The 56,806-nt window shown below is 39.7% G+C and overlaps 3 protein-coding genes and 1 non-coding gene across 5 annotated transcripts in view; all 4 read right to left on the bottom strand.

The window, feature by feature from the left end:
* cadm3 (cell adhesion molecule 3) overlaps positions 1-10,181 on the bottom strand; it is a 91,816-nt gene extending 81,635 nt beyond the window's left edge. For both annotated transcript variants that reach the window (XM_062429049.1, XM_062429048.1), the window contains exons 1-2: positions 9,921-10,181; positions 8,153-8,310 (exon numbers count right to left, since the gene is read on the bottom strand). In XM_062429049.1, the coding sequence (XP_062285033.1) occupies positions 8,153-8,243 (91 nt within the window). In that variant the 5' untranslated portion in view covers positions 8,244-8,310; positions 9,921-10,181. The remainder of the gene's footprint in view (positions 1-8,152; positions 8,311-9,920) is intronic.
* Positions 10,182-12,183: 2,002 nt separating this feature from the next.
* Positions 12,184-12,257, bottom strand: trnar-ucu (transfer RNA arginine (anticodon UCU)). Its single transcript has one exon. It is a non-coding gene; the product is annotated as a tRNA-Arg (tRNA).
* A 1,673-nt stretch (positions 12,258-13,930) lies between these two features.
* Positions 13,931-19,172, bottom strand: sdhc (succinate dehydrogenase complex, subunit C, integral membrane protein). Its single transcript, XM_062428857.1, has 6 exons — positions 19,134-19,172; positions 17,681-17,740; positions 17,065-17,166; positions 16,215-16,276; positions 14,422-14,585; positions 13,931-14,174 (listed from the first exon to the last, which is right to left on the bottom strand). The coding sequence occupies exons 1-6, from the start codon at positions 19,157-19,159 to the stop codon at positions 14,070-14,072; spliced, it is 519 nt and encodes a 172-aa protein (XP_062284841.1). The 5' UTR covers positions 19,160-19,172; the 3' UTR covers positions 13,931-14,069.
* A 3,107-nt stretch (positions 19,173-22,279) lies between these two features.
* Positions 22,280-36,805, bottom strand: atp1a2a (ATPase Na+/K+ transporting subunit alpha 2a). Its single transcript, XM_062429299.1, has 13 exons — positions 36,707-36,805; positions 35,807-35,916; positions 34,467-34,642; positions 31,486-31,622; positions 31,054-31,204; positions 30,145-30,313; positions 29,219-29,373; positions 26,926-27,049; positions 24,919-25,064; positions 24,696-24,826; positions 24,372-24,473; positions 24,065-24,156; positions 22,280-22,428 (listed from the first exon to the last, which is right to left on the bottom strand). The coding sequence occupies exons 1-13, from the start codon at positions 36,736-36,738 to the stop codon at positions 22,400-22,402; spliced, it is 1,554 nt and encodes a 517-aa protein (XP_062285283.1). The 5' UTR covers positions 36,739-36,805; the 3' UTR covers positions 22,280-22,399.
* Between the last annotated feature and the right edge of the window lie 20,001 nt (positions 36,806-56,806).

Raw genomic sequence — 56,806 nt, forward strand, 5'->3', positions numbered from 1 at the left:
CCTCCTCCCTCGCTCCCACCACTGTTTCTTTTCATTTTCTCTCCGGTCTGTGCACCCCATCATTAGAGTGCGCTCGCTTTTCTCTTCCTACCCCTCCTCCTCTATCTCCCTGCCCTCATGCTCCCTTACTGTATGGATTTCTCTTGTTCACGTGCATGCCTCTGTCTTTCTCCCTCTGTCTCTCTCGCCCTCCCTCCTTTCCTGGGTAATCAGCTTATCCTATGTGTGTCCAAGCCTCTATGTCTGCGTTCCTCCTCTCTTTGTTTCGGATTCATTCAGCAGGGAGATTAGAGATGCCTATTTGGTGCCTTTGTCTTCAACCGGCGCAGTAGCTCTGAGTTACATTGCGCGGCGATGGCCTCATCGTCAAAAGCCACATCCACTCATCATGTGCTCATCATACCCTGATCAGTGTCAAGGGCCAGATGCAGCATAAAATCCACGGCCGCACCTGTCCAATGGGCAGCGTGTGAGTCCGAAGCTTCCACCTGCATTACAGTGATTGACTGTCGGATCGATCGACTGACCTTATTCACTGATTAAAAGGATGGCAATATATTCCTTACACAATCATCCCCTGAAAAAGATAATGCATTACTATTCAAAACTCTCAGGGATAACAAAATAAAGTAAACAAGCTAATCTTTATGTTCTTCCAGAGGCTGCTGTTTTGGAATATTTAAACAAAGATGACTTCAATTCCACCACTTAAAAGAAGAAGTGGGAGTAGAGCAGATCTCTTGAAAGGCAAATTATAGCCTCTGCAGGTGATACTCACTGTATTCACCAGGCACAATGAAACTATTCAAACAATGAAGACATTTAATAACAGGTGAATAACTATCTACGCTGTGACACTGGTGGAGAAACATAATCAACCTAGCACGAAATTACAGGACAAAGGTAGACTTGAAGTTAGATAACAGACTATTTTTTTTCCAAATTCTGCCAAAACATTTAGTAGACTGACCTCATTTACACCTAGTATTAAAATACAGTTGTGAGTAGATGAAAAAAAATATGCTACTACAGAAAGTAAAAGCACATTACCATCAGAAAGTTATTTGAACTACCGGCAGCAGTGATGAAACCTCAGCTAGGTGTAAATGTAGTCAACACAGTCTGTATTCACATCTTGCAAACAGTGCAGAAAACTCACTCCTAAGTTTGCCATCCACTCAGCTTGTCCAAAGACACCTAAAGTACCACACAGTACCATAGCATTTATAGCAGTTGCAAACTGCAGCAAAAAGACACACATCATCATTTTAGTTGCCTTCCAGGAAAGACTCATAAAAGACGACCTTTTCCACTTCAATGAAAAGTAAATCCAGGCTCTACAGTATGAAGTGTAATGATCCTACTCCCGTCATGGTTGTTCTTGTTGACAATGCAATCTCCCTGGCTACTCCCCCGCTTTGCATAGGGCAGGTGAAAAATTTGATCCAATTACAATGCGGCCATAAATGATGATGAAAACGCATAGACTAAATGGTACTGTATTAACGCAAAGGACATTTAAATAATACAGACTGCATTCTAATAGCAGATGTATATGTGAGCTCTGAGCACTCAGGAAGTGTGGTGCACTGTGATTGTGGGGCATAAGAAGTGCAGCAGAGCAGTGGAACCATAAATGAACTCCACTGAGCAGTAGCTGTGTTACATTACTTTAAAACTTTGGTAATGATACCATCTAAAAGTTTAAATGCTGACACCATAACTCAGTATACAATAAACCTGAAACTGAACAATAAAAATGTATGTTACATAAAGGAAATAATATCCAGAACTGCTTCAGTACAATAATGACACTTTTAGAATAATTTGTGTCTGGCACTCTCGTCATCTGATTGCTCTGTTAATCAGTCAGTCAATGCTGAAAACCATCAAAGACTTTCCTGCCTGTGCTAAGACAGGACTCAGCCTCAAGGACTGTAGTCTGGCTGCTGATTCACTCTGACATTAGATCAGCTGGTAAAGCAGAAGTGCTAGATGCAAATCGGTCAAGTTTAGCCCAAATTATTTCCATCAAACAGCCGTTTATAGTAATATCATAGAGGTGGTTCTATGGGTGTCAGGTTTTTACTGACACAGAACCTGCATGCTTGCAGCAAAACAGTATGTTCAGAAGTATAGTTCACGTAAAAATTCAATAATATCTAAACACATACATTTTGCAAAAGATTAATACATGTGGGAATTGTGTTACCATGTATAAACCATGAGAGTTTATACAGCAACTACCAGCCTGGAGAAGTGCTTCACAATACTTTTCCAACACTGTTTCTATGTGTCAACGCTATGTTAAATGTTCAATAAGACTCACCATCCAGTGAAAGGACAGTGATATCTTCAGCAGGAACCAGACTAGGGGAGAATTCCCATGATGACGCACAGGTGAATTAAAATGGCTTTATGGTTGTGATAACAGCGATAACATCCCCCCACAGACACACTCCCTACCACCAGCTAAAGCGATGGCATCAAAAAAGAGGCAATAAACAAGAGCAACCTCTGCTCTTTCACTAGCGATGCTCCTGCGCTCAGGGGGAACCCTCAGCACTCAGACTCAATCAATACAAATGCTGCGCTTTACAGCCACGCACTCCCGTCTTCCGGCACCCCGTCATAGCTGGTGTTTCACACGGTGCGGTGATGGGCTTCAACAAACAGATACACCTTTCTGGGAAGCCCTTGGTCTGACCAACCATGCATCAATGACAGGATGGGTGATTTCCACCCCCGCAGCAATCAATTAAAACACCAGTTGGAGAATTCCTGCTGATAGCGGGAGAAAAAGGGGGTAGAGTTGGGGGTGGTGAGAATGAGGGACCTGATCAAAGGAAAAGCCGGTTGAGTGTGGAGCGCAATAATAAGGCTCTTGTTGTTGGAAATGAGGTGAATTAATTTATTCCAAGGCTGGCGTTGTTGTTGTTGTTGTTGTGAGTTTGTTTAATCGGCAGTGTCTTTGTGAAGTGATGGCTTAAAGCTGACAGCTCGGAAAATGCAGGATATCTAATTTTCTTGACCCTGATATTCTGTAGAGTGATGTGTCTTTTACGGGCACCTGAGAGGAAGCTGAATGTGCTTAGCAAAATCTCAAGAGCCCTTCTCTCTTTCAGTCTGTAAATGCCATTTACTGTTATTATGATGCTAGAAGGCGAGATTGATCTGTTCTTCTGATGTAATCTCACATTGCCTGAGTGCATCTGGGTGGATGAGACCTGCTTCACATTGATGAGGTCCGGTGGAGTCTTGTTTCTGTGAGGCTGATACTTTAAAGGGGCCATACTGTGAAAAATGAACTTTTTCAGTGCTGCTGTGTATATATTGTCTGATGTGCCTACTAACATATAAACTGTGAAATAATAGAAAAAGAATTCATCTCCACATGTTGTTGTCTCCACCTGTTTTATTGAAGAATAACATCAATAACAACACTCCGTAATTTGGTGGTAAACATTGTTTCATTTCCGAGAAATTCTTCACAATACAAGTCTCTTGGTATTTAGTCTATCAAAAACTTTTGAAATAAAGAGGTAAAAGCAGGAAATAATGGGTTTTCATCAGCAGTAACTTAACACGCCTCTAATATGTGCTGCCCCTCGCTAGACTTTCTGAACCTGGCCAACCAAAACAGCTCATCAGGAGGGGGACCTTAAGGAGCCTGTTAAGAGACAGGGGCTGAACTGAGGGGCTGCATAAAGTGTCGGTATAAAGTAAATAGGGGTTTTTTTCAAAGCTACTCTAGTGGAGTCCCATAATTAAAATGTAGGGCTGGAAATGAGAATAATAGGCCCAAACTTCAGAGATGCAGTACATGCGTAAAAAGGACTTTCCTCTTCTTTACGCATGTGTAATATTTCAACATGTAGGAGGAGATATATAAAGATAACATAAAGACAGCAATGTGCATAAAGTGTGGTTCAAATCATCCCCAGGGCTATAGTACTCATGGTTAGAGCTTTGTTAGGAGTTTAATCAATCAGCCACTGCGCCTTAATTAATCGGCATGATGAACAGGAGAAATAATTGGTTTTCTGCCAGATGTGAATCTGTTGCAAACTAAAGCCAGCCAATCAAGATCCAATTTATAATCACAAAACTGATCTGGATGACAAAACACTTAAAGGATCAGAGAAGAGTAAACTTACAAGACAAGACAATGGGAGTAATATGGCTTTGGATTTAAAAATTGTGATTGTAAACAGTTGCTTTTAGATGCCTAATTAGATCCATACAGTGTCAGGATCATCGTCAGTCTTATTGATTGAAATCTAGGATATCCTTTTTTAATCTTTAAAAAAACAAACATATAGCTAATTAATTGGCATGATCAGTATGAAATGAATTAATTAGGCTCCTCCCCAGATGTTTCGGAATGAATCTGCAAAAAACTAATGAGGGGTGCCTGGTTTTCCATTGAAGAAGCAGATGTCATTAACTGCAGGCAACAATACTGATCTGCCCCACTCCAATCATAGCAGGTAACCAGTGGCTGAAACAAATGGAAAAGCACTGGAGCCAGTAAATAGCCAGGGTCGAGATTGGAAACCACTGGTTTAGCCCTGTGCCAGCAGAGCCAAATGGAAAAATAGCTTAGGCCTCTTATTAATGTCACAGTGGCTAGGCGGTAATTCCCTCAGGCTCTGTGTACCTCGGCTTGTTAATGAGTCACTGCTTATCAGTCAGCCTTGTTAACAGGCAGAGGCCTCCCATCCAAGCCGCCTACTGCTATTGTGTGCTAGCCGTACTGTGTATTAGCCAAATGTTCCCCCATCTTGGCACACAGGAAGTCAACAGTAAACAACAGCAGCACACACAGGAAGTGGGCATCGAGCCAGTGAGAAAGAGCTGGTCCAGGGGGGAAGAAACCCATTTTGTGGCAGGATAAAGTGAACCGCTGGCAGACGCACACACATGCGGAGCTCTCCCGCTTGTAAATCTTACCGCACAAACGATTGGTCCACACTGCTCCCGTCCTTTAATCCTTATTCATTATTGGCCTCAGCTGGAAGCATCGGGCTTCATTCAGTTGTTCCAACCAGCAGAACTCAATGAGGTAAATAAACTATTAGACATGTTTCCTGTCGCAAACGCAAACATTCTCCTGGGGTTTGAGATCAGGCTGACATGGAGCTGAGGGCCAGGTGGCTTATGGGAGGCCGCAGCATGCAACTCTGCACGCTGTCTGCTGGGTGCTCCAGAGGACAGACCCTTCACACTCCACAGCAGCCCCGAGGTAACTGGGTCAGCAGTACAGAACCAGGGCACAGCCGGCCAACTGCATGCCTAATCTGTGCCCTTCTGAGAGGCACTTTCCATCCGCAGCGCATGGCTGCACATCCAGCTGTGGAAATGGATATGTCAAATGGCGAGCAATTAGTGTCTCCCTGATTCGTTCATTTGCTCTAAGGAATCCTGGTCACAGATGAATAAAGAAAAAACACAGACTTCATGCCGTCCTTTCCCTGACTTTGACATATATCAAATGGAGATGAAGCAGCGGAAGCGGGAGAGTTGGGAGTCCAAGGTTGGTCAGGAATTTAAACAGTCATGACATGCAGCCTGTTGGTTGCTGTGTGATTATCAACCTCCTCATTCATCGGGGAAGCTTTTTTTTCTTTCTCTTTTCGACTTACAGTGATGTTAAAAGACAGATAATCTGCATGTTTTTAATTCACGGTGGACTAAAGCAGTGATGGGCAGCCCTGCTCTCTGATGGCTCATCTGTTCCTCCATTGATTTGCTGAGCTAATCGTTCTTCCTCTCTGATACATAACATTGAATTATTTATGCTAAGTAGACCCTTCTGTTCCAGGGCCTCTTAGCATGGAGATCTCCATTATGAAGGCATTATCTGTCTGCCCACCCCACCCTACTCCATCTTGTACTTAACAGCTCTGCTGCTGTGTCACAACACCAACCAGACAGATCGGAACAGATGTGAGAGATGGACCAGTGCTCTACAGCTCACACGCAATATTTTCCTCTGAAGCTGCAGCACCACAGTTTACCACATTGCTGAAATATCTGGAAATTATAGAACAGCGAGCAGGATTCATATATATAGTTTCCTGTCGGTTGTTAACTTTTGGCATTAGTTCTCTGTGCTAAATGAGAGGTCCCATAAGAGCTGTGAGCCTTCTTTATCATAGAGAAAGACTATAAATTGTCCACATTTATTGTGCCAATGCCATCAAGATGAAAACACTTAAGACTAATGTCTTCCTGTGTAGCACAAATAAGCCAAGAATTCCATTTCCAAACATTTTTGACAAAAGAGATGCTGATTGATTTAACTGCTTATTTCAGAGCAGTTTTCATTAGCATTTCATTATGCTTTGATTGCAAAACCTAATGACAAAAAGACCTTGAGTACAGCCTAATGGTTTACAACATGTGAACTGAAACTCTGTTAAGTCAGCACTCCAACTCTGCATCCCATCTCTCGATTCCACTCTTTGACGTGTTTTCTCATCTCCTAAACACTGTCAGACGTCCCCGGCTTAATTACTCTCCTTGACTGACATGATAATGTAAAACAGTGCTTAGGTGAAACCAAAGCAAGAATTGGTCATGCATGGTCAGGCTTCCCACCAGGCATACCTTGATCAAATGTGACGTGCGTCTGAATGCGAGCCAAAATCATTTTCGGACCCAAATAATAAGCCGCTGCCTGGGTTTCAATGATGAGCTACACAGTCAGGGTCAGCACTCTGATGAGTGATTGATATTTCATCATCAGCACCTCAATATGGAAATTGTTTGTGCATTTCTCATCTTCAACAGCTTTCTATGCTGATAAGCCTCCATTTGCATTTGTTTTGCAGTGACCTCATCCCGCCTTCTTGGCACAACTGGGTTGCTTCTCACTTTTTACTGCACTGACCACTGTGAGCTCACACTTCCCCACATTACATACACAAACACACAGAAACACAAATATGCATTATTCAACAGAAAGTATAAACTGCTGATGTGGATAAACAAAGTAGAAGTACAGTAAATGTGTTGCGTGTGCTTGTATATCTGTGTGCATACTAGTGTATACTGTACATGCATGCGCACGCACCATGCACTTACGAATGTATTCAGATTCGAGAAATTGTGTGGGTGCGCACAAGTTAACACAAGGAGCCTCTGTATATTGCAAATGCAAATCAGGAAACATCTATTAGAATCCTTCTTGCCTGCTATACCAACTTACAGTTCTTTGCCAAACACAATGCAATTAAAGCCCAACTGTAATGTGAAAATGCAGGATTCTACCTGTGTCAATCAATTTTGTATGGATTGGGGGCCAATCATGATGCACCATTTTGCCACTGGCAAGATTTGCCCTCTAAAGGTTGTATTACCGACAGCCAGTCACTTGAGCGTTATGTAATTGGAAAAGTACATTGGACAGTGTATTCCTCTTCACTTGGTGCTCACAGCAGGGATGATATCATTAAAAAGTGCTTCTCTCATCAAATCCTCTCTTACCATCCGCTTTCAGCCGCGCCCAGCTCATCACAGGTTGAGCTTTAGCAATGACGAGTGTCATGTGACTGTACTGTATCTGTGTGTTAAGTGGTCACACCCCTGTGTCGCTATTTGAGAAAGTACAATGATGATTACTCCTTATCTCCAGGTTACATGAACCTCTAACACAGATATAGTCTATGCACATGTGAGGAAGAGAAAGAGCAGCAGAGCATGTGGACATGAAAGAAAGAAAGCCAGTGTTTGAGTGTGTGCTTTCTTTTACACATCTTAAGCTTGTGTAGGCCAGTCACTGGAGATGTCATGGAGAGAGAAAAGGATAAAGAAGAGAAAGCCATGGGGCAAGAGAGCAACAACAGCAAGGGCCGGTAGTGTATGTACGTATGGAGCCCTGCGCCCACGTGCATGTCACCCACATTCCTCAAAAACAACAGCACAAATTCCTCTGGGGTCCGGGGAGGTGGGAGTGTCCCATGTGCTTATTAACGGCTCTCTGATTCCCTTGTCATAATACAGGAAACAACAAAAAAGCCTCAAGTCAACAGATAAGGGGCACCAAAAGAGACAGAAAGAGAGGGTCGGGAAGGTCAGGGGCCCAGGGAGAGACAGAAAGATAGAGAGAATAGGAGGCGAATAGATGAAGAGGGAGAGAGGTGCTTACCATTGAAAATGTTGCTGTGAACCGCAGCTGCGAATAGTATTGTCAATAAGCTGACACTCCATAATGTGGAGGGGGCTGATGGGAAGGCCATGGTCGGGCGCACAGATCCGCCTGTCTCACTGAATCCTCAGGAGGGCAGAGGAGCTCTGGTGTGTCACCTGCAGGGAGAGCAGTGGAGAGATAAAGAAAACAAGCAGGGCAGACCAACTGGCCACTAATTGCGTCCCCTGTCATTGGCTAGCTGCTGCTGAATAAACGCCTGGCCTACCCGTTACTCACGCGTTGCTCCATGGGTATTCATCGATCTGCTTGTGTCACAGCCTACTGAGAGGCGATTGAGGGAGTTGGGGGAAGGGGAAGGGGTTGGTGTTAGAGCCAAACTGCAGAGAAGATGGTGATGGTACTGATGTATAGGTGGTAATGAGGGAAGGAGAGGAGAGGAGGAGGAGGAGGAGGGGGGAGTTGAGATTACTGTGAATTTATTCATTCACTTTAACAAGCTGTGCGCATGTGGAGTGAAGGAAAACGGGTGTTTTGGACAGTCCATAACCGAGCTCCAAGTGACTCACGCTAATTAGAAATAACGCAGAGGAATATTCCCCCAGTTGGTTGTGAAAAAAACAGAGAAGGAGAAAAAAGGGGAAAAGGAAAAAACACATCAGCAGCGGAGAGATGCGTCTGTCGCCCGCTGAGAATACACGGTGCGCTTTGCACAAGAATGGAGACGGACAGGCGTGCATAATAGCCGCTCAGGCACTCGTTCTCTCTCTTCCTCTCTCACACACTGCCGCCCCCCCCCCCCCCCCCCCCCCTCTCTCTCTCTCTTTTTATTTCTTTTCCTCTTTATCTCACGCACACTCCTTAAAATAGCAGTGGCCTGCGCAGAGGTGAGCCCTCGGTCCATCTGCCAAGCGCTGCCTTATTGTCCCCACTGAGAGAGGACCGTGGCAGGAGTGTTGCCTGCGGGACGGGCGGGTGGTTAGGGCGGGGATTGGGGGGTGGGATGGAGAAGTCGGGTGGGGACATGGGATAGGATGGGATGGGGGCATCGAGAGGGGTGTGGGGACTGTGTTTATTGTTGCTCCAGCCCTTCCTGTTGAGTGATGGCGAGAAATGAAAACAAAACTAGAACAAGTGCATCCATGGGAAATAACCCAGACACTCAGGGCGTGATTTAACATAAGTTCCTGTGGTCTGCTCTTAAGTGGGGAGTAATAATAGTAATGATGATAATAATAACAATAATAACAGCTCGTGGTGACTGCCTGCATCGCTGCGACGGACCGCGGGAGCACCAGAGCAATGTTTCTCAGGTCGGAGCCTGGTTTCTAACACCTTCTCCCGCACTTGCTGAAATATGTGGTGCTGATGGGGTGAGATTTAGAGACTCTTGTAACGACTGGGGAGCGTTGGCTGTTGCACACAGCGCGCTAGTTGGGTTGCTTTTTTAGCAGCACGATAGAGCCAATTGGGAACTGGGAAGCGCAGGCAGCCCGGCAACAAAACGCATATTCAGAGTAAATTATAAAACACGCAGGGATTATACAGCTCTATCCCTGGGCAGGCATAACGGATTACACATACACACACACTCACACACGCACAAACACACAGACCCCTGCCCAGAGTGCGCACATAGACACATTCCTGGAGACGGAAAAGCCTCAGCACTGACAGGTGTCTCCTGTCCGCCCTACAGGCTACAGCCTAACCCTGGTCAATAGTACAAACTACGAAGCAATACACGGTAATAACCACACACACACACCGTTATATTCCGCCTCCGGAGTCTGCTTTGTTGGCGCTGGTCTCCAATAAGGTCCCCAGTAAGGTCCCTCCTTTGATGCGCAGCAGTCGCTTGTCCGGAGCCTCCTCTCAATCTGCTTTGATCGACTTTTTTTATCTCCTTGTTCCTTCTCCTGACTCCTTGTTTTTCTTGCTTTTTTTCCCCTCCGCGCTCTCTCTCTCTCTCTCTCTCTCTTACTCACTCTCTGTGTGTCTCTATCTCTCTCTCGCTCTCTCTCCACGGCTGCCGTTCACTGCAGCAAAAACAGTCTGTCTGAAAGAGAAGAGGGAGGGGAGGGGACAACGGAGGGAGGGAGGGAAGAAGAGAGGGAGGGGATTTTAATACGATTTGGCCCGTACCACCGGGATAACAGGGCCAGAGCAGGGGCCTACTGGCTGAAAGCAACATGAAGGAGATGGAGCAGATTAGGAAAAAAAGTATGATCTCTCCACACCGAAATATCACCATAATGTTCATGTATACTCCACAGTGAGTCTACACTGATCTTATCTGGCTTTTTGGTATTTTATCATCTAGCTGTAGGATTCCCCGCCTTATCTTTAAAGGATTGATACTGAGTAAAGGTCTAGTGTCATTTTTAATTTTTTTTTTTATCACAGTAGTAGGCCTACATATCATCTGAGAAGAAGCAGCAGAGGTCATCTGAAGTTGATTGTCACGGTTCTCAATGGACTATAACGTGTCTTATCATTGATATTATGGAGCTATTACCTCTATCTTGTAGATAGGCCCCACTGCTATTTCCCGTAGGCCTGATAATTTGCAGTATGGTAATGATATTACTGAATCCTTGGCCTTGTGGAGTTGTGGGACACGTTCAGACAGTGCGTCTCCCCATACCCCCAACATAGTGTTATAGTTCGCCTTGTGCCTTTAACGGGGATTTTTTATGTCATGACTTCATCCCGTAATATCCATATATTATAACTTTTACAGCAATGGCCATTTGGCATATGCATATAAACTTTATCATATAGAGTTAGTAGTCTAGTTCTGACGTTTCATGCATCAGGCCCGTTTGGGAATCGGGATCCAAGGGAGGGAGGGAAGAGGGAGGGGGGGTTGTTCAACTTGCCAGAGAGGATTAAGGATTAGTTTTACTGGCGGATTAGGTCTGTGTGTGGGGAGGCATGATGGGGTTAAACATGGATGTCGGCAGCCGCACGACAGCCCAATCAGTGATGGCGACAAACTAAAACCGGGGAGGTGGGTTTGAAGAAAATACAAAATAATAAGAGCCGGGGACGGGAGGGGTTAGGGGAGTCGGGGCGTCTGAGAGATCTTCAAGCGAGCAGCTGCTTTCCACACAGAATTTAAAAAAGGGGGGAAAACAGTGTTTGCTCTGGGCTTCCTTGATTGGGGTAATGTAGATTTTTGTAAGGCAGAAACTAAAGTCCACCTTCAGGGGTCCTTGAAAGGATTTTACTAAATTGAAAATGCACAATGACTAAGGCAATTCTTATTTCCCCCACCAGCACCACCACATTGGAGTTATAGACAATAATTCAACACAAAATCTGCATACAAAAAATCCTGAGACGAGACCATTTTCTGACACCATGAGTCATTTATGTTCAAAGTAAACCGGAGTCTTATCTCCCTCTGTCTCCAAACCAAATGGGAGGATAGAAGCACAGCATCTGGCATCATTAAACACTTGTTATGAGGACGGAAAAGGCTTTAAATGTTTTATTGTTGGTGCTGCATTAGAAAAGCTTTTGCTCTGATTTAAATGAGTGGACAGCTCCAGGTGCTGAAACCGTGCGCGAGCGTGTGCGCGTGCCCACTGACTTTCACACGACGGGGCTGGACGGTGCTGTGTTGTCCTGCGGTGCCTACGTGATGACTGTTAGACCAGAGCCTGTGTGTTCAGTCTGGACAGTAATAGGCTGGTAGCAAAGCTTGTGCTGCTGCACCGGAGCTGTGGTTTCAGGCTTTTTGCCCGTTTGAAATCTGCATATTAAAGCGTTGACCTTTGCGCGCTGAAAAGGCTCGTCAATGAGAGATTTCTATAGCCTAACAATTCAGTCCAAATGTGATTGGGCCTCTGCAAAATAAACACATCAATGGAAGACTATTTATCCACCTTCTATTCATCCGTAGTATCTGCAGGCAGCAGCCTTTTTAAAGGTGCATCCTAATTGCAAAAAGCTCTAAAACACTGCCCGTGTTATTTCCATCATTTTATTTCCTCTCATCCAAAAAGCCACAACCCTTTCATCCACATCTCTGCCGGGACTCGAACCCGGAGCCTCTGGATTAGAAGTCCAGCGCGCTATTCCATTGCGCCACAGAGACTGAGGCACATTTATTTCGATCAAAAGCGGGTTTATACTCCCCCTCCCAGCCCTGCGCAGCATCCTCATCATCCCTCAGCATCAGGACCGCAGCCCTGCGGATAATAATTTGCCGCCCGGTAGGGGGTGCTGCCGCCGCGTAATCATTACTCCCCATATTCCTGATAGGGATGACGAGAGCCCCTGCTCTCCATCCCCCATTGCTTTCACACTGGTTATCTCATCAAAATATCATAATGTTGATATTATCATAACAAAAATAACACACTGAAAACACTACTGTAAATGCATCAGAAACTATGGGGTAAAAAGCTGGTTCCTTGCAGCGAACAGCTCCAGTAAACAGCTTAGGGTTTTTTTTGTCACATTAGTTTATGCTTTGCTCTGGAAGACAGGAAATGTTTCTACACGATTTTGTGTGAACAAGCTATAAGCAAATCCACTCTTAAATCCTGCAGAGTTTGAGCAATTTTCCTGTCAGTCACAAAAGAACACTGCAGTACATTGGATCTCTTAGCTCAATGTGCCTTCAGCACGGATTAGATTTAATGTAGGGAATCATCATCATGCCAAATTCACAGCAATCAGCCTAAAAGTCACACACAGAGAGCAATTTACTGAGTTCTGATTTTACAGTGACAATTATTTTTAGTCGGCAATTGTTTAATATAGGCGTGATTGTCCAGAAACAGGGTGATATACCTCTGAAGGGAATATAACCCAATCCAAAGCATGAAATTAACCCTCATGTTGAGTTAAATACACACTTGACAGTTATTGTTAAGAGATTCCTTTATGAAAAGTATGGTTTTGAGCATATGTGTGGCTCACAAATACATTTACTCAACAGCAAGCTGGAAACAAATTCAAGCCGACAACAATTTTCCCTTCAAGCCACTGGTAACAAATTGATAAACCAATTTTGTTGAAGCTAACTAGCTTGTGCATCAAGTTCAGTTGATCTAAGCAGACATGTCTTTAAATCAGCCAGGACAAAACAGTATGGGTGCAGCTTCCTCCTCATAATGTTTACTATTGTTTTTTCCCCCCTGTGTGCACTTGTTAATGTACCCTACATAAATGGAGTTGGATTTGACATTATATCAGGGCTTGCTTTTATTCGAATTGCAGGACAAAGGCTGTTCAGGTGCAGTGTGTAGCTCCTGTGTGGCTCAGTGGGAGGTAAGGCCTGAGGCAGGTTGCCAGTGAGGAGCCTGTTAACATACACAGCTTCCACCACCGGGCTGCCTCTCCACATTTCAGCCGATCTCTTTTACGACGTTAAAAATGCATCTTAGCAGCTGCGGCCTGGAGATGGTAAAATATGAATGACGGCCTACAGTAAACAGCCGCTCTACAAACATAAATACACACTGCTGTGCACAGAAGACAACAGGCAGGCAATGGTTGGGCCGGCAGTGGCTGAGCCCTTAGGGCAAAGTAAAGTGATTAATGAATTTAACGTCACTGGATGATTATACAAATTACATAAGGATATAACATGTAGGACACGTCTAATTTTGGCCGCTGGTTGTTGTTCACAACAAGAACAAGTGTGAAAGAAACTGGGTCACATTTGCATGCACTTTGCACTCTACTGCATTTGATGACCCCCAAAGCTTTGCAGAGTATAATTAATTCCAAGGGACAAAACATCACAACACCTTTTCTGTGTACAGCATAATATAATCCTTTATTTAATACTTTGATGAAATGGGGCCTGCAGTAGGCCAGAACAGAACATTTACACAAAACTCCCACAGTGCATCAAGTCCTTTTCAACTCCTTCTGTTCATTTCTTCTTGCTTTATTCTCAAAGCATAGCCACAGCTATGGAGGTGATGATGGACAGGGAAATAACTGTGTAGCCGGTGCGGTAGACTTCTGGGATTTTGAAGCCCTTCCCCATGTCCCACAACTGATTTAAATAATAATAAACAAAACAAAAAAAAAGAGACAAGAGAAAAGACAACAGAGCATTAGAAACAACATCAGCTTATGATTGCAAAGTGATCCGTCTCTTGTAAAAAGCTCAAACGGAGGTATCTAGATGCTGTATCAAATATATAAACGGCAAACTACCAAAGAATATCAAATACACTACAATACAAAAAAAGAAAAACATTTGGTGTGTCTGTAAAAGAGCAGCACGTAGGAAGTCTTACCAAGTGGCGGATGCCGTTATAGGTGTGGAAAGATACAGGGAAGGTGATGCCGAACTTGGCCAACCCAATGAGATAGGGGCCGATGTACAGCGAATTGATCAAGTCCAGGTAGTAGGGGTAACTTCCCGGTAATACCAATGCCGCCAGAGCAAAAGCCGAGATAGCTGGAACACAAACAGAAGCAATGAGAGCAGAGACTGGACAAGATTTGTGTGTGTAAGTGTGTTGGAATGAATGTTAAAGACCATTGACATGCTGTCCTTTTAATCAGAACTGAACTTGTCATGCAAGTACAACATGTTCGTACAATAGATCAGAAAGCCTGAGTTATATAAAGTCTTATCTGTTGTCCTATTTTTTCCCTGCTGACCATCGCTCTTGTTTATGGGGAGCCAATTAAATCCAAACCAAAGATTGACTCTGTATCTAATAGGCTCCTTATTGGTTGCTTGTTACTGCACTTAACTGTTGTGTTGTGAGCTTCACTTTCTAAGCTTCCTGGATGACTAAAAAAGCCTAATGGCAGTAGAAACAAATATATGTATATAAAAATATTATTTCTGCATCCATTGCATAATGGACTTAAAATCCAACGTTAAATAAACCGACTGTTTTTGAATCTATATGCAAAATAGGATCGAAAGACGGCAGAAGAATACATAAATAAGACAATGAAAAATATACATAAAATCGATATGGATGGAAAACATTATTCTTTTAGTTTACCAGCCTTTCACAAGAGGGCGAGAACGGAAAGAAGACAATGTGATTAATCACATGTGATGTTTTGAGAGATGACACATTGAGAGAGTTACTGTTTATTTCTCAGCCTGGAAGTTAGATTTGGCAGTCGAGGGTGCTGACCTTTATCGAATCCATTAACATGTAAACAAAACCGAACACACCATTTGCAACATGATCAATCAAGGTCAGTAGTGCTGATGTACCATGTCACACTAACATAGACAGACTTACAGCAAGCAAATGACTAAAAAGCTGTTAGCACTTCAGTGTTAGACTTGATTTTCACATACAAAGGATTGAATTGTATTGAGCAACTTCTGTTTTGTAATTCCAGTAAATGCTCTCAGCAGGAATCAATAATCATGGACTGAAATGCCCTGAAGAGATTTTCAGGGTCAGTCAAAAGCTGACAGCCGCAGCTGTAGAATTTATTCATCAGCCTCAATTGAATGTTAGAATAATAAGAGAAAAGTAGAACCAGACGGACACTTGATTTTTGGGGTCAATGCCAACACTGATATTAGGAAGTACAAAAAATTCAAATATTAGTACATTGGCCGAAAATCTTATATATACAGGAAATACATAGTCACATTTTTGTGCAATGATCCATTAAATGTGACTATCAAACACTTGACAAAGATATGCACTGAAGGAATGATATTTAACAGCTTAACATTAAACTTCACCGGGAATTTAATAATTATTAATAACAACAAATACAAAAGAAACAAAACAAAAGAAACATGTACATATCAAACTTGAATGAAGAAAAAAGAATCAAATGTACATTAAATACTGTCTATATAACTTGAAAAAATAAGAAAAATATTGGTGCATAATGGAAAACATACACGCTAATACTGATATATTTGTGATAGGCCAATATCAGCCGATAATATCAGCTGACTGATATATCAGTCAGGCTCTAAAGAAAAAGGCTCACAAAATAACTTTTTTCTTGTGAAGTCATTTGGGTATTTTAAGAGAGAAACTAAGTGAAAGAGGAAATTTAGACATGTATGACAAAGAAAGAACAGATGTGTTACCTCCACTGAGCCCCACTCCAGTTCCTCTGTGTGTGATGGACATCAGCATGGGGACGGACCATCTGAAACATAGAGACGATGTTTACTATAATGGAAGATTTATGTGGTTCCAAATCACATAAGTCAAAGCATTCAACAATGATTAATCTTTACTTGAATTTTAAAAACAGTTTTGTGCCACGTTACAATGTGAAAGGCAAGTGCCATCAGTGCAATGTAGAAGAGTAATTTAAAAAAGGAAGTTTAATTTATCATATTTATCATCTAAAGTGGCTGAGACTAAAAGGCAAACCAGCAAGCCATGTTACATAAAAGCCAATAAGTTGATGCTTTCACTAACAATTTCCAATGTATCCATATATGGTAAATATGCAGTGAATGCTCTCATACAGGTGCAAGAGCAGAGTCTGATTTGATCTGTAGATCTCAAATGTTAGAGTAGTATACAATACAAAAACAATCCCAGATGACAAGAGAAATGCTGGGTGAAAAGAATTCAGCCAAGAAGGAAACAAAGTGAATAAAAAGGCTTTCTTCACTTCAGGTTTCAGGATTTTGCTAATTGCCTGACAGAACATCAGGGGTTATTACTGCACTAAAATCAAACCAAAGGCATGACAATCTTTGGTAATGACTGCTTGTCCTGCTGTTTTATAATCATTAAAAATATGAAAAGACTGCATGAAATTGACTTTAATGGTGTTATTACTTTCAACATAATTTGCTGCAATAGATTTTTCCTGTCATTGAAAATATGATTGTTTCATCTTACTTAAACCACTCAAGTCACCTCCGTCGAGATTATTTTCTGAAAGAGACTCCTGTAGTGCATGCGACATACAGTACGTACTGGTAGATGGTGAGATGTGGAGACATAGGTCGGTTTAATCTGGCATTTTTGGCCCAAAACTTGTTCATCTCATCCTTAGCTGTGGTTCCCATTGGAGCGGCACTGCAGTAGGAGAGGGGAAAAAAAGGATTTAGAAATACAGAAGTTTATAGTACAACCATTTACAGTACATGGGTGTTGTGTATCTGTATCATTACTTTGAGTCGTTGCAGTATATGTATGTGAAATATACAATGTGGTAAGGATTCACTATTTTTCTTTTTTTCCGGTTCCTTTTCCTCACTTCACTTCCTGTCTTCTCCTTTTCTTCTCACTGATTGGTTGGTTGGTTCACCTTCTGTCACCCCTAATTATCTAGACTGAATTCACCTGTACACTCAAACCTTATTTAAAGACAGCTCTCCTTTTCACTCATTCACTTTCACATGGGGTGGCAGACCTGATATTGAGACCCATGTGTGTCTTTTCATTCAAAATCCAGATTATTGGAATAAATCTCTTGAGAGTGAAGTCAAGTTTCATGCTCTTGCTTTCCACGCACCCTGACTGATGCCCATCATGATAGTACAACTCCTTTGAACCTCCTATTTCATACACACACACAAACATAACTTACTGTCTGTAGAGGACACTGAACTGTGGTCTGGCGAGACAGACGCCCTGACGGGCAAACGTCCTAAAGGTAAAAAGACAAGAAAGAGGAGTTAGGACCATCAAATACTGTAGAAGAAAATCAAACATATACTATACTTTAATGTATTATACTGTATATTAGTATTTTTGACACTATAACTTTCTAAAACAAAAAAAAGCTTAAGAAGAAACAGAAGATGCAAAAATGAAAAAACAAACAAACGAGTCTTTTAGATGCATCATGAATGAGAATCTCAGCAAATCATACTTCTGTCCAGTGGCGATTTTAGACCCTTTTTAAGGTGCTCAAGCATCCCTTAAGTTGATCTCAGCACCCCTAAAAATAAGTAAATTATTATTGTATTGTATTTTTTATCCTAAAAATTATTTTATACAACTTTAATTATTTTGCAAGCCTGTTTGTTAGAGATGGGACAAACACTTATGCTACAGGTTCAAATGGTTTTATTTTAACAAGTTTAATGTACTTTGGATAGTTCTGTCATTAATATTGTTTTTCTCTCAGGGTTCATTAACTATCTTAGAGTCCTCTCTGTAGAAATCTGATTTATTCTGAAACATTATTATTACACATTATAGTAGACCACTCTACTATGTATTGATTTAATTTATTTCTAGTGAAATGAATTATTTAGCAGGGGGTTTGAACACTTGCATGGCATTGTATGTCAAATTCTCATTAGCTGAGCCCTCCTAAAGGTCTGATCCTAGAGTCGCCTCTGCTTCTGACAGCATAACTTATACAACACACACTAAACTTAGTATTCGTAATGCTGCCCTACACAGAGATATACAGTATATATGTCGATATTGGAAGGACAGACTGGCAAAAATGATGCTATCCACAATCAAACTGAGACTACAACTGTGTTAACTCCGATTCTGAGCGATATACAGGTAAGATAATCTAATCAAACGATCAGAAAGGTGCAGCTGCAAGTTAAACTTTAAAAGCTGTACACTGCTTTGATAAGACACAGCGACATTGGGCTTTCCTTTAGCAGCCATTTAAGGTCAAGGAAGTGGACGAAGTTCAACAATCATTTGACTTTCTCCACCACACGTGTTAAAGGGCAGAATAAAGCAGCTCAAAGCGAAACTCTACAATAAGGAAGCTTAAATGTATGACTGGCTAGTTATATTATTGTCATATGAGAGTTACAGGCAGCTAATACAATCATCTTAGCCCATCATTAATAGGTATATGTAAAGCGGCTAGCATTAGCCATTAGCCGTCAGCTAACGTCGCCCTAAATCTAGCGAATAAATGTAGAAGGTTACACTTAGGCGTACTATCCTCAGCTCTGACACAGTTACAACGTAAATGTGTCTTTTTTTTAACATGATAACCCCGACAAACGACATAAAATTAGCTCCAATCAAGTCCATAAATTGTGTCGCAGAGATGTACTGACCTTAGCAGCAGCGCCATGTTTGACATGTATTGAGCGGAAGTGACGTCATGGGGTGTTGTTATTGTTGCTGCTCCACACTCATGTGTTTAATCCTTCACATCACATTACACACAGCCAAATGATTTTCTGCTTGCATACAGGTGTATAGAAGCCCATTCCCGCCAATGTGATGAAAAATAAATAAAAATGTAAGTCAATATAATGAGAAACTATCTCAAACTAATAACTTAATAACTCAAAATAATGACTTAGTAACTCAAATGAATGACTTAGTAACTCAAAATAATTAACTCAGTAACTCAAAATAATGAGAAACCTTCTCGAAATAGTAACTTAATAACTCAAAATAATGACATAGTAACTTAAAATAATGACTTATTGCAAAATAATAACATAGTATCTCAAAATAATGACTTAAAATCTCAAAATAATAACATAGTATCTCAAAATAGTAACTTAGTAACTCAAAATGATGACTGAGTAACTCAAAATGAGATACTACTGTACCTCAAAATAAGGACTTAGTAACTCAAAAAAATAACATAGTATCTCAAAATAATCACATAGTATCTCAAAATAGTAAATTAGTAACTCAAAATAATGACATAACTCAAAATAATGACTTAGTAACTCAAAATGAGATACTACCTCAAAATAATGACTTAGTAACTCAAAATAATGACTTAGTATCTCAAAATAATAACTTATTAATTCAAAATGACTTACCTCTTGACTTATTAGTATCTCAGTTTTTTGTAGATAGTTTCTCATTATTTTGAGATACAAAAAAGAGAGTTGTCATTGCTGTGTGGTAAGACATTCATTCACAGTATGTATGAAATGAAGCAATAAACAGTAAATATAGTATAAAATAAAAGATAATGAAAATTTAGACCAAACAATTAACCAGTTATTCGATTAATTCATTAATCGAACACAAAAGGAAAGATGTGACAAAATAAGAAAAATTGCAAGTTGGGAAGAAGTGATGTCTCAAATCTGAACTTTTTTAACTGCATCAGCACCACTCCTGAGACAATGGACAAGGGGAAACTAACAAGAACATCTTAGCACTCCACCCTACACAATAATAACATTATTAATGTGACACTGACGTAAGAAAACATATGGTAACACAATGATGCAGCAAAAGCCATATCCTCTATCAAGTATTAAATGCATGGAAAACAAACACACGCAAACACACACGGATATCGACATACACACTCATACATACAGCAAACAGACGGTAAGATTACTGATATCAAGAAGCAGCCTTAGACTGGATTCCCTATGGCCTGTTCCTATATTAATGTCACATAAAGTAGCTATAAGAAGAGACCATGGATGACTCAAAGTAGACAAGGCGTAAGTTTCTTATATAAGAGAGAAAACACTTTTTTAATCATCTTTAAATCATTTTGGTATTGCCTCTCTGAGGAAATAGCTTCTTGGAAAAGAGTTAGGTCCAGAGGTGGAGATCTTTGGAGGAAGATTCTTTACTGCCTTTTCATACATTTTTCTCTCCTATTGTAGCAATAAGGTAACAGGTGCCCAGTGAAATCAAGACATGAGGACATACATAATGGATGATGAGGTCAGGAAAATCTGAGCATAGACAGATCCTGAGTCACGCTGCATTTTTCAGGCTGATACCAATAGTGTATTTATATCTCAGAATTAAAAAATCTGATGATATGTATTGGCCAATATTCATTTTTCACACTGACTCTTAAGAATTTTTATTATTTAAGAATCCCTTAAATTGAACTAATGGGTATATAGGCTATAATGGGCAGGAGCAGCAACAACAATGAATATTGAAAATTACAATTCCTCGTTATTCATTGGCTGACATACACTGTATGGCAATAATGATATATTTGTGGTAAGCTAATATCAGCATTATCATCCTAGTAGTGTGGCACATGTCAGACTGTGTAGCATTTTTACGTCAACATCAACAGATTTTTAGACTTATAAAGTCAAATCTAGCCTGAATTTTTATGCTGTACACAAAATCGCAAGATGTGTGTTGGCATATAATGTTGATACAGGTCATTTTTCCAACAATACACATATGGTGTGTAAAAAACACTTTCATAAAGTTCCAAATTAGTTTATTTGTGTCTGCTTTGATTTTTAAAGATCAGTTCAGCTGAATGCTCTGCCCCCCCCCCCCCCCCCCCCCCCTCCCCCCCCCCCCCCCCTCAACAATCATGATGTAATAGGCGAGACACCGATGTTTACATTCATAAATCAGCTGCTGCGCCAAATATAAATAGTAGAGCGCTGGCTAAATGTAGCCTCAGTTTCTACCTCGAACACACACCTGCTGTTAGTGTTAGTAGCGATAGTGGAGAGATGACATCCTACATGACTGGGGATTTATTCCACAACACATAGGCCCTGTAGGCCCTTTTAATCTCAGTAAGAGTAAACAGAAGTCAGTTGTTAGGAAGTTTTGGAAATACTCTGATATATTATAAAAGACAACATATGAGTTTTTTATTAGGGATAGAATGAATGTCCTGGACTTATTTCAATTGTTATCCCTGGTGTTTTCACAATCTTCCATCAATCATTTACTAAGATGGAGACAGGTGTTCATTGTCTGATATGAGGGAAAATTAAAAGATAAGCATTAAACATAGATAAGTAAAGCAGAAGAACAAACAATCAATAACATGTAGGAAGCACTCGAGATGAAAGTTAAAGTCAGCGAAACCTTTGAATTAAAGGTTAAACATAAAAAACAAATCCAGACACCATCATTCTGTTCATGAACACTGTCTGGTAGCCACTGTAATAGCCACATAAATAAATAATTGAAACAATGACGGAGGATATTTTGGAATACATTTTATTTGGTACATTTCATATAGTGAACGACATTTAGGTATTCCTCTATAGCCAAAACAGGCTATGATACATCACTTTGATAACAGCTTATCTAAGGCACGGAGGTGTACATTACTATTGTTCTGCTGGAAATGTCTTCTGGGAAAACAAAACAAAAAAACTCAAAGCACAATCAAAAGCCTATTTTCAGCAGTATTTTTATGACAATCAGATCTGTGAACTGATCCATGCAATGTTACAACTGACAGACACTAACACACACACACACACACACACACCACACACACACACACACACACACACACACACAGATATACCCTCACAAGCAAGCACAAACACAAATGAACACATACACCCACACTCACACTCTCAGACACACAATTCAAACTGACATTTTCTGAATGTTAATAATATGTCTCCAGCTCCACCCAACCTGGAAGAGAGAGAGAGAGAGAGAGAGAGAGAGAGAGAGAGAGAGAGAGAGAGAGAGAGAGAGAGAGAGAGAGAGAGAGAGAGAGAGAGAGAGAGACACAGAAGGGAGAGAAAGAGAGAAAGTGTCAGAGACCAAAGTGACAGGCGAGCAGTTTTCATAATATCCTTTTGTATCACTCTATTTGTATTCATCTCAGCGCCTTTGTCTCTGTACATTTCCAAATGAATCCCCTTATAACTCTATGACTCTGATCAGCAGCCCATGACACACAGATTAACAGAAATGATTAACTGTCACGATAAATTGCATTTGTCTCCCCGTGTCTTGGCCCTCATCAGCTGAAACGCTGTGGCAATGAACAGATTTTGAGCCATTGTTGTGTGTCCATATCATGTGTATGATCTCTGGCATATGTCTTATAACTCTTCATCAGCCTCCTGTAATTTCCTTTCTCAACATTTGCTGCTGGTTCTGTGGGTGTCGGACAGGTATCATTTGTTTCCTGGTGAAAGAACTCACTAGTAGGCTTAATACATAAACATTGCTGCCTTATATTTAGTCATTTCACAGAAGGTTGTGGTTGACATATGGTGCACAGGCAGCCTTTGGCCCAAGGATCAGACTGAATTAGATTTCAGCAGTAATCTGTATGTTTGATATCCACCATTGGATGTTTTCTTGTTTATTAGCTGTGATTTTATGCTCCATTTATCAAATGAAATTCTCAAGCAAACTGCCAGACAGCACTGCATTTATATTCTATTTAGTCAGAAAGCAAACCTGGAAGACAATAGTAATCAGTGGAGTGTTGCGGAGGCTGTGGCTTTGCAAGCTGGAGAACTGCATGGAGCGACTTGTGTTCTGCTGAGTCCCTGCTTGTGTGCTACAGTGTTCAGCTGCAATGCTAAGGGTTCGGTATTAAGTCGCTTTCATGGTTACATATATAGGGTTAATAACGACTCTTCTTTCCTTCTTTATAATCTACATTAAATGCCAAAGATCACTTTATAATCTGCCAGGAAACAAACATGCAAATTGCTAAAATTTCTATCACAAAAACAAAAATGAAAGAGATTTAAATGTGACAGCTGGTACCGATGCTGAAAACCTCTGTTTTGAAACTCCATGCTTTCAACATTAAACCAAAATGAAAGCTTACGTCCTTTGTCGCCAATAATTATCCATAATTGCTACCAACATTGTTTTGTGAAATTAGTATCTGTACTTTTCTTTCCTATCTCTATTCAAAACAGTTCAGAGCTGTTTTTATACAATTGTTTGTGCTCATTTGGACTGACAGTGAACTTCTCTATCATGTCACCATCTGGCAAATGCTTTCTAGGATTCTTCAGGTCAGATAAGCAAAGTAAAGCTGGGGTGAGTTTGTCAATCAGCGCTTCCTTAAAGGAGTGGACAATGTCCTCTTTTAGGATATTTGTTTTTAACAAATTCAGGAAGACAGAGAGGCACAGCGGACAGGAGACACAGCAAAGAAGGTCTTGGAGGAAAGTGGCATGTTCGGTTCTCGAGGTAGGAGCCTCAACCACCATCACTTTCCCTTTTTCCCTCCAAGCTTCTTAACAAGATAACGAGGTTTAGACCTTTTAAATCTTGGTTTCTCCTAATAACTACTTACCTCCAGGGCTCCTCCTCAGAATGAATTTACGGATCTCATCATAAATGAAGATGAGAAGACTGTATGGGAAAGCACAGAACCACCATGGGATCCTGAGAAGAGAAGAATAGAAACAGGGATGGGGATGGACAGAGTAGCAGTGAGTCAGAGGCAGAATGGACATTTTTGAATGTGAAGGATAACAAGTTGGTGTTTAAGACTATTGCTGACTTCATTTAAAGTCCTGAGTGACAGGCTAATGGTAGCATATTAGGTCTTTAAGAGGTTATTTTTCGGTTCAGTGGAGATATGCATATGCATGGCGTACTTCATGGGGTACATGCGCAAGGCAATGTCCATTCCTGGGCAGTAGGAGAGGAAGGCAGCCAGAGCAGTCTCAACAAACATGCCGAAGATCAGGATTCGGTTCCTGTTGAACAGAAGAGCACATCAGAGACGGGGCAGAGGCTCAAATTGATAAAAAGTGTTCAGCATACCAGAAAACATCACAAAAATTATAATCACAAATTACTGACTTGAAGATGAATCACCACAAAAGCTAAGCTGCAACTTAAACTTTTAAGAAATGTCTCCCCTGGTGCTTCGTCCCTTTCTCCAACCCTTCATTACATTTAATGTTTTTCTCACTCACTTCATGCCCTGCTGAAAGAGGGAGTTCCTCCTGGTCTTGCAGATAATAAGATCGGCCCACTGGACAACTACGATGCTGGCGAAGAAGGCGGTGTGGCAGGTGAATTCAATAATCTTCCTCTGCTCGTAGGTCTGACAGGTGGAAACACACATTCTAGTTATTCCCTAGTGTGTATGGGTATATTCAAAGGGTGCGCTGGTGTGTATCTGTCCGTGAGACTTACCCACTGCTGCCCATAGCTGTCTTCCAGGTCATTAACATTGCGGTTGTCCCAACTGATACGGATGCCCACCAGGAACGCGGGGAGGAAGCCGTTCTCAGCCAAAATCACAAAGTAGGTGAAGAAACCAGCCAGAGCCTGGATCATACCTGGCAATAAAAATGTGCATAAGTGATCAATGCCAAAACATTGTATACTCTTTTTAGTGTTATATTAGTGATGCATGAAGTGTGTAATTCCCTTATAATTCTCTTGGATAGAACTTTGTTATGAACTATGGCACTAATTACAAGAAGTTATTTTAGTTAGACTTTTGTAAGGTATGGTGAGTTTTTAAGCAGTTGTTGGTTTCTAAAAGGACTGCTCCACATAAATATTAATTTGTTATAAATGTATTATTTGAAACTCTCTTCTATCCACAGTATATGACGAATTGTACGCTAGCTTGCAGAAAAATCTAACATTTTTGCATGCTCAACTGACCCGCTGCGCTCTGATTAAAAGACACACAACACTAGCAATTAACTGTAATCAACGGATTTAAAGTTAACTGATTTAACACTGTCTCCATTTTCTGCACAATTAGTAGCAAAGTGCATTTTCCTTTCCAGGAAACTTCCTCGGAAATTATTAGAAGTGTTACCCACTGGATTTATGTTGTGTTTTCAAGACAATGATCTCAGTGCAGTTTAAACCATTATCAAATTCATTTGGACACCTTAGTAGGAATTACTAGAAACAAAGCTAACTTTGCCAAACAACAACACTAATAATACTGCTGCTCCAATAGGTTTGTATAATTAATTCACACAAATTACACCAATTAAACGGACTTGTATCCTGGGAGCCTTTAGTAGCTCTGGACATTGAGCCCGAATACACCTGGTGTTTATCAATTACTATTTTATTACAACTGCACAGGTGATTATATCCTCTTCCCCTCAACAATGCTGTTGCTCTTTTGTAAGTAAATGGCTGCAGACAGCTGAGGACTGGAATAATAGTTGATAATGAGTTGTAAATTTCATGTTGGCAAATTCATTTTGTCAGAGTGGGCGTAATATTCTCAACATGATGGACATCTTAGTTCAGATCTTAAGTGTTCACATATACCAAACCTCCCTGAATACTGATCAAGAATCGAGACAGTGCTTATTAATCTTCCCATTCAAGACGTTGTTAAATTGAAACCCTGCACCAGGTCAGCGTTTATGTTGATAGACACTTTGACACCACTTTCACTGTAATGAGAATATTGTTTGTATCATTTTATTGGGGCTGTTACTTTGGCAATTTTACTATTCCCCACTGGTGGTTGCTTGTAATGCTGGTGAGTCATATTTTTTAAAGCTACTGCACTCATCGTGTGTCACTCTGGATCAGATCATCAATCAAATGTCCACTTCAGATGCTGAAGGACTTTAAGTTGTAGTGTCAGGACAGTGGTTTTTAAATGTGATTTGATGCAACTCGTAAAAGTTTTGCCCCTGCAGTGCTCATCTTGGAAAAATGATGGTAGTGGATCTGAGTTGCTGGCTGTTTTGAGTGTGTTCATCTTGAAATTGTATGTCATCCAATGAAGCCCTGTCATGTTTTGACCTATTTAACAGCCTATGAAATTGGGCCAGCCTTTGAATTTTCACTATTCCCAAACCATATAAAACCAGAGATAAAAAAGCAAGCATTCAAGTGAGGCTCCAACTGGTGAAACATGACCAAGATTAAGTAGAAAATAGTTGCCCTCTCTACTCTCATTTTGCTGTAAATGTCACAACAATTAGAAGAAAATTGTGGGACTCTCTCCTGACTGTCTGCTCACCTCTGGATCTCTTTTCTTAAACTGTACGTGCCTGAACATTCATAAAGGTAAATCCGCAGTAAGAAATGTGTGATAAACGTCAAAATGTAATATTTTTATGTGTGTGATGTTTATTATCACCATCACTTCTTTACAAAAAGCCCATCAGAGTGATTCAGGTTTAAGAGCTAAAAGACATTATAAGGACAAACCTATTTGTCCATAGGCCATGCTGATGAGGCGTTCATTGACCAGCTTGTCTGTCCTGGGGTTCCTGGGTTGGCGTTTCATGATGTCACTCTCCGCCGTCTCATAAGCCAATGAAATAGCTGGAACCTGCAAAGAACAGGAGGATAGAACAGAATCAGCTGGTTTTATGCACCCTGTACAATAAATGTGAAGGAATTTGTCTTTGATGCATAGGTACAAAGGCATGATGACATTGCCAGTCACAGGGTAGGCTAGACATATCACTATTGATATAATTCAGCATTCAATCACCGGGTGGAGGGAGAAAAGACAGAAAAAGGGCAAGGAGAGAAGAAAAAAAGAAGTGGTGACAGTTATGGAGAGAGAGGTATGGAGGAGAGAAAATAAGAGAGAGGCTGATGGTGAATTTTAAGACAGTCATAAAACAGAAGGGGAAGAAAGGTCTCTGCAATAAAGACCCTATATTGGCTGGTTTTATCAGGTAAGCAACAGAGCGATATGTGTGACTTAAGGCACGAAATCCCTGCGACTTAGGTGGGATATGAGTTTGGGCCTTGGCACTGTGTGAAACTGAACCCATGCTGTGGTATACAGATCTGGTTTGTTTTGATGTGGCACTCCCCTGACCCAAAGCAGCTGAGAAAGACAAGGAGAGGTAAGAGGATGTGTTATTGTTTTGGTTTTTTTTTTTCACCTTACCTTTAGAAATGGTGAGTGTGTGTATGTGTGTGTGTGTGTGTCTGAGTGCAATATCCAAATTTCACTCATGAAGCATTCTTAAGTGTGCCACATCTTGCTTTGATAAACATCTTTTGCAGTCATCCTTTTCCACATTGCAGTTCTTGCTAAAAATAAGCATAGCAGACTCCAAGTGCTGCTTGTCACTGCTAAATCTCAGCAGAGCCCTCCAGCCTGCAGCCCGCAGTTGAACTAAGCTGTTAACAAGCTGTTAACAACCTCACCAGTAGACATGGGAAATTTGTAGTTTTACTTGTGTTACTGTACTTTAAACACTTTTCAGGTACTTTATTGAAAATCTTAAATATTTACATTTTAGGAACCCGCTCTTCAAAGCAGACATCCAGCTGCTCACTCCACCAGCAGTTATTAAATACATGCAGACATGTTACTTTGAAGGGGAGGGTTTTTATATGCAAAACAGGTGCGCAAATTAGGTGCTTTTAAACTTCAGTCATCACATCATAAAAGAAAAATCCAGCCAATAAAGAATGTACTATTCCTGTGATCTGAGACAGTCAAGTAAATATTTGTCAGTATGACAAATCTGTCCTGCTGCTATAAAATCAAAGATGTTCATCTTTGATGTCACCTGAGTAAAATAAGTGGAATTGCTTTATAAGCAATGTGAGCAGACTTCCCCCCTTTATCTCTTACCTGTAGAGACTTAAAGTACTTCTTGGCAGTCGAATATGAGGCCATTATAATACATGAACCTCATAAAAGTTTTGCTCCTGGCTCATCGGGATGTATAAGAACCATTTTCAGTCGCACACTAATGTCTGGTGTCTGACAGCAGGAAAAATTAAAGTTAAAGTAATGAACACAAGTGAACAAGTTCTTTTGAATAAATTAATCCTTTGCTTCCTTTCTTTTGCAATGATGGATTACGCCCCTCAGGCAAGCCGCATGCCAGCAACTCTTTTTGTTGCTGTTAGAAATACAATGGAGAGACTGGCATCTAGAAATGGCAGAGCTGTGAAATGTAAATCTGTATGTGAGCGTCACCCCGTCTTTGTTCTGCTTGAACAAATGGTCGTCGGCAGTGAGCCAAAAGTGAATTTCTCCCGCCGACAGAAAGAACAAATTAAACCAATCGTTTTGTTCTTTTTACCTTCAGGCACTCATTTTTGACACCAGTATTAACACTAGTTTCCTTATTGTCACCTTTAGCTCGCCCGTAGTCATGCAACCTGCGGAATCACTGAAGTTTGCCAACAATTAGCTTTGAGCACCGTGAGGGTCCTGGAATATTACCAAAACATTAAGATACATCTAAAACATTACGTTTTATTTCCATGACCTCTTGTAATGAACATAATTTAATAAAAGAAAAAAGGGGTGAAAATTGCTTTTAAACGTTTTTCAAAAATACATAAAAGCACCTACAATCCAGAGGAAAGGGGAGATGTGTTCAATTATATATATACACATATATACAGGAATTGAGACAATTTTTTTTCCCCCAGTGACTTTGTCAAAACACCAGAGTGAGATAATGCAGGGTTTGAGATAATAAATAAAGGGATTTGAGGGTTCGTTGTCCCCACTGCTCACCATGTCAGTGCCCAGGTCGATACAGAGGATGGTGACCGTTCCCAGTGGAAGAGGAACGTTGGCGATGATGAAGAAGAGGAATGGCGAGATCTCGGGGATGTTGCTGGTCAGTGTGTATGCGATGGACTTCTTCAAGTTGTCAAAGATCAGACGACCTGCAGGGATCAGAAACAAAAGGTCATAAGTAGAGCCGGATGATATGAATAAATTGATAATTACTGTGATGTGAGGAGTTATTGGGTGGGATATTGGTTATCATATTATACTGATAATACAGGCTCCAGGTCAAGGTGAACTTTCCAGACTGAATCTGCCAGCATATCAGCATTAGTCATGTTTTTCCTCAGACCATTTCAGCCACTCTGACATCAGATTAAATACCAGTTTCTTGTGCTCAGTCTAAAGTCAAATCTAAAGTCCGTCAGAGCATTTCTCTTTGAGGAAAAATCCATGTCAATTCACAAATCTTAATAAGATCATTGTAGGTCAAGATTAATGTCTTTCAGGTGTCTGAGCATTTTCCTTTCAAAGCTGTTAATGGCTGTTAAAATGCAACAACAAACAACTAAATGGGCCTGCCTGTTGCTGTAATTTGTATCAGTTAAAAATTTCAAGTGCTCATTGAGTTAAGTCTAAGTAATTCAGATTTAACAAGTCTCAAATTCTCACACTTGTGAACAAGGTCTCACTTGTCTAACTGTATTAAATCATTGACAGTCATTCCAAAATATAACCACTTTTTTTTAATGCTATGATATGATATTAAGTTTATAATTATCATCAGTGTCTGATGCTACATGACATGTTTTTTTCTTCCTCCATCCTTCTATCTATCATGTTCTTTATTTTCTCCTCCATTCTGTCATCCTGGTCTTTCTTTCTCTCTGTCACTCCACCAGCAGCACCACCACCACCACCACACTCACCCTCCTCCACTCCCGTGACGATAGAGGCGAAGTTGTCGTCCAGCAGGATCATGTCAGCCGCCTGCTTGGACACATCAGAGCCGGCGATCCCCATGGCAACGCCAATGTCTGCTTTCTTCAGGGCCGGAGAGTCGTTCACGCCGTCGCCTGTCACAGCCACGATCGCCCCCTGGACCCACGAGGACCAACGAACAAAAAGTGTCAAGAAAAGAAAGATAAGTACGATGATTTAAGCTTTTCTCTCTCCACTTCCCTCTCCTCCACCCTCCCCTTCTGTCTTAATAATGTCTTTTCAAAGCAGCTCTGGGGAGATTAAATGAAAAATGAAATTGAGTTGCAATCATTCAGTCACATGGAGTGAAAGTGAGTGAGTCAGGGTGAATTGTAGCATGACCTCAATATATGGGGGTGTATGCAGATTTATACACACATTTATTTTTGACATTTTTCATAAAAGCTGAGAACACAAATCAAAGCATATATATAAATGATTTGAATTATTAAAATTACACATAAGACATGTAGTTAATCATATACTTTACAGATATACACTTGTATTCAAACATGTACTTGCAAACAGGCCTTCATAGCATGCACAAGCACACACAAACAAAGCCCTGCATTCAGCCATTCAACCACCTGCTTTAACAAATAGCACAAACACACACAAGGAAAAATGTATTCAGCTTTAAATGGTAGGGACAAACACATACACACACACCTGTATTCAACCATACCTCCACACATTCAAGCATTCATCCAGACTTAATCACAAACACACATACTCATACTTACATTCAGCTATATAAACACACACATTCTCTATTCAGCTGCATTGCTCTTGAAAAGGCCGAAACACACACATTCACACATTCTCTCACACACGCACACACGCTCCTGTCCATTGACCTGTCTCTGGCAGCCCTCCACTATGATGAGCTTCTGTTGAGGAGAAGTACGAGCGAACACTATCTCAGTGTGGTTCCTCAGCAGGTCGTCCAGGTACTCCGCACTCATGTCCTTTAAGTCCGAGCCGTGTACCACGCAAGCCTTGGCATCCCTGGGAAACAAACACAGACACGAACACAGTAAGGACTCGCTGATATTGGGGACGATTATGCAAAGGAGCACAATGACATTTTCATGCATTCACCTTGAGGTTGTCTCTCGCTGTCTACCAAACACATTACACTGCCTTGTGCACTTTTTCATGCTTTTCTTTTCCAGCTAACACACACACATCACTGCCCACATACTCATACACACACACACACACAAAAAAAGTTACTCTTGGATGCTTGAGCACACAGCCTAACCCTCCCCTGACACACACACACAGACCTGGGGTTAACTTGGCTCAGAGGGACGTTCAGTCTCTCAGCGATGTCCTCAACCGTCTCGTTGCCCTCGGAGATGATGCCCACACCCTTAGCAATGGCCTTGGCCGTGATTGGGTGGTCCCCGGTTACCATGATCACCTGTCCATACACAAAAGGTCCCGTAAATCACAGAGTATTATCACTTTACATCCCTCTGTATCACATCGGTATGCCATGTGTCACAGCATGTTTGAGGTATGGTACCATATGGACCTCTATGGTCTATAAGTCATCCAGATGTTTTGTATGGTTACACTGGAAAAGAATGGCGCTATTAGGGGTTAGAGGTCCAACTCCAGCAGTTTATTCTACAGAAAAGGAGTTTGGACCAAAAAAAAGCCCTGTATTTGTCTTTGGTTCCTGTAGTATTCAGACTGGATATCTGACCATCTTGAAATATTTGCTCATCCTCATTCAACAGCCCCCCAGTGCATCTGCAACAGGTCAACAGTCAAGAATAACACATAACTGGTTTCAGGCAGCATATTTTCGGTTCTCCTTCAACAAGGTTATACTAGTTTCAGTGTTGAGTTTTAGTGTGACTTGCTTCAAGTCCTGGAGGAGCTTTTCTGATACAATCTTTTATTATAATCTAAATAAAAGAAATCGGAAGAATGAGGGTTTTACTGAAAAGCTCACTTCTCATTTCACCACATAAGTGACAATGGAACATGTTGTATAATGGGTTTCATTCTCAATTTCTCCAAAAGCAGAACAAATCTGTCCACCTCTGCAACGGTATTAAATGTACCATTTTTATTTATTTCACAAGCAAAGAAACTGGAAAGTAGAACAGGTTATTCTTATATATAGATAGTCACGAGGCAATATGTCCATAGTTTAGGTTTATAAATGTATCCAGTATAGTACAAACAATAACTTGGAAATATCTGGTATATCATTTCTGAAAACTTTTATGTGAAGTAATAATGAGTTATATAGGGTACATTCTTGAAATCCCCACTACCACCATACTTTATGTTTGGACAGACACAGGTTTTATAGACGTGCAATAAACATAGAGCTCTATATGATTGCACTAAAGCCAATGGATTGGTGCTGCGTATCAAAGATGAAAAAACAGTCTTTTAAGCCCCCCTTCCCCAAAAAAAGCAATTAAAGCAACGGAGCCATGTGCTCTAGTTTCTTCCTGGGCTCAGTTATGAGGAAACACACCAGATTTCTACAGGTATGTGCAGCAATATGTGTTAAATTGTGTTAGACAATACACTCAGTTTCTGACACTAAACCTATCTGACACACCATTTATATGAAGGATGTTCACACAGCTTGTCACAGCTTGTAAAAGTGTATCATCTGCATAGAATAACACACTAACAATCATGTCAGCTACTTTAAACCCCACTTTAGTTTAAGTAGTTAATTTTAAATGTGAATGATGGAAGAGAGCCCATGAGAGAAATGAAGCTTAGCGAAAGTTCAGTCAGAAGACTCTAAACATACAGGCATAACTGGTAACTTCTGCCTCCTTCAAGCATGCTCATCTATTACCTAGATTTCTATGTCTAGGGCGTTATCTCAATTGTTGCCAGTCACCTGCCAATCTCAGCAACCAATAGCAAATCGCCACACTTCAGCCTTAGCCTATCATCCTGTAGCGGTCCGTTTAAATGTGCCTCTTTCTCTTTGCTTCAGTCCTGTCATTCAGCTGTTCCTGCGCCCCACCACCTCCCCATCTCCGCCATTCTCTACAGGATCTGCAGTCTATTCCCATCTGCCATCTTGTCTTCAGTCTCATTAGCAATCACCATCACCAGTGTCTGGACTTCATGGGGATCTACATATATATGCAGCCGTTCAGAGAGGATTCCTCATGGAGTTCAAGCGCCAAAGACTTTGTCATTACTAAGATTTTGTTCATTACATATTTACAATAAATATCTTTCTATTTACTTGTCTCTCCTGATTGAACTGATGTATATTCAACTGTATCGTAGCTTATCCAGTGCCATTTGCTTCCTTGGTCTTAGCCTCTATTTACCCACTCATACTCTTAATCAAACATGTTGTCAGTTTTGTTGCCTTTTTTAAGCATAAACTCCTCAGCCATTTACTACACTTAAACAATAGTTATACTTTCACTCACTTCTGCCTCACGTTTGTTCTTTAAGCCAATTACAGCGTGTCTTTCACAAATGTGAATGTCGACAGAAGCATGATAAAATACTGTACCTGAAATTAAATGTGCAAAATCCTGTATTTGTAATACTTCCTCTGAATTAGAATGACACATTCCAACTCATTATCCATTTTAATCTCTGTTGGAAGTTGTTTGACCTTCCTTCGGCCTGGGTAATTACTTTCAGACAAAACATTTGCTCTGTGTGTATTTGCATAGCATATAATGAAGAAAAAACTGTAATCATTTCACAAAATGGAACCTTTTACAAAAACTTCATATTGGAATATAATGACTCCATCCTCTATCTTTATCTTTGCTTTTGCTTTGTCTTCACATAAAAAAATACATTTTTGCTGTCCTTAAGATTGAGTGATTGCTGATCCCAAAGCTGTTATCTATATATTTCATTTTCAGAGTTACATTTATTCTTATTTCTGTTACTCATTGTTTCCACAAAAACTGACAATTCTAATTTTAAAGCTCAGATAGAGAGAGTTGACGTCCTTTGAACAAACATCAAAACTGTTCACCTTGCTTCTGTTACTTAGACTGGTCTTCTTTTTAGAGTGTATGCAGTGAATATGTTATCAGCAGCTTCCTGAAGAAAAAAAACACTTCATTTCTACATTGATTATCAGCTATCAAAGCCCCGTGAAGTGATCGGTTCTCGTTTGGACTCCATTTGTGTTTGAAAGAATTTTGACATGCAAATTCCTTCTCTTGAGAGCTTGATAAATGAAGCCCCCAAAAAAAGGCTTTTCAGGAACTACAATGAAGGGTGAATATGTGGAACCAATTACCTTGATGCCAGCGGAGCGGCATTTACCCACTGCATCAGGCACAGCGGCACGCGGTGGATCAATCATGGAGATGAGGCCCAGGAAGCAGAGCTGCTCGGTAGGGAAGTTCATGTCCTCCTCGTCGAAGGTGTATCCTCGAGGGAACTGGGATGGAGGCAGATTAAAGTGGCAGAAGCCTGTGAGAGAAGAGGGAGCAGTGAGGTTATTGTTCATAACTGACTTAAAATAACAACTCATAGTCTACTGAGCTAGTGAGAAAGGAACATTTACCTGACATTTTAAAAAGTGGACCTATTTTTCATGACCCTAAGGATGATTTGAGCCCTAAACATCCTATAAACAATAAGGCTGCTCCAGAGTATTTTGCTGTTGCTACTTTAAGCAACGTAGAACAATGTAAAGTAAAATATGAAACTCAACAAAAGGCTCTGAAAGACACTTTCAAAAAATGCATTGTCCTCTGACTGCAATGATCCTTTACCTTACAGTATGCATACAAATCATTTTTAATTTTAGATGTAGGTTCCAGATCTGAAAGACAAATTGAATCAGCCACTCTTATTAATTCATGATCCACAACCTCTGAAATATGTATCTGGTGAAGCCCTATGGAACAAAGCAAAAATAAAATGCTGCTGATGAAAAACCAGGCTCTGTCTAAATGTGGAGGAACACTTTTTGTCACAAAACACCCAACCCATCATCATCATCATCACCTTAGGTATAACTGAGATTCAATAATTTACATGAATTCAGGTGTTTCACTCCAAAAATGGCATTAGTCCACATTCACTGTTCGAAAAAGAAAGAAAAAAGTGACACCTACTCTAAGAAAATGATGATTGCACATAATTATTACTTGTGGCACTTTTAGAAGATGCTAAGTAACTTTTTTTTCCCCTTGGTTTTCAAAATGATGACATTTGCAAAGTCTGAATGCTCAACACTTAAGAGATATTGAAAGCTGAACTTCAGGTAATTACTTATTTTTTACATAAAATGCAATTTTATAACAAAATGTGTTACAGATGTGCAGATGATATTTAGTTTAGTGCAGCGTTTGACCTGAATTATCTCATGATACATTCAGCAGAACATACTACTTTTCACACCATTTAAAAAACATATCTCTAACATTTTGTGTAACAATGGTCACTTCAGCTTTCAGCTTTGTTACAATGCCAAAAGCATCTTCTTTTTTTTCTACACTGTTATAGGGACATTTGGCAAAACTACTTTTTTTTAACAAGGAGATTTTAAAAAGTATGGGCTGTATCCAACTGTCTCTCCCACACTATCTATTCACAGATAAGCCAGATAATACTTGCAACCAAACATACCGAGCACTCTCTCTCCCAGTCCTCCCAGCTCCATGTAGGCATTTTGGAAAGCATCTTTCCAGCTATCATCAAGTGGATACTCCTGGCCATGGATCATGATGCTGCCGCACCTGTTAAACAGCCATTTATTAATGATATTATTACCAACACTTATAATAACTACCTGAAAAGCAAGTCTGTTAAAAAAATAAAAATAAATAAAAAGTACAGAGTTAACAAAAGGAAAATAATACTGTAATGGCTGATGTCGAAATAAAAAGGCAAGCTGTATTAACTATGACCTTCAGTTGATCATTAAATAAACCATTATAAGTGATATTCTGAATTAATTACACATTAAATATTTATGTTTAAGTAAAAGGTGGATGGAAATTGTTCTGGGACAGTGGCACGCACAAGCTCTCTAACCTTAATAGGTGAATATTATTCCAGTAATGTACCTTAAGATTTTTTTTTTTTTTTTTTTTTTTTTTTAATTTATACTGTTTTTTTTAAACATGGAGCAACACAGGAGAATAAGTTGTTGCCAAGGTAACAACTAACGGAGATCCAAATAAATAACACACCATTAACATGGGTTGGCCAGGTGGCAATATTACCAAAATAAACCACATGGGTCCCATTTGGGCAGCCACAGGCAATTACTCTATCTTTAAAAAGGTTATTTAAAGAAAATTAAGGTGAATTCTCCTCCACTACATCTATGATACAAAAGTCAGGCAGTGCTATTACTGCAACATAAGTATACTGTACATAATAGCACCATTTGAATTGATATTATTTTTGTTCTTATTAAATTAAAGTAAGTGTAAAGCTAAAGCTGGCTGTAGCTGAAATTAGGTCAAAATTATGTGCCTCCACTGGTGAGTTGTACAATTGATCCATTATTGATTAGCCAACCTGTCCAGAATTCTCTCCGGTGCTCCCTTCATGACCAGAATATAACCAGAGGGATTGTCCTCCACTTCATGGATAGAGAGCTTGAAGAAAGGGGAAGAGGTGAAGACAACATGTCAGGATTCAGAACAAAATATATCCAGTTACATTTATTTCAGAACAAGACGCAACATGTAGTTTATTGCAGGTTTTCGTAACGAAAAAGCTCAATACAGAAATGCTCCTCAGTCATATTCAACAAGTCATATGTGTATTCCCTGAGTTGAAGGAGCTTTCATTCATGCTCTCACATGTATTTCTGTTGTGTTATACCTTCCTGCACACAAACACACACACCCACAAACTCACCCAGGTAATTTGTATCTGAGTCACAGCATATCTAATCTCAGGAAACCAGAGCAAAATTGCTTTTTTTCCCTCAACACAGACGTTCCTATTTTGAGTCGGGGAACAGGTGCACAAAATGCATGCAGGAAGTCCTTTGTTTGCTCCAACATCACTGTTGTGTTATTCATATGTTGGTTCAAATCTCCAGATGGGCAAGGAAAGAACCGGGAGTGGAAAGTGAAGCATAAACATCCCCGTGCCTTAATTGCTGCGATGCCCTTGAGCAAGGTGTTAATTCTCCGTGTGATGACTTTTTCATGGTTCAATATTAACTTTAAATATAGCCGCAAGCAGCAATGAACGGGGTCCAAACACAAAGGGCAGTCTGTGACTTATTATGACCTTCAGAAGAATTTGAAAACGTGCCACGTACAGAAATAGCCTCATGGTTGGCAAGTGTGCATTGGACACCGGGGGATTTGAACTCTCGACCTTTATATCCCCAGAGAAGGTGACGTACTGAATGTGCCACCGAGGAGACATGGTGTCCACACACAACAACGTGATGTAGTGATATCACACATACAAATCTGGGGTGTTTTGTCAATTTAAACTTTTACATGCTTGTTTTAAAATTGTGAAATGTGTTTTAAAATGACATCAAACAGTAAAAATGACCGTTTGACTGATCTGAACACCGTTTGAAACACTTGTACAATTTAGATGATGTTTGTGTCAATTTTGGTAGTGTGAATGAAGACTTCTGGAGTCATAAATGTCAACTGATATTTTGAAAAATATAGAGCGGCGGACGTCTGTGCTGATCATAAGGTGGAGTGAAGCAAATGATTGTCACAATTCATTGGATGTGCTGAAATTCAGCTCTGTAGGATGTACAATTGATGTTACTTTGATTTGTTTTTTGAAGGCTGGGATATAAAATGTCAATCATTTAGATTCAATATAATGTGCCATGCTCACTTTAATCAATCATTACCAAATTTCATGCATTGACTAAGTCATCACCTTAGATCATGCAAACTGAATTTTGTAAAAATCCATTCAGTCAATTATGAGATTTATAAACTTCTCAAAGAAGAAGAATCCTAACAAATACAGTACAACACGATTATGAGATACAAACTTTTCACATTTGAAGAAGGAGAGAAGAAAAATAAGGAGAGGGAGAAGGATCCTAACAAATACAATGCAATTATCAGATATAAACTTTTCACATTTGAAGAAGGAGGAGAAGTAGAAAAGAAAAAGAAGGAGAGGGAGAAGAATCCTAACAAGTACAATACGATTATGAGATATAAACTTTTCACATTTGAAGGAGGACAAGTAGAAGAAGTAGAAGAAGTAGAAGGAGTAGAAGGAGTAGAAGAAGTAGAAGAAGTAAAAGGAGTAAAAGGAGTAGAAGAAGTAGAAGAAGTAGAAGAAGTAATAGGAGTAGAAGGAGTAGAAGAAGTAGAAGGAGTAGAAGAAGTAGAAGGAGTAGAAGAAGTAGAAGAAGTAAAAGGAGTAAAAGGAGTAGAAGAAGTAGAAGAAGTAGAAGAAGTAATAGGAGTAGAAGGAGTAGAAGGAGTAGAAGAAGTAGAAGTAGAAGGAGTAGAAGGAGTAGAAGGAGTAGAAGGAGTAGAAGAAGTAGAAGAAGTAGAAGAAGTAATAGGAGTAGAAGGAGTAGAAGAAGTAGAAGTAGAAGGAGTAGAAGGAGTAGAAGGAGTAGAAGAAGTAGAAGGAGTAGAAGAAGTAGAAGAAGTAATAGGAGTAGAAGGAGTAGAAGAAGTAGAAGTAGAAGAAGTAGAAGAAGTAGAAGAAGTAGAAGAAGAAGAAGGAGTAGAAGAAGTAGAAGAAGTAGAAGGAGTAGAAGGAGTAGAAGAAGTAGAAGGAGCAGAAGAAGCAGAAGAAGCAGAAGAAGTAGAAGAAGTAGAAGGAGTAGAAGGAGTAGAAGAATTAGAAGGAGTAGAAGGAGTAGAAGGAGTAGAAGGAGTAGAAGAAGTAGAAGGAGTAGAAGGAGTAGAAGAAGTAGAAGAAGTAAAAGGAGTAAAAGGAGTAGAAGAAGTAGAAGAAGTAGAAGAAGTAATAGGAGTAGAAGGAGTAGAAGAAGTAGAAGGAGTAGAAGAAGTAGAAGGAGTAGAAGGAGTAGAAGAAGTAGAAGAAGTAAAAGGAGTAAAAGGAGTAGAAGAAGTAGAAGAAGTAGAAGAAGTAATAGGAGTAGAAGGAGTAGAAGGAGTAGAAGAAGTAGAAGTAGAAGGAGTAGAAGGAGTAGAAGGAGTAGAAGGAGTAGAAGAAGTAGAAGAAGTAATAGGAGTAGAAGGAGTAGAAGAAGTAGAAGTAGAAGGAGTAGAAGGAGTAGAAGGAGTAGAAGAAGTAGAAGGAGTAGAAGAAGTAGAAGAAGTAATAGGAGTAGAAGGAGTAGAAGAAGTAGAAGTAGAAGAAGTAGAAGAAGTAGAAGAAGTAGAAGAAGAAGAAGGAGTAGAAGAAGTAGAAGAAGTAGAAGGAGTAGAAGGAGTAGAAGAAGTAGAAGGAGCAGAAGAAGCAGAAGAAGCAGAAGAAGTAGAAGAAGTAGAAGGAGTAGAAGGAGTAGAAGAATTAGAAGGAGTAGAAGGAGTAGAAGGAGTAGAAGGAGTAGAAGAAGTAGAAGGAGTAGAAGGAGTAGAAGAAGTAGAAGGAGTAGAAGGAGTAGAAGGAGTAGAAGAAGTAGAAGGAGCAGAAGAAGCAGAAGAAGCAGAAGAAGTAGAAGAAGTAGAAGGAGTAGAAGGAGTAGAAGAATTAGAAGGAGTAGAAGGAGTAGAAGGAGTAGAAGGAGTAGAAGAAGTAGAAGGAGTAGAAGGAGTAGAAGAAGTAGAAGAAGTAAAAGGAGTAAAAGGAGTAGAAGAAGTAGAAGAAGTAGAAGAAGTAATAGGAGTAGAAGGAGTAGAAGAAGTAGAAGGAGTAGAAGAAGTAGAAGGAGTAGAAGGAGTAGAAGAAGTAGAAGAAGTAAAAGGAGTAAAAGGAGTAGAAGAAGTAGAAGAAGTAGAAGAAGTAATAGGAGTAGAAGGAGTAGAAGGAGTAGAAGAAGTAGAAGTAGAAGGAGTAGAAGGAGTAGAAGGAGTAGAAGGAGTAGAAGAAGTAGAAGAAGTAGAAGAAGTAATAGGAGTAGAAGGAGTAGAAGAAGTAGAAGTAGAAGGAGTAGAAGGAGTAGAAGGAGTAGAAGAAGTAGAAGGAGTAGAAGAAGTAGAAGAAGTAATAGGAGTAGAAGGAGTAGAAGAAGTAGAAGTAGAAGAAGTAGAAGAAGTAGAAGAAGTAGAAGAAGAAGAAGGAGTAGAAGAAGTAGAAGAAGTAGAAGGAGTAGAAGGAGTAGAAGAAGTAGAAGGAGCAGAAGAAGCAGAAGAAGCAGAAGAAGTAGAAGAAGTAGAAGGAGTAGAAGGAGTAGAAGAATTAGAAGGAGTAGAAGGAGTAGAAGGAGTAGAAGGAGTAGAAGAAGTAGAAGGAGTAGAAGGAGTAGAAGAAGTAGAAGGAGTAGAAGGAGTAGAAGGAGTAGAAGAAGTAGAAGAAGTAGAAGAAGTAATAGGAGTAGAAGGAGTAGAAGGAGTAGAAGAAGTAGAAGTAGAAGGAGTAGAAGGAGTAGAAGGAGTAGAAGGAGTAGAAGAAGTAGAAGAAGTAATAGGAGTAGAAGGAGTAGAAGAAGTAGAAGTAGAAGGAGTAGAAGGAGTAGAAGGAGTAGAAGGAGTAGAAGAAGTAGAAGGAGTAGAAGAAGTAGAAGAAGTAATAGGAGTAGAAGGAGTAGAAGAAGTAGAAGTAGAAGAAGTAGAAGAAGTAGAAGAAGTAGAAGAAGAAGAAGGAGTAGAAGAAGTAGAAGAAGTAGAAGGAGTAGAAGGAGTAGAAGAAGTAGAAGGAGCAGAAGAAGCAGAAGAAGCAGAAGAAGTAGAAGAAGTAGAAGGAGTAGAAGGAGTAGAAGAATTAGAAGGAGTAGAAGGAGTAGAAGGAGTAGAAGGAGTAGAAGAAGTAGAAGGAGTAGAAGGAGTAGAAGAAGTAGAAGGAGTAGAAGGAGTAGAAGGAGTAGAAGGAGTAGAAGGAGTAGAACAAGTAGAAGAAGTAGAAGAAGTAGAAGGAGTAGAAGGAGTAGAAGGAGTAGAAGCAGTAGAAGAAGTAGAAGAAGTAGAAGGAGTAGAAGAAGTAGAAGGAGTAGAAGAAGTAGAAGGAGTAGAATGAGTAGAAGGAGTAGAAGAAGTAGAAGAAGTAGAAGTAGATGAAGTAGAAGAAGTAGAAGTAGAAGAAGTAGAAGGAGTAGAAGGAGTAGAAGAAGTAGAAGGAGTAGAAGGAGTAGAAGGAGTAGAAGAAGTAGAAGAAGTAGAAGTAGAAGAAGTAGAAGAAGTAGAAGTAGAAGAAGTAGAAGAAGTAGAAGAAGTAGAAGAAGTAGAAGGAGCAGAAGAAGTAGAAGGAGCAGAAGAAGCAGAAGAAGCAGAAGAAGTAGAAGAAGTAGAAGGAGTAGAAGAAGTAGAAGGAGTAAAAGGAGTAGAAGGAGTAGAAGAAGTAGAAGGAGCAGAAGAAGCAGAAGAAGTAGAAGAAGTAGAAGAAGTAGAAGGAGTAGAAGGAGTAGAAGAATTAGAAGGAGTAGAAGGAGTAGAAGGAGTAGAAGGAGTAGAAGAAGTAGAAGGAGTAGAAGGAGTATAAGGAGTAGAAGAAGTAGAAGGAGTAGAAGGAGTAGAAGGAGTAGAAGAAGTAGAAGGAGTAGAAAAAGTAGAAGAAGTAGAAGAAGTAGAAGGAGTAGAAGGAGTAGAAGGAGTAGAAGGAGTAGAAGCAGTAGAAGAAGTAGAAGAAGTAGAAGAAGTAGAAGGAGTAGAAGAAGTAGAAGGAGTAGAAGGAGTAGAAGAAGTAGAAGAAGTAGAAGGAGTAGAAGAAGTAGAAGGAGTAGAAGGAGTAGAAGAAGTAGAAGAAGTAGAAGGAGTAGAAGGAGTAGAAGAAGTAGAAGGAGCAGAAGAAGTAGAAGGAGTAGAAGAAGTAGAAGGAGTAGAAGAAGTAGAAGAAGTAGAAGGAGTAGAAGGAGCAGAAAGAGTAGAAGGAGTAGAAGGAGTAGAAGGAGCAGAAGGAGTAGAAGGAGTAGAAGAAGTAGAAGAAGTAGAAGAAGTAGAAGGAGCAGAAGGAGCAGAAGGAGTAGAAGAAGTAGAAGAAGTAGAAGGAGTAGAAGAAGCAGAAGGAGTAGAAGGAGTAGAAGAAGTAGAAGAAGTAGAAGAAGTAGAAGGAGTAGAAGGAGTAGAAGAAGTAGAAGGAGTAGAAGGAGTAGAAGGAGTAGAAGAAGTAGAAGAAGTAGAAGGAGTAGAAGGAGTAGAAGGAGTAGAAGGAGTAGAAGGAGTAGAAGGAGTAGAAGAAGTAGAAGGAGCAGAAGGAGCAGAAGGAGTAGAAGAAGTAGAAGAAGTAGAAGGAGTAGAAGAAGCAGAAGGAGTAGAAGGAGTAGAAGGAGTAGAAGAAGTAGAAGAAGTAGAAGGAGTAGAAGAAGTAGAAGGAGTAGAAGGAGTAGAAGGAGTAGAAGAAGTAGAAGGAGTAGAAGGAGTAGAAGGAGTAGAAGGAGTAGAAGAAGTAGAAGAAGTCAAAGGAGTAGAAGGAGTAGAAGAAGTAGAAGAAGTAGAAGAAGTAGAAGAAGTAGAAGGAGTAGAAGGAGTAGAAGGAGTAGAAGGAGTAGAAGAAGTAGAAGAAGTAGAAGAAGTAGAAGGAGTAGAAGGAGTAGAAGGAGCAGAAGGAGTAGAAGAAGTAGAAGAAGTAGAAGAAGTAGAAGAAGTAGAAGGAGTAGAAGGAGTAGAAGGAGCAGAAGGAGTAGAAGAAGTAGAAACACAAAGCCATGATTAAACATTCCTCCCATGCAGTACCTGGTACTTGTTGGTGGAGTTGAAGGGGATCTCTACCACTTTGGTGTTTCTGGCTCTCATGTCACGAACACTCCCACAGCACAGCTCGATGCATTTAAACAGAGCTGACTCTGATGCATCTCCCACTGTGTCCCTCTGGGGAAACACACACACAGCCGCACATTAGCGCAGTCACTCACATATGCATATTAAGAAATGAGCGTTGTCTGTCTGGCTGCCTGTGTTTATCGCTCTGCAGTGGAGGGGAGCTTTCTGGATTTGTGTGTTAATTAACTGATTAAAGCTGCACCTGAGAGGACATTCTTTATTTCCATTATGGTTCTCATTAATGATGCAGATAGCGAAGTATCATCTGCATTAGCAAAACTGCTCTTAAAGTTATATTTAATGTAAAAGTCATGATAGTACAAAACATAATTTTCATTTTCTGGCTAAGGGATTAAGAAAAATTTGGTTAACAGCACTTTGACTTCTGCTGGAGAAATTCAGCTGATTACTTTGGCACGTACGCTGTTTGCAATGTTTCTTAAGGGCTTTTTCTAACTTTATGCAGAGAAGAAAACTCCAGATAGCGAAAGTTCACATCATATTGCAGGAACACATTGCTATTGATTATTGCCAATAGGCAATGGTGTTGCTAAAGTACTGCAGAAAAAAGTATGTGGTGCAGTTTTGTGTACAGTAGTCAATTAATGACATCAGATCACTTTTTAGAGGTAAACCACATGTAATCTGTATATTTAGAGCAAATTAGACAAGCATGACACATTCAAACATGTCATACACATTCAAATGTTGTCTATCCATTTTAATATTTAGAAATTAATTGTCTGCATATTTGCACATGTAAACACTATTTGCACATGTAGATATCCATCAACACAGGGTAAGTATTCCTATTTTATGAGGCTCAGAATGGATTATCCTCTGTTTGGATACACATTGCTTGACATTTGTTTTTGTATTTTTTTGCAGATTTATTGGCTTGTGACAAAGTTGCCTGCGTGGTGCTTAAATAAAATCAGAGAAAATTCTCTTCTGATAACCTGTAAAATCTTCCTCAGTGACATTCTGCAATGATCAGTGCAAATAATCCCGCCTTTGGAGCCAATTTATTAAAATCAATGCTGAACTGATTGACCAGGCGCCCAATATACCGACAGGGGCCGAACCAAGACAATAGATTTCTCTTTGTTCCTGTTTATTCATTCATGAACAGCCGCAAAACAAGGACACACGCCCCGTAAGATTTGTCCTTGTTTGTGCCTTTTCATGAATGAATAAATAGATCAAGGAAATTCCATTTCTCTGTTTTTCCGGGTGCAGATGGGGACTTGTTCTCGTAATGGTGGTGCAGCCTGGGCCTTGACTGCTGTGTTTGAGTGCTGTCAGAAGACACACCGCTGTTACTTAATGCAAGAAGGAAGTCTGGGCACCTCGAGGGCCAGAGAGGCTGCTTCGACAGGGTCTGCTCCCACCGGAGTCAAGAAGCTGTAATCCCAGTGACTGAGAGCCAACCGAGAATTCCTTCAGGTCAATGTAGCACAGGTTGGAGGATAGCGGGATATTATTGACTTACCCACCCAGCAGTGTGTTTGTGCATCAGTGTGGGGGAGTTATTTCCAGGGGTGCATTGAATTATCCTCTGCGTGTGTGTGTGTGTGTATTTATATATGACAGGGAAACTGTGAGTGTGTGTGCACATGTGTCAAATGGTACTGACAGGTTATTTTTATTCCCTGTGAGAGCCATGTGCATGAGGTGGAGTTCATTTACTCACTGTACTGTACTGAAGTAAAATAATGAAATACTTGGACTTCTAAGCCTAATATTGTACTTTTTGCTTCACTATATTATATACTATATTAATATATCAGCTACTATATATAGTAATCATACAAATTATGATGCAACATGTTGTATATACCCATTGTTTTCTTACCAATAGAAGTGGCAGACTGTACCTATACTGCAAGTACATTTACTCAAGTACTGCTGTCCTGCACTCCAATACATTTCAGAGGTAAATATTGTATTATTTTTACTCCACTACATGTATGATAACTATAATTCATTATTATTTTTCATTATTTTTATTTTACATACAAAACCTAACATCCATTTATAAAATACTATACATTCGTATAGATTAAATGGCCCAACAGTATGTAAAGTAGTTAAAATAAACTCCACCTCGACTACGCACAATATTAAAATGCAGCTTACATAATATAATAACACCAGTACATTAATTTAGCAATATAACAGTCTGAAAGGGGTTACTACGCACACTGAGTACTTAAAACCTGTGTCTACTTGACTGCTAATACGGCTGTTCTTTTGTATTTTGCTGCACAGGAATAAGGCTGGTATTATAGTTTTAATACCAGAAACCCAAACCAACAATGGATTCATCCCACTAAAAAGGTATGCTTCTCTAGCCTGATCATTGCAGTAAAGGAATGTGTCAACCGAGTATAAAAGTATGGCTCTTTAATGTGGTTTTAATTGGTTTTTGGCAGCAGTGGAGCTCAATGCCATGGCACAAACACAATCCTTGCAGGATAAATGAATTGTTAGTTTTCATTCTTGTGATTTTATGTATTGAAAAAATAAAAAAGATTGACTAAAGCCAGCTTTATCCTTTGAGTAAAATGCTGCAGGATCTTTCCCTTTAATGGAGTATTTTTACATTACAGTATTACTACTTTAACTTAAGCAAAAGGATTTGAATACTTCCTCGGCCGCTGCTTATTTCTGAGTGACAGCTCTCCTGACACTCTCCTGATGTTGTTAACTTCACCCTACTGGCAAACCATGTAGGCAAAATCTTGTCTTATGAATAATGTGCATCTATTATTTGATTCAAATCTAAAAAAGACCTGCTCATTATGTCCTTGGATTAAACTAGACCTGTTACACCCAACTGATTCAGAGAGAGGAGATAATTTATGAGGCTAAGACATCAATGTAAAGGATGTTGTGTCTGTGTGTGGTGGAGGTTTTTACCATCAAGATGGGAAGGCTCTCCTGTCCAGCTTTGAAATCAGCTCTGTTGCACAGGCCAGCCACGCGAGACAGAGCAGCCCAAGTAGCAGAGCTCTTATCAAAACCTGAACCTGAAAGAATAGCAGTGGGAGCTGTGTTAGACTTTTTTTAAGTAGGTCTCATGCAGTATTTATGCTACTGACTTAACTCTTGGTTCACAGAGTAGCATGGGACATAGTAGCTAAATAACAGAATCGGGGTCAGTTAAGTTGAGCAATCTTTTTTTTCCTTGACAAAAAGTGATTTTTCAATTCCCCAGTTTGGAAAATGTCATTCATTTTTAACTAGAATGTCTCAAGAAAAAAAATACAAGCTGTTTGGGAGATATCTCGCATCCAAAATTCATCCTTCCCACCTAATCGAATTGTAACTGACCTTCACTATGCTGTTCGAGTCTGCATTCATATTTCATTTTAGCTTGGCCTCTAGAGTGGTCACTGTCACTGTGATTGTGAAAACAGAATATGATAGCGTCATGCAACATGCAGCACACGGCGGTAAACTGTGGTTGGCTGGAGTCGTTGAATGTGACAAAAGGCTCAAAACTTGTAACAGATGCAAAAAAATAGCCTCTTCTGTTGAAAAATGAATACTGAACCTTTTTCAGCACTTGCACTGTTTCAGGCCTTTGTCCACACTGCTGGCTATTCAGTTCAGTTCAGTTCCAGTTAATTCACAAATCAGTTAAATAGGCGAGATACAGTAAATAGAGACATATGGCAAGTGGAAATAACAGCCTGATTTTAATGGATTTTTAGAGTAGATTAACCACTTTAAAGGTCTCCAGCTATTCAGGGCTTTCAAGCTTTAACACATTTTTGAAGCAACTGCTGCCTTAAGTCCTTTTTGAAAACAGACGCATATGTTTTTAGACAGACATTTTTATAGTGTTATCAAATTCATTCCTCACCTGCAGACCTCTGCAAACCACTAAAGCTTGTACTTTATGTTTCTTACCCTTTATAAGATGCTTTTTTTTCTAGTCTTATGTGAAGGAAAGTAAGTCGGGTTAAGGTCACAAAATCTGTTGTTGAGCATTATATACAACATTATACAACCATTGTGAAAGATATTACATTCAGTAAGCTTCAAAAGACTGTAGCTGTGAAACAGAGGGTCAGAGGGAGCATTATCCTTGGACCGTGATATGGCATGCATAACTTTCTTCTGTAAAGTCTAGTCTCTCAAGATAACTAGGAAAAGTATTGCACCATATAACATTACAGAAATAGTATAAAATAAAGACTGAGGTTAAAAGGGCTCCAGGTGAAAGAAAAGCCTCAACTCAAAAACTAAACCAACATATTGTTACTTTTTTTTCCATCAGTTAATCAATATGGCCCTTGAAGTTGAAAAATGTGTTTTTATTTCTACAAAAAGTTGCTATGCTGGTGTATTTACCTGTCCGCTCCAAATAAAGATACACTTTTTTTTTTTTTAAGTTGAAAAATTCTTCAATATGAACACTTACAAATCTCAATAACCCAACTGTTTACTTTGATACAAATATGTTCAACATAATTTAGATTTCTAATGTAGAGTAAAACAATAAAGTTTGCTTTGCTTATATTTGAGGATAGTTCATTGCAATTTGACCATGTGTCCACCTTAACCAGTTCATTAGTTAGATTATTTTGCAGGTTATCTAGATTTTTTTGTGATACGAATAATTTTTTATCAGCAAATAATACTTTATGTAAAATGCTGATTGACTTCACAAAATTATTTGTTTCCAGAATGAAGAGGAGTGGCCCTATAATTGATCCCTGGGGGACCCCATATTTGATGGTTTTACTTTGAGAATTGTGACTATTTACATATACATGTTGCTTCCTCCTGTAGCTTCTGAACCAAAAGGCCATGAAGCCACACTGTGATGAGACTAATCACTAAGTCTACAATACGCAATTCTGTTCAACACTTCTGAGAGAGTAGTCAATATATACAGTATAAACGTCAGTAGTTACACACATCTTCTTTTTTTTCAAAAGACTGGTCCAATTCTAGCAATCTTTGTCATTTTAGACACAACCCCACAAAAAAGAGAGATATTGACAGAGTAAACAAGTGGCTCCACAACTTCATTCACAATAGCTTGAAGAATGTTGCTCTAGATTTCATCTGCAGCAACTGTTTGAGAGCTTTTCATACTCATAATAATTTTAAAGACTTCATTTCTGTCAGTTGGCATCAAAAAGAATGAATTATAATAATAATCTAAGCTATCTGAAAGTAGTACCCTCTGGTTGGCTAATTTTTATTAAGGAGATTTTCACCTCTGGAGATAAAATGGTTTTAAGATCAGCATTGTCAAAATCATTGCTGGCATCGTGTTTGATTTTGGTGTCAGGAAGACTCAGTGGTTTTATGACCTGGGCTGAGGACTCTGTTGAATACCTGTCAGGACTTCTTTTGATCATCTTGAGAAGCTTTAATAAGCTTGGTGTAGTGTCCACTTACTCATTCATATAACATGTGTGAGCTTATTTCTGTATCTTGTATATGATTGTTTATTTGCATCACTGGGGTTGTTGATATAGCGCTTATAAAGTTTGTTCTGTTTATTGAGGGATTTGATAGTACCCCTAGTGAGCAATAATTTCTGATATATAGCGCCATGTTTAATGATCTTTTCAGGTAATGGGGCGAATCAATGCAGTCAGTTATTTCATCAATTAGAACAACATATGGAGTGTCTGGATCTTTACAATCAGTCCCATGTTGTGGCTCACCGGTTTCTGCATAGCTGTTGCAAGGTTTTTATATGTAGAACATTTGTTTTAGGATGTTAATCATCTATCTTTTTAGTAAAGTTAATGAAAAGTACAATAGGAAAAGGGTCTGTAATGAATGAAAGTATAACACCTGAGTCAATACAAGCATTGTGAATATTGGTAATGATGTTATCAATAGTTGACTTGTTGGATTTTGTTTATTTAGTAAATTTATTTATTGTCAGGGAAAAAGAAAATGAAGAATATAGTGTAAATAAAAACATTTTTAGCACTATCTCCTTTAAAATCATCTAGTTTAGTCATGAAAGTGTCAGAATCGAAGTCTCGGGGTCGATAAATCCCTCCATCAATGAGGTTTTTAACATTGACATTAACATTTAACTCAATGAATAGAGAATCTGAGTGACCATCTTCAATAATGAGGTCATCACAAACATTTACGGAGTGTCTCAAACAAATACACACTCAACCACCTGGTCTGCCAAGTTGTTTTCTGTTGTATAACTTGCAACCATCATTAAGGTTAAGAATATCCACGTATGATATATCATTAAGGATTACAGTTTAATTGCAGCCAGTTAGACCAAAACTACAGCCAATACTGGCCAAAAAGGAGAATAGATCATTCAGATGTATTCAGACTTCTAGAGCCGCTTTCCTGGACAGGGATTAAGTCTAGACCAATACTAGACAACTGAGAAACTGTACTCTAGTGTTAAGATGTAGCAACCAATATGAATAGGTGGTGATAGGAAAGTGTCAAGTGACTGATGTAAAACTGACTTAATACCATACTTAAAAAGCTCATGTCTGAAGATCCTAACATCTGAAAGCTTAGAAATAGAGAAGACAGAGGACTAAGAATTCAATTCAACGTCCAATGCAAACAAAGACGGCCAAAAAACAACTACAGCAAGATCGAAGCCAACAAGCAGTAATAAGCAGGCGGGCGCATCCATCTTGGGTCCAACTGGCCAAAAGCTTATACTTGTGTTCTTTATGCAAGTCATCAGCAGTTTCACTCTCTTGGCTGTTAGATTTGACAGAACATGAGTCTTTGGTTTCTTCGCTTTGAAAATTCCTGTTCCTGACATTTTATTGAGCAAACTTGACAATAATTAATTTCATTCTGTTGGGCTTCGGTTCAAAGCAGTGGTCCCTGTCATTTCGAGAGGATGCAACTCTATGTTGGGATTAATAACTAATTAACTAATAACCTTATTTGTATTTTGTTCACAATCGTCTTCTGTTACACCAAAAACAAGCCAGTTCCATCTACTGTAGAGTACTACTCTTGTTCATCAAAGGAGTCCGCCAGATCATCTTACTTCTTTTGCAGTTCAGCCAGTTTTTCCGATCATGTTTCTGAATAAATATTTTATGATTTCTTTTACCTATTCTGTGATGGAGTCAGTGATAGCCTTCTTGACAGGTTCGATTGAGAATCCACCAATTGCTGATTCTGCAGGAGAAATCAGAGCTCTGAAATAGAATATCAATCTGCTTGCTTATTGTCTTTGATATCAGCTCTGGGCACAATTTGTCTTTGTTCAGATTCCTCTGACGTATCTGTGTCATCACTTTTCTTTCACTTTTGATTACCTTTGGCACATTGAATTGATTGCTGGTCGATGGTATTGCAGTCCTCTAACCACTAGCACTTATGCTGTCATTGCCAACAACAGCCAAATAAACAAACAATATACTGTAAGTGTTTAGGACACTAAAGTGACAAACAAATGCAAGCATGATTGGAGGATCACAATAAAAATCACATTATCTGTTGATGGACTGGAGCTTGTTGAACTTATTCTCACTGCTGTGATGGTCCCTGTTGCCTTGGTCCTGTGTATTGTGTTTACTGTGTGTGCATTTGAGTTAACATGGCAAGTGTTTCCTAGTTACTTCAGCTTGCCTGCCCAGATGCCAATGTGTCAGTCTCTTCACCCTTCACCAAGCCTGGGATGTTTCTTTTGTGTTGCTTCCTTTTGTTTTAACACTGACAACATGCACTTCATGTCAGCCACTGCATTCATGCACTCTCATACACCACTGATCCTGACTTTCATACACCACTGCAGTTGTTATTGTTATTTACTTTGATACATTTCAGTTTGTTGCATTTATCTCCCTTTTTTGTTGTGGGTCATAACAGCACCATCTTATATATTCATTGTATGATTGCTTACACGTCTAATTTAATACTTATTGGTTTTGTTTTAGTTGTTTTTTTTGTCTCCCAAACCTGCTTCAAGCTTCTTTGAAATGTGGCTCAATGTGTTGCTGTTTGGTAGGAGACAGGAATCCAATTGGTTCTGCAGCTGCAGTCTTGCCGTGTAACTCTGGGAAAAGAAATGTTTGTACTGAGGGTTGTGCCGCCCACTGCATACTGCTGCTCAATTAATCCGAGCGACAGCGCATACTGTAATGTCGGCTGGCAGTGTGAACATTGGACAGATGAATTTTGGCAGGTGGGCATACTTCCCCTCTGCATTCCCACACACACTCTATCTCCCCTTTATCTTTCCACCAAGCTACACCCTTCCTTCTTTTCCACTCTTTCTCTTTTCCTCCTGTTTTTCTTTTCATCTATCCCTCTCTCTTTCTTACCAGTCTGGTCCTCGGTGGTGTCCGCCTCATGGATCTGGTTGTCGAACCACATGTGGGCCACGGTCATGCGGTTCTGGGTCAGTGTGCCCGTCTTGTCGGAGCAGATGGTGGAGGTGGAGCCGAGTGTCTCTACGGCCTCCAGGTTCTTCACCAGGCAGTTCTTCTTGGCCATTCGCTTGGCAGTGAGAGTCAGACACACCTGGGAGAACGGCAGGAGTTGAGGAGGGGGGGAAGGTGTTGGGGGGCGGTTAGGGAGGAGAGAGAAGAGGTTGAGGGAGGGAAGACAAGGAAAGGCGAGGATGGATGATTGTTAGTCAGGGAGGGGAGAGAGCATGTGTACGCACCGGTGCATTCAAGTGTTTGTGGATGTGAAACCATGCGTGGTCCAGGTGCCTTACAGCTTATAGGTGTGTGTGTGTGTGTGTATGTGTGGTGTGTGTACGTGTGTGTACTTGGTTGGCTGGTTAATAGCAGGTGCACAAGGACATAAAAATACGATGAATACACACATATGTTGTAAGAGACACATCACCACACATTAATTCAAGCTGACCACATTACTCACATAGCAACAAATGCAGCACAAACACACACACACACAAACATTTCCACACACACACACATACAACAAAACCAAAAACAACTAAAAAAACAAGTCACTGGAAGTTAATTTATTTTTTTGAAACCAGTGAAATGTCGACTGATGGCATTTCAAATGCCAGCTGGCATCCACCTCAGTTCACACTTTGTTTATTGTTGCGGAAAAAGTTAGATGCACTTCGACATTTGAGCAACTTCAGCACTCAGCAATAAATCACTTGCTTTGCTGTGTTGTGTTGTGTAGCATCATTAGAGATACAGCTAACATTCACAAAGGGTTTTATTAGTTTGTAGAAAAGCACAGGTTTAATTAATAACATTAATGATGGCTACTTTCTATTTAGCTGTGCCAGTAAAACCATGTTAGTGAGCCAGAAAGCAAAAAAAACTGAGCCCAGGAACTTGCACACTTTAAGTAACACCAATCAATATTTTTACATTACAAATGGCTCCGATGACTAATCCTAATGTTACAGGTGTTGCTTTAAATAAACAAACACACTGTAAATGATCATCCAACTCTGCAGTTATCCTCATGTCTGCTGACCATTTTAGCCTGATAGTCGTTCTGTTTTTCCAGCCCTCAAACTTGAAAAGAGTGGAGCATTTATTAACCGGGGAGCCAGATATTTTTCCTCACAAGTTGGTGGTGACCAAAAATGAGCTAAAAGGAGAGTGAATATTGGATTTCCATTGTTTAGGTAGACGGAAACATGCTAAAAAATAATGACAATGCTTGTCCGGTGGATATATAAGTAGGCAACTCTTTGCTAACATATTTGCCATAACAACTTAATAATCTAATATTTCAGATGTAATTTAAGTGTGTTCCAATTTGCCTCTTTAAATGAAATGCAGCCATTAATAATGTTATTATTACACGTGTTTGAAAAGTCAAAATAGCCATTGCAGAAAGATCTATCAGAGTACTTTTGTTTTATTTTAAATTTTTATTTTTAATATTATTATAATTTTGCTTTATTTTTATGGTAATTATAATTTTTTTCTATTTCATAGTTACTTGTTTTTAATTTAACTTGTGAATTTTAATATAAGTAGAGGCCCTGTATAAGCCCTTGTGGGTTTCTTGCCCCTTTCTTTTGTTGTTATTTCTTTTTCTTTTTGTTTTATTATTGTGCAAAATAAAAACCTCAACTTCAACTACCCCAAACTCACACAAATCATCTTATTGTAGATACGCACACAACCAATATACAGGCTACAAATTAAACCAAGCATACCTATAAGCAAATAAATAAACCTCACACCTCTGTTACCATCAATCAACCCCATCTTCACATAACTAATTATTATGGCTAAATAATTTTGGTTTATTTATTTTTTTAAAGCACCATCATAGTAACCTACCAAAAAATTAAATATAAATAATTAACCATACAATTAACATTTGTAGCATAAACACTTCTATCATTTTAATTCATTTTATCTTGTCTTGAGGGTGTGCCCCGTGTCCTTGCTACAAATTAGCCTCATTTGTGTTGATAATAATTTCACTGTGGTAAAGACTTCTTGAAGAAAAATACAAGTTTTGGGTCCGTGGGAACTTTTTTTTTTTTTAAATCAGTAAAAAAAGAAAAAAGAAAAGAAAACACTCAATCACAATTACTCACAGTGACAGTAGCCAGCAGTCCTTCTGGCACATTTGCCACGATGATGCCAATGAGGAAGATGACAGCCTCAAGCCACGTGTAGCCAAGGATGAGTGACAGGATGAAGAAGGACACACCGAGGAAGACAGCCACACCAGTGATGAGGTGGATGAAATGTTCGATCTCTATGTTGATGGGAGTCCGACGGACCTCAAGCTCAGACGCCAGGGTGGCGATGCGACCCATCACTGTGCGGTCTCCAGTGGCTATCACAATGCCACGGGCAGTACCTGGAGGGAGGGATGACACATATACTTATCTTGGTGTCTCTAGATAAAGACATATTGTATTAAATATATAAATTCTTAATAAATGTGGTCCTTCTATCTATATTTTATAATAACAATAACAGGTAGTTGAGCAGATTTCACATGATAGCTATTTTGTTTTTTGAAGGACAGTTTTCAAATTTGATATAATGAGACAACAAATCAGACGGTGGAAAGTAAGGCTCTCAGCTGCGTGACCCCCGGTGCCCCTAACTGCTTCGGTGAAATGCTCCTGTGTGAGACGGAGAGTGATGTGTAAAAAGACAAATGGCTGTTAACAATGTGGAAGACACTGTAGGAGTTGAGTGCTGTATTTTATAAACAGGAAGGAGGGTTGATGGGGAAGTGATGGCTGGTGATAAGTGGTGATGGATGAAGGTGAATTATACGTGTTGGTCAGATTGATGGTTGGGTGGACGGAGCAGTTTGCCAGCCTGAGTGAGTGAGTAAAGTATCTGAATCACTTAAAATACAAAGCAATGTAATCATCATATCTCGCTGTCAGCAGCTTTTACAGGAAACATTTTGTCAGTAGAAAGTAGTTACATTGAAAACATTTCACCATAAGCTCTGTGGATTATCAAGAGTGACTTTTTTAAGACTTTTTGGTGAATGTTATTTATCCAAAGGTATGAGCACCTTAACCCTCCTGTTGTCCTCAAGTTAAGGAAGGAAGGAAAGATGGAAGGAAGGAAGTAAGGAATGAAGGAATGATGGAAGGAAGGAAAGATGGAAGGAAGGAAAGGAAGGAAGGAAAGATGGAAGGATGGAAGGAGGGAAAGAAGGAAGGAAGGAAAGGAAGGAAGGAAAGATGGAAGGAAGGAAGGAAGGAAGGAAGGAAGGAAGGAAGGATGGATAGAAGGATGGAAGGAAGGAAGGAAGGAAAGAAGGAAGAAAAGGAGGGAGGGAGGGAGCAAAGGAGGAAGGGAGGAAGGAAGGGAGGAAAGGAAAGAAGGAAGGAAGCAAGGAAGGAAGCAAGGAAGGAAGGGAGGAAGGAAAGGAAAGGAAGGAAGGAAGAAGTAAGAAGAGGAGGGAGGGAGGGATTAAAGGAGGGAGGGAGGAAGGAAGGGAGGAAAGGAAAGGAAAGAAGGAACGGAGGAAGGATGGAAGGAAGGACAGACGGAAGGAAGGAACGGAGGAAAGAAGGAACAGTCAAAACAGACGGGGTCAATTTGACCCGGGAGGACGACACAAAGGTTAAACAAAAGTGGACAACAAACAAAACTGGTATGAATCTCATCTCAAAACTTGGGCATATAAGACTTAAAACTACCTCTAGGTGTATTTAGCCACCCTTTTTTTTGGATGAACCAACCTTTTAATGCAACCTGAGAGGAAACAAGACCTTCAATAACAAAATATAAGATAGAAGACTAAACATGGCCCTACTGATAGTTTTCATAACTTATTTATTATCCATTACTTATTTACCTCTTGAAAAAAAGGCACGTTCATTTCTAAAGGGATTCTAAATATTACATTTTCGTATTGTGTTTTTTTTTTTTAAACAGGATGCATTTAAAGTTTTAAAGGCAAACACAAAAGAAATATTATTTAAATGCTCAGATAAAAGGAAATTTGAACCTCTACCCTTCCATGACATTTCGCAATATCATCAGAAGCTCCACAGTAACTCATAAATGGACTTTGAGATTTTTTTTCCTCAACTGCTGTTTCAATACTACTGAGCTCAACTAAATAAATTATTGGATTTACAGACCGAATTCTTCATTTAAAAAAATATTATTAGATTTAAAATTATTTTTCCAGGACTGCTCACTTTAAATATGTAACCTACATTTGAATTTAGATGTAAATTATGGTGAAGTTTCAGATTCTAATATAAAAAAGTCAAATTGAAATGCCGAGTGCTTCAGTATTATATGATTGACAGCAACTGAAATACCAAATGAAATCCCCATTGGTTTAATCTCAAATGAACGCACTTATTAATATTCTTTATGCATTCAAAACTCAATAACTAGGATCTGTAGGATGGAGGGATGAGCTCTAATAAAATCTGCTCTGCAACACGCAATGTTGATCTCCAGACGGCTTTTTTTTAAAAAGACATGTAGAGGTGATAGGAGACAATCTTGACCAGATGTGGCCTACTGACCCTCAACGCAGTTGGTGGAAAAGAAACAGATGTTGCGGGTCTCCAGAGGATTTTCGTGGGTGAACTCCGGGGAGCGAGTCTGAGGCTCTGATTCTCCCGTCAGAGAGGAGTTGTCCACCTTCACGGAGAGAGAGAGAGAAAGACAGGAAGAGAGAACAATGTTATCCAGTGACACATGCAGGGACAGAAAACAGGAGAGACGCAAGAGTTGAAACTGACAAGGTGGAAATGAAAGAAGGACCACCTATCAGCAGCAAGTGTAGCGACACACTTGTCATGTCAAAACTGTGTTGTGGTGCTTGTGATTTTCATGCTCCAGCTTCAAAACCAGCCAGTTACAGGGGAAGAAATGTATGTATGCAGTATATAACCAATCACCACTGTCTTATTACAATACTTCAAACTAAGTGGAATAAACTCATCAGTGATTGGTGGTTGAGCTCAAATGGTGGTTCTGGATGTGATAGGGATATTGTTTGCCTTACCACATAGTGAGAACATGGACAACAATTCAAATCTTTTGGGACGTTGTAAACACAACTGTGAAAGACATGATGGGATATTCCAGTTTCAACACCAGTTCCTTGGGATACATTGAAGAGACAGATCCCTGTTTAAATATTGCTTGGAGTCAGCAACAAAAGAGTTTTTAAGAAGAAGTTGTTGTAACATTAATCCTATAAAAGAAATGGAAAAGCTTACCAACCACTTCAGATTAAGAGAAACTGTGTTGACAGAAATATAAGGAAACATTTTAAAGAAAGTTTTGCATTTACTTGCTAAAAGAGGAACATGTTTAAATATAGAATTAAAGGAAATTAGAGTGTATATAAAAACCTGATTACTCTGTGACAAATACTTGTTTAATGTTATCTT

The sequence above is a fragment of the Scomber scombrus genome, chromosome 11, assembly GCF_963691925.1.
Source record: "Scomber scombrus chromosome 11, fScoSco1.1, whole genome shotgun sequence".
NCBI classification, from domain to species: Eukaryota; Metazoa; Chordata; class Actinopteri; order Scombriformes; family Scombridae; genus Scomber; species Scomber scombrus.

Bases quoted from the DNA above. Each gene is read 5' to 3' on its own strand.
- atp1a2a (XM_062429299.1), bottom strand. From the start codon at position 36,738: ATGAAGGGAGCACCGGAGAGAATTCTGGACAG. The intron at 30,314-31,053 runs GTCAATGGACAG...TCGTGGGTCCAG, and splicing joins TGGAGGGCTGCCAGAGACAG to GGGGCGATCGTGGCTGTGAC. The intron at 27,050-29,218 runs GTGAGCAGTGGG...TGTTCTTTGCAG, and splicing joins TCGACCTGGGCACTGACATG to GTTCCAGCTATTTCATTGGC.
- sdhc (XM_062428857.1), bottom strand. From the start codon at position 19,159: ATGTCAAACATGGCGCTGCTGCTAAG. The intron at 17,167-17,680 runs GTAAGTTATGTT...CTCCTACTGCAG, and splicing joins TTCAGTGTCCTCTACAGACA to TGCCGCTCCAATGGGAACCA. The intron at 16,277-17,064 runs GTACGTACTGTA...TCTATGTTTCAG, and splicing joins CCACATCTCACCATCTACCA to ATGGTCCGTCCCCATGCTGA.